Genomic DNA, 72,089 nt, shown 5'->3' with positions numbered 1-72,089 from the left:
CTCGGACTGTTCTCTTTCTAGTTGTTTGGGTTGTTGTTGTTGTATGGGCTGCTCAATGTTTTTCCCACTGGTCACATACCTTGCAACCTGGGGATCCGCATCCGATCTTCGTCTAGAAGTTTGCTTGATCCTAGCCATATCTAGAGAACAGAAAGCAATAGTTGTGGCCTTTTCAACAAACGAAGACCTGCTTGTTGCCCTCCTGCTGTTCGGAATTCCGATGGGGAGTGGATCAACAGAGTCAGGATGTACAATAAAAGTCCAATCATTTGGAAGGAATTTCCTTATTCCTTGTTCTAAATCCTCAATCATATGACAATATTTGTAACGCCCTGGCTACCCCAGAACAGTTACGGTGAACGGTGGACCAGAAATTTGACTCACTACCTGAGTCCTTTGGTCAAAAACGTGCTCTAAGTGTAATTAACGGGTTAAGGCATAAAACCAATAAAAAGGAAATGGAGATTTTTATTACAAACTGCGCTGCAGAGCTAAACACAACGTTTACAAGCTGTTCTCAGTACAAAAAGGTCACTACTGTTGTAAAGTTACAATCCTGCCGACCTAAGCGGCAAAAATAGGGTAAACCCCCTAGTTCCTCTGAGAACACCTTGACCGTGGTGGTCAAGCGGCTGCATACGTACACACCACCACATCAACTCTCCACTCAAGGCTAGGTGAACTTCTCTTTCCCTTTACCTGCACCACATAGCACCCATGAGCCAAGGCCCAACAAGAAAACATAACACTTTATATAAACATTATCAAATGATTATCATTATAATCACACTGAGCATAAAGCTTTCAAACAAATGAGTAAACACCACATGAGGTCCTGATAAACCACACTGAGTGACTGACAAGCAAGTCACTAATTCAAATGGAAGAGTGGCTGATGGGTAAGCCACTAGCCTACAACAGGTTCTGGTAACCGTACTGAGTGACTGCCATGCATGTCACTAATTCAGGTGGGAGAGTGGCTGCTGAGTAAGCCACTAGCCTCCAAGCGCTTATTTCATTCATCGACCCTCGGGGTCGGTCTGGCATTAATGCTCTCTGAGCCATTCAATGCTGATAATTGATTTGATCAAATCTTGTTGGCTTGCGTGACACACGCTAAGGCCGTCCTGACTAATAAGTCAGCTCAACATGATCAGTGCCCAGTACCACCGCCGAACCTGACTAATAAGTCACAACTTCACAGTTGATACTAGCACCCTTGCCAAACCTGACTAATAAGTCAGTACCATGCACAAATGAGCAATACATGCTAAACATTCTATATTCAGTCCATGTCCATATTCTCACAATCATCATGCTTCACGAATATCCACGCATGTCACATTTGGGGTGCAGTTTTCTTACCTCTGGTTCGAGCAAGAACGAATAAAAGAACAACCCTGAGAACGATCGAATTTTTGGTCCTTTAGCGGTTACCTGGTCATAATCAAATCATGGGATTCCATCAATAAAATGAATAATAAAAGGTTCCCAAACCAAAACCTAACCTCCGGGACCTCAAACACTACTCAACCGGGTAGTAGGTTCAATCCCGAGGCCTTAGGCTTGCATCCCCGAGCCAAAAAGCTCTCTTTGGCCAAAAATGCCTTAAGGGCCGCGGCCCTCCTTGGCCATGCCGCGGCCCACCCCTCAAACAGAGGCGCCTAAACCCAGCAGCTCCCAAGGGTCGTGGCACACCCTGGCCATGTCGCGGCGCAACGCCCATTTCAGCCAAAACCCCTGTTTTTCTTCCCTTGCGTTTTCCCTTGAAACCAACCCTTCAAACCCAATTTAAACACCACCCAAACCTCTCTCAAACACCCATTTAAACCTCCAAAAATCACCCATAACTATCCCTCACCATAACCCAAGTAAAACATCCCAAGAACTCCCCTTGATTCCAACTTTCCATACCAAAATCTAAAGCTGAAAACTATGAACGAAAACAGAGCATACATGGAAACTAATGGCTTAAATCTTACCTCAAGTTCAGGTTATGGTGCTCTTCCACTGTGGAACACTCTCCCAAAGTATCAAGGCTTAGCTCCCAAGCTCAAACCTTCAACAAGTTCACAAAACTTACAAGGAAGAAGAAGCAGGAAGAAGGTACAGGAACAAGAAGAGGAGAACTCTGTTTTGGGTTCTGTTTCACAGCCATCTATACATCATATATATCCAAAACACAAATGACCATTATACCCCTAGGTCTTTAAAAGCTTCTAAAACCAACTCAAGGGTAGTTTTGGTATTTTCCAACAATCCCGTTAATCATAACTAACGCTTCCCAACTCCCGTTAATCTCAATATTCTCAAACTCCAATATTTCACATCCCGTTACCCTTTAATGCCCGGTAACACTCTAATCATTAAAACACCCCGAGACTCACCCCGAGCCCCGAGCTTAAGCCTGTTATGACCAAACCGTTAATTAACATTCCTTGATCGTCTCATGCCAAATGGCTCGAACAAACCCACATCATAATGTGGTCTCAATTTATATCACCAACATGCATTCAAATAACCAATTTACCCTCAACGGGCCAAATTACCATCACACCCCTGTATAAAGAAATATGGACTCACATGCATGCATTTCACATCATATCATAATATAATCAACATATACATGCGTTTAATCAATTAATAACATAATTAAACAAGTACGGCCCTCCCGGCCTACTGTTCATGCCGTTAAACACATCGGGGAATTCGGGGCATTACAATATTCTTGATTGGGAACAAAATGAAAATCATAATGAGAGTGCTCACCAGATTCATCATATGGTTTCGGAATATCATGATTGAGGTCAATATCTGGTTGACTCCGTTCCACTTCATCGACCAGTGTTTGTAGCAAGTCCGGGTCAATAGAATAATCACTCCCCCAGTGATCGCGTGCATACATCTGATGAAAATTAAAGGGGAGGTGAGTCGTTTGACCAGCCTATGTGTGTGCCTAAATAAGTGTGAGTTGTTCGAGAAACACGATTCTACACTCGAGTAGAAACTAGAGTGGATCTAAAAGGTAGTTAAAAAGTTTTTCGTGAAAACTTTTCTTACCAAACTATTTCAGAAAAGCAAACATTATTTCTTTGAGTTTTCAAAAACTCCTCTCGAAGCCAACAACACGATCAATGGTAACCCGATACCTAAATCATTTTCCTAGAAAATCAATGATTTTTGCAAAAAACAGCCAAGTTTTTACATAAAAATCAAGAACATCAAGAACACATAGATACAAAATCTTCAAAAAATGCATGGAAACTATGTGACAAGTAATAAAGAGTCATGAAAATACAAAAAATGAAGTTAGAAGACTTCATTTTTTCAGGAATATTTGGTTGGAAGACTTGAAGAAAAAGGGGATTTTCATAAGAGAAAATAAAGAGCAAGGTCACAGGTTTTGAAAGTGTAAAGAGTGAAAGTTTGTGGAAAGACCTATTTATAGTCAACGACTTAGTTGCGAGCAGATGACGTCATCTTGGAAAATTCATCATGAGTTTCTGGGGTGATGTGATATCATTCACGTGGGTTGGTGAAAATTTGCCTCGTTTTTCGCTGAAAATGTGCAATGATGGTAGAGTAAGAAAGCCAGTCAGACGCCTAAGAAACCCAAAAGCTGCCAATTGCGTGTTTGAGGAGGCGTGATCATTGCCTATAAAAGCAAAGCTATGGGATGTAAAGTAATATTCAAAAGGTGAATAGATACTTACCTGGTCGAAGATTGGAAGCTTATCTGGTGTTGGTCGCCCTAGGATAAGCTTAGGGGAAAATGTTTAACCCAATTTTGAATTGATGATGTGGCATCTAAGAAAGAGACACATGGCATTACACTACTGTTATACCCAAAAATTGGAGAATGCATCCTAGGAGGCTAAGGAGAATGCATCTAGGAGAGTGCCTCCTAGGAGAGCTAAGGGGAGTGGTCCTAGGAGACTCCAAGGAGGATGTGGTCCTAGGAGACCCCAAGGAGGGTGTGGTCCTAGGAGACCCCAAGGGTGTGTAGGAGGCAAGCCTCCCAAGGTTTTCTAAGTGTTGGCTCGAACGTGTCCAAGGTAAATAGCTAAGGAGGAGGAGTCTCATGCAAGAGAATGGAGACTTAGACTTTCATAAGGAAAGTCTATACAATGTTCGATCGGACATGTTTGGGAGATGCTAAAGAAGGTTGCCTCAATGTTGTCCAAGGTGAGGTTCCCTCAATATTGTCCAAGGTGAGGTTCCCTCAATATTGTCCAAGGTGAGGTTCCCTCAATGTTGTTCAAGGTGAGGTGCCAAGGAAGTTGCCTCGGACCACCTTGGTCCGAGGAGAAGCTAAGGAGATTGGTTCAAGGAGGGACATGGCATGCTGGAGGAGAGTACATGTTCGAGGAGAACCATGCACGTTCAGCCCACCCAAAGCATGTCCTACCACCATGCATATCCTACCACCATGCATGTTTAACCAGCACTTGCATGGGTAGTGAGTAGGAGGTGGACCAACTAGCTAGAGGAGACTAAGTCAGATACAACTTCAACAACATGCGCGGGAATCTCTCATTCTTCCCACAAATAGGGAGTTTGTTACATTTTGAATGTTGAATGTTTATTTGTAATATAAATATAATAAATATAGTAAAATATCCCTATTATAAGGGGATATCAGTTGAGGATCCCATCTCTATAAATAGAGAGCTGATGGGATGAGAAGAGGGTCCCTTCTGCTTATTCTTTCTAGAGAGATAAAATTTGGTCTGTCTATTCTAGAGAGAGAAAGTGCTGAAATTAGAGAGAATTCTTGTATTTTCACAATTTATACTGAAGAAACTCAGTTGGCATAGTCCATCTGATCTTGAGTATAGATTTATAAATCACAACTCTAAGTGGATTAGGCTATTACCGACAATCGGGGCTGAACCACTATAAAAATTCTGTGTTATTTACTTTTCTTGTTTATACCGTCTGTTGTCGTTTACATTCTCTTGAAGGTTCGTCGTATTTGACGTTCTCACGTCGTTGGCTAAAAACGCAGTCAACAACTACATTAAAGTCAGAGAGCTAGTCATGAAGGAGTAGCTTCTTGAGAGGGATACATCAGAATATAAAAGCTTATTTAGCAAAGTTCATGTAACCTGCTTGATAATGGATTAGGCTAGTACCATCCCATGAAGCTGCTCGGAATGTAAGACTTGCTCGATGAGCAAGTCACTTTTACCCGAAGATCCGGATTTCACGAGATACCATCAAATATCCTAAGATATTTATGTAACTGATATTTAAATTGTATTATTATCGTGTTATTTGAATTTGTAACTGAATGTACTGATCTCACACCTACACATGTAGGGCCTAGGTTCATTTGTAAGGGCCCATGGCCATTGAGACTCTCTATAAATAGGGAGTTCATTCAATCATTAACCCTAGGTGAAAATTACAAGAGAAAAGGATAGAGATTTCTTTTGTTCGCACTTTACATACAAAACCATTCAAATTGTATTGTTTTCTCAACTTAAGAAACTCAGTTGAACCTTGAATCTTCTTGATCTTGAGTTTGAGACCTTTTTTATTAATAAAAGTGCAAGTGGACGTAGGTTATTACCAACCCTTGGGGCCGAACCACTATAAATTTCTTTGTGTCGTTTACGTGATTTCAGTTCGTTTAATTATCATTCCATCGTATAAATTGACTCAGTGTTGTTGACGAAAATTCTGGTTAACACCAATATATTATCAAAATAAACTACAACAAAGTGACCAATGTAGGGCTGTAACATTTGAGTCATCTTGCGCGTAAATGTGGCAGGGGAATTTGACAACCCAAATGGCATAACTAGCCATTCAAATAAGCCTTCATTTGTTTTAAAGGTTGTTTTCCATACATCATTGAGTCTAATTCTGATTTGATGATATCCGCTCCTCAAGTCTAGCTTGGAAAAAATGCACGCTCTAGCTAGTGGGTCGATTCACTACTACAAAATACCCTTTACGGGTCACATTTTTAGGATATGCACCTAAATGTAGGTCCTTGAAAAAGTCCCTGGAGCTTTTAGGGAACTCATTGAGAGTCCCTAAAAACCACATTTTAGGACATGCAATGAGTGTCCTAAAAAAATATGAGTCCTAAAAAGACTAGAGGAGGGAATTTCAAAAGGTGACTTTTAAGGGCACACTTTGGGTGTCCTAAAAGTGTATTAAGGGCACCCAAAGTGTGCCCTAAAAAATGTTAAGTAAAAAAGGATAAAAATATATATCATTTTTTCGAATTGGCGATATATTAGGGTATCATTTTTCTCATCAACACACAAAGAAGTAGAAAACGAATAAATGAGCTGATTCTTTTTCCCTCTCTCTCTCTCTCTCTCTCTCTCGCCTGCGTCATTGCGAGGCCCGATTTTTGCCCTACCACCATCCACCGTCGACACGCGCCGAACCAGGCGACGCTGAAGGTCACTGACCTTTGACCCCCGCAAGCCCAGCTCCACACGCACCCTCCTCCACTGCGTAGAGCCATTTGAAGTCGCAGTGGTTCTAAGTTTCCCAAACACTTTTGAGTGTTTTTCGACCACCTTGAGCGATCTCGACCCAAACGACCACCACCACTGCATTCCTTGTGCTTTGGGCATCAAACCCACTAAAAGAACGAACTCAACGACCATCGGAGTTGGAATTTGATGTTCGTCGGAATCCATGGAGGTTCGAGAAATTATAGTTCAAATTCAGCCATTCTAGGTCGTTCCAAGAAGAACCACCACCATGACGATGCTCCCCAAGACTTGGGCTTAGAAGCCCAGTCGTTGTCTTCCCGAACCACGACCGTGGAGTGGTGGCTCCACTGCCGACGCCTTCCATTGCGAGCCCTAAAAAATCTCACTTTTTAAGGCTCTCACATAGAGGACTCGCGAGGGACGTGCTCTAAAAAGCCTTTTTTTGTAATAGTGATTAAAACACTCATTCTTAGAATGGGAAACCTATACTTGATTGTTAATTTGTTGATAGCACGACTATTGACACACATGCATTAGCTACTGTCTTTCTTCAGAGTGAGTAGGGTTGGTACAACGCATGGAGAGAGACTCGACCTAATATTGCCTTTTAATTAATAAATTACTTATTTGATCATGCAAAGCAGCGTATTTCTTTAGGACTCATAAGGTAATGAGGAAGATTAGGAAGATAAACCCCTGTAATAAAGTCTATTTGGTGTTGAATGTTCCTCAATGGCGGCAGAGTATGAGGTAGTTCATCTGGCATTATATCATATAATTCTTCTAAAGGAGCACTCAACAATGGGTTGTTGACTGATTGTTGATTCTCCACAACACCTATACTAAAAAACACCTAGCTACATGTGTTCATTTGCATGTTAGTATAGAACAAGCAAGGTGTGTCAATGACCCCTTTGATTTTTGTATGATTCAGATGGTGAATGGATGTTTGTATAAGCAGAAAAGTGATCTTCTTATCACCCCATTGCACTTCATAAGTATTGCAAAATCCATCATAGGTGGCCTTATTATCATACTGCCAAGGTCTTCCGAAAATTATATGGCACACATTCATGTCAAGGACAACTCAAGTGATCACTTGGTAAATATAAGTCTTACCAATGCTAATGGTAAATGTGCTGGTTTCAATAACTTCCATGAGTGTGTCATCCATGACCCAGGTAATCTTGTAGGGAGTAAGGTGATTTTCAACTGGTAATTTTAAAGCTTTGACCAAATTTTGAGACACAATATTGTCACTGCTACATGTGTCAATTATTAATTCACATATTTTGCCATTTATAGTGCATCTAGTCTTGAAGATGGCATGTCTCATGGGGTGTAGTTCCCATTTTGGGGTGAGCAATAGGCGTTGTAGTATTAAGGCCACACTGTCACTAACATTAGGGCCAACTTCTTCGTTATCCTCACTCGCAAACACATCCAAATCAACATAGTTTTCAGGGTAAATTTGCTCTTCTTGTCCTCTAATATATCCGAGTGGTTTGATCCGTTCTTGACATTAATTTGACCTATGGCATGGTCCTTCACATTTGTAGCATTTCAAGGGCATCAATTTGGCATAAGGGTTGGTTGTTTGACTGTTGTATGGTGGTTGTTGATGAGCAAGGGGTCTGAATGGTTGATTGTCGTGTTTAAGTGTTGGAACAGGTGGGGAAAAATGGTTAGTTGTAATGTATGGGGATGAAGAATTAGATGGTTTAGAATTGGAATTGTAAGTATGAAAAAGGGTAGATGACCTCTGTTGGGAAGTAGATGGAGTCATAGAGCTATTTCTTTGGGATATAAACTGACTGGGAAGACCTTGGTGCTTCTCGACTTTAGAGGCTATAGTAACAACATCATTGAGAGTGTTCATGGGAAACATTTCAATTTCCTCTTTCAAACTTTTATTTAGACCTGTTAAATATCAGACAATTTTGTAATGAGGAGATTCCACAAGATTGGTTCTTGCTTGCTATCTGTAAAGTTGTTAGTATATTTTCATACTGTTCGATTTCCCTGAGTGTATTGGTGGAATTGTTCATACAATAATTGTTCTTGATTGAAATGAAGGTATCGATTTTTTACCATTGTTCGCATATGAGGCCATGTTTGAATAGCTCTCTTGCCACATCATAATCATTGAGTCTGAATTTGATCCCACCAAGTAGTTTCACCTTCATAAATCTTGTAAGAGACCAATCGAACTCGTTGTTCTTTTGGCACTTGTGCACATTCAAAATAATTTTCTACTTTTCTGATCCAATCAAGAAAATCTTCCATCTCTTACTGACCATCAAATTGACGGAGAATGACTTTGAGCTTCAAAATTGGTTGTGGGTTTTGATATCTTGGTTGATGTCGCCATTGTTGGATTATAGTTCTTTATGTCATTCGAAACATCAGAATCCTCAAGGTGATGGTGTGTTGGTGGTAGTGGCAGTAAAGCATGATGTCTCAAAAATGGAAGGGGATTTAACGAAGGTCTAGTGGAAAGAGTGGTGGGGGTCAAGTTAGGTAGATGAGAGGTAGAATCTTGGGTATCTTGGAAGTGTACAGAGGAATTATTGGTTGGGGTAAAGCTAGGTAGGTGGATGATGGGATCTTAGGTATCTTGGAAACAAGCAGAGAAATTGGGTGTGTTGACATATTTTAAAGCAATTTGATGTAAGTGCTTTCATCAATGGAGAATTGAACTGGGGTATGCTGATCCCCAATCCACTGAAGTTTTGGATGAAACTCATAATAGTATGCTCAAGGTTGGAAATGGATCCTTCCATGGCTGCTAAACGAGTTTCGACAGGAAGGAGCTGCTGTTCGATTGCGTGCACAATGATAGGAGGCTTACCATCACCAGCGGAGGAGTTTGTGCCATTGTCGGGAACCTTCTTGCTGGAGTTAGTCATTGGAACGGTGCCAAGAGAGTAGGCTCTGATACTACTTGATGAACTCACAGAGAAGACAAAGGAAAAAGAAACGCAACGAGAGGGAAATTTGAGGAAAAGAATCACAACTTGTATTCAATAATGCTTCTAACTACATGTAAAGATCTATTTATACAATTGACTTAAGACTTAACTATTGACTAAAAACAACTAAAGTAGCCACTAAATTTAAAATACAATTAAAGGCTAAAACTGAAACTTGTTAATTGAGTACATCAAAAACATACGAAGTACGCTCGTTTTTGTAACGATAAACGATATGTTTTCAGATTGATCTCATCGTATCAGCAAATTTTTAAGCATCCAACATGTATTCACGAGTGTAAACCATAAAAATAGTTCAATGCCACATGTACGTGTCCCACGTAAGGATGTAAATTTTTCCTATGGCGTTAGGGCTTTGCGGATTAGGGGTGGATCGGGAAAAAGGACAGGAACAAGTGTAATTTTTCATCTTTGACTGTTAAACAAGACAGGGATGGGATGACACTCTGTCCCGACAATGCTCGTTTAATTTTTAATTTTGTAATAATTTTTTATAAATATTTTTACATGCTTTCTTTACGTGTATTTGTAGCATATTAGTAACTTTTAACAAAAAAATATATTTGATTTTGAATAATATTTAGTATTTAAATTTTTTTATTTAATGTAATCCACATTTTTTATTATTTATTATTTATAATTTTATTTTTAAATAAATGGGTTCCCATGGAGATTCCCTGACATTTCCCTAGCATTGAGTATTCGAAGATGTGAATTAAATTGTTTAACAGAGATAGGGAAGCACTCCTTGCGAATTGCCTACGTCGTTTCCATCCCTTATCTCACGTGAGAAGGAAGGTTTAGGGAACGAGAAATGAGCAGACATTAAACAAGTATCTATAGTTAAGGATGCAATGCCAAATGGGCCTCCTCAAAATTAGGCTTAGTTGCATCGCCAATCTTCTCTAGCACTTGTCAAATGTCTAAGTTGCCTCCAACACCTTAACGAGAAGTTCTACAATATGTCCATTAGATTGCTATAGAACTCATGAGAAGATTTGGCACATTGGAAAGTTGCTTGAGATGCTTGCACCTCACATGCAAGAGTACAAACATGTTCCAGAAAAAACACACCACCACTGCAAATAAAATGACCACCATGATTTGGTGTAGGACATGACACTTAGCCAACCAGAGAAAACAATTAATACAATTTTTTCTCATATGTAATCGAAAAGTGGCATGTAAAGGATATTTGGGTAACTTAATATAAGGATTTCCTTACTATAAATAGGACACCTACACGAGGGATCCAAAACTAGTTATTGGAACAAAAGAAATAGTAAACTTTGAAATAGTTTATTTCTAGACTCAAATTATTAATGATAATCAAGCATTAACATTTGGATGCTGTTTGTGAGAATAATTTTCATTTAGTTTGAGAAAATGATAGCAGTAGCCATGGTGAGACGATCCACCTGCCTTTAAGATATATATAGTCTTATATGGCATCCAATTACATTCCACGATAAGAGAGCCTCTAGCTCCCTCAGCAGATTCTCCACTGGTTCTAGTTTCCTCAGCTAACGACGCAAGCCCACTAGTTAAAGATCCATCTTCCACCAACTACTGAGCCCCCACAATAGACTACTCCTTTGGTCCCTCCCTAACTCAAAAAAATATCTCGCTGAGATCATGGGCCTTAAACTCATTGGAAAGGGACATAGTACAAAATGGCACACTTAGTGAGCTCAAGCTTTTGAACCCAAAGTAGAAATGCTGAGTTAGAGGAACTGCACATGAGGAATTTGAAGTTCAAGACCACTCTAGAAAATATGCAAGTAATGAATTGTATACTACAGGGAAATATTGATGTTCCTGTGCTTGGGAGAATACCCACACAAAATCTTGTTCAATATAGAGAAGACAACTTCATGAAGGAGACAACCAAGTGAGTAAATGGAAGAAAAACAAAAACATTGAAAAGCATAAGCCCAAGAATAGTGAGATTAGAAGGTTCACAACCCACTATCTATTAAAATACTAGAGGGTGAATCACTAAGAGCATTTGAACTTAAGCACGCCCACCAAAATAATTGGAAAGATCAAGGGCAAATTAGGACACAAGGGCTTAACAGACGCAGCGACACCATCCCATGCAACAAGGATTGCCCATGAGAATAAATGTAAGGGTACTGCTCGAAATCTTGTAGATTTACATAACACCTTGAATAATAGGAGAGTTGAAGTTCCCTTATCAAATACAACTCATGGAAAGGAGTTGGTGGCAAAGAGAGCTGCCTTGAAGGAAAAAATTGTTGTTGGAGAGAAGGGCATCAAAGAGTTTGATGAAGATTTTCCCTTCTCCAATAATATTTAAGTTGAACATTGTTGACGCGGTTTTTTGCCAACAGTGTATTACATAATTAATTGGAATAAACTAGTGCTTAAGGATAAACCGTAGTAAGAATAATGACTCTTAAGGATGCTTAGAATGAAATAATAAGAACACTCGTTCCTTTTTACGTGGTTCGGAGGCTAAAATCCCCCTAGTCCACGAGTCAATATTATTACTGTATCTCTCTCTATATTTCGACAGAGTATTTATATTACACAGAAAAAACCCAACCCCTTTTCAATCCAAGGTCTTGGTATTTATAGAAGAACCATCCCTGGATAGGTGCAGGGGTTATCATGTGGATATCCGTCCTATATGTAACCTGTCCTCCACAAATGATGAATATTACAATATATGTTAAGGTATGGTCTAATCATTAGGTAAAATTGATCATGGATCATCTGACATAGACGGACATGTGATGTTTGATCACACACGTTTATGTTGCGTGTCTGAGAATTTAGGGGTAACGGACATGTAATGCCTGACCACACACGTTTACAAATATCGTATCCAGGTTTATAAAGACTCCTGGATATGACATATTGTCAGGGTACCACAACCTGAACATAACTCCAGCTCGTGCCCAGGATGCTGTATTTTATATCCATCTCCAGATCGTACCTTAATGCTTCGTATTCCTCAGCTCGTGTTATTACCTGGGGGGTCACACTGCCTTCACAGAGGAGATAATAACTTGTGGGTCCCTTAGTACTGTTCTTAGCTAGCCAGCTGTACTCGAGCTGCATAAAAGACCCGGGCTGAATATTAGTGTTCATCACCTTCCATTCGAAACTTTTCCTAATTTTCTCTCTTCTGAACTTCAAAAACCCTTCTTCCTTTTCTCATAAAAATCCCATAAATCTGCCACCAAAACCTTCGGAAACCCAGTCACCAAGGATCTTTTCAGGAACTCTCCTTCTATGTTGCTCATTCCTTTAGTCGAAGAACACACAATAAGTTTTCTGTTTTACTGGAACTTTTCCTTTACTGGTTTTTGTGTGTTTCTCTTCTTTCTTTATCATGCTAATCTGCACTTCACCGCCATTAGCATAAGGCTATTTCCAAACGTTTTTGGTACATAGGTTTCAATTTAGGTTTATTGAGTAGGTCCTAAAATATATCTAGGATGATGATGTTCATAAACTGGGTAAATCTTCGGGTGATTCCTGGGTAATTTTTAGAAAATATCCATTAGGCATGTAGGAGATGAAAGGTTTTTAGGGTTCAACATTAGGTTGCTTAGGGGCTACGCTTCTTGGGCGGTTTTACTCTAAACCGTTCCCCAAGGAGGGTGGTGGCCTGATTTTCTGACACACGGATCCCTAAATATCAGGGGTCTGTTGGGAAACCTAGGCGCATAGCATAGGTAGCGCATGGCATTACACCGCGGGCTATTATTGCATCAGCTTGTGTGTTAGAACCCTCAGCCTTTGTTATTTATTGTCTGTACAAAAAATTCTACGTTGCCCGCTAAAAATTCCGTCATTCTTATTCGATAGGCGAGCTGATGGCATCCAAGAAAAGCGCGCCCAAAAAGAACGTAGTTGGCTCGTCATCCCAACAAACTCACAAGGGAAAGGAGGTCATCCCCGATTCCCCCATTCCTAAATTTGGCCCCGTGGTGGAGAAGGAGGTCGCGGTCGCACCTGACGCATTTTTTGAGGCCGAGAGGATAGTCTCCAAAATAACAACCCAAGGAAGGGTCAACAAGATCATGTTGTCCCACAACATCGAGGTTGGGATGGGTGTTCTCATCGCCCAACCTCCCTTCGAGGGGGAGAGGAGCTGTGCACCACTCCAGGACGAATTCGCGGCCTGGAGTGATGAACACTTAAAGGTCGGGGCCTTCCTCCCCCTCGACCAGTACTTCGCTGACTTCCTCAACTATGTGAAGTTGGCGCCATTCTAGCTCCCCCCAAACTCATACCGACTGCTGGTGGGGCTGAAGTACCTCTTCTTAAAGCAGATGTGGGACGTCCCTACCCTTGCGGACATCTTGTACTTTTTCTGCCTCAAGGCTAGCCCAGACCAATGGAGATGAGGCGACAGGTTCTACTATCTGACCCGCTTCCCGAACTCACCCGCATTCATTAAGTTGCCCAGCCACCCCAACGACTTCAAAGATCAGTTCTTTATGTCGAACGAGTTTCACAACTGCAAGCACCGGTACTTCAACCGCCATCGTAAGTTTCCTTTCCTTTCTTAGCTCGTAGAACTATTCTTTTCATACTTAGCCTTTTCGCGTGTTTGCTAACTGGAATATCTTCGTGCAACCATTTTTGCGTGGACGGCCAAATCAGTGACCCTTGGGGGTCAATACGATACCTTGGCGGGGCTTCCGCCCAGCGAGAAGGACTACTGCCAGCTCGTGTTTGACGACACGATGTTGGCATGTAAATTAATTTATGAAGGCCAGACCTTGGCCTTGAGGAGGACGTGGGATAATTTCCCTATAGCCCACGAGCTAGTGCCTATCCCAGAGGGAGGCACTGCCACCGATGACGGCAAGGAGAAAGAAGAGGACGAGGTGCTGCTCGTTTGGAAGAGGCGAGCTCCTGAGGCCGCCCAGAACCTTGTCGTGGATCGACCTCTATCGAGGACAGTAGCCGGTCCCTCCAGACAAGGTAACCCATACCCTTTTAGGGATCTAGATAGGGCTGCCGCCGACCTTAGGCTAGTTAGGTTTAACCCCAACCAGCTCGTACATCGCCACCCTAGAGATCCTGCCTATAACACAACCTTGCTTTAGTGTGTGGACCAATTAGTGGTACGGTACGACATGGGTCATCCTAGAGGGACTGTAGTCATAGATAACACCCTATCCTTTAGGTCAGCCCTTTTTGAAGAGTATGGGACCAACCTTAGGTCATGGGACTCCCTGCGCCAGGGTATCCTCGCCCCTGGACTTAGGAAATATGTAGAGGAGTCCAACCCTGAGCTAGAACCTGAGCCTAAACCTCCCCTAATCAAAGAAATCGTAGATCTAGACTCTCCCTCTCCTGTAATGGTTCTGAGGCTGGAGGTCGTGGCAATAGAATCCTCCTCTAGCTTGGAGGGTAAGACTCTATAATATCCTTCACATGCACACATTATGTAGATTGATGAATTTGTACACATACTGATGTAATTTCCATTCTTTTTCAGGTTAGGAGATGGCACAGCGAGGGGAACCTGACATCCGCTTGATGTTCCAGGAAGGGAGATCCAGCTCGGGTCCCCTTGTGAAGAAACTCTGACCCACATCAAAGAAGACGCCTCCCCCAGCTGCTACTGTTTCCAAATCCCCAGCCAAAGGGAAAGGCCCGGGCTCGGGAGCTCCATCCGCCGCAGCCCAGGAGAAGAGGGGTCCGGCCGCACCTCCTCCTCGATTTCCCTCAGCCCTTGCTCGGGACCAGATAGCACCAGCTGGTCTCCTAGCTCCGATAGTCCCCGCCGCCACTGTTCGCATCCATATTAACACCCAGGACCTGGAGCAAATTCCAGACACTTTTCAGGGGACTGTCTACGAGACGGTGAACCACGCGATGGAGCACTTTTATAAGGCCAAGCCCACAGACCTGAGGGCAATCGAGGAGAGGAGCCCAGAGAATGTTATGGAATCGGCTCTGGGAATGAACCTCACAGTAAGCACTTTCCTTGAATTGTCACTTTTTGATTTTTCCCTAGCAGGTGCCTAACTATTTCCTTGCTTTTTGTAGGCGGTCTTGGCTCAACATCGTAGCATAGCTCGAGCCAGGGCCAGGAAGGATGAACTTAAGGCCGAGATCCAGAATGCTTAGGCCGCCCTGACTGCGACTCAAGCTGCCCTCGCCGCTGCTCAACAAGGCGAAAAAAGTGCCAAGGCTGCCTTGACGGCGACCCAAGCAGACGAGAAGGTGACAAAGGCTGCCTTAGCCATGGCTCAAGAGGGTGAGCAGGTGGCAAAGGCTACCTTAGCTGTGGCTCAAGAGGGCGAGCAGACGACAAAGGCTGCCTTGGCTGCCCTTCAGGCCGAGCTCGCGGGGGCCAAGGCCAAACAGCTGGAGGCCGAGGCTGCTATTCAAGAGGAAAAGAAGGCCTCGACATCCTCCATGGAGAGCATGCTGTACCACTTCCGGGCCTTCAATTAGGACAGAAACTTCTCCTTCATGGCCTTCGAAATGTGGGGGCACTACCTTGAGAAGTTCAAGGCTCGACTTCAACAAGAGCTGCCATCTGAGACCGGGGAGGCCTCTGCCGCTGGCGAGCAAGAGACCGAGGAGGTGACGTCCTCAGAGCAGCCTCGAGGGTCTTAGATTTTATTTGCCTTCATTTATTTTACATGTTATTTTTTTCTAAACGTTTAGTACAAGGTTATTTTCCTCGAGAAAATTTATCTATAATTTCAGTAGCTAATTTTTATTTATTCCTTGATTTCATTCTCATGCTTCATGACTTGTACGTTTAAAACCCTAGGAAATGACTCTTAGGTCTATAAATACTTTAATTTTGGCCGTAACCAAAAATGATGATTTATATCCTACCCGTTAAGTATCAGGCCTTGGAACCGGTTGTATCAGGGGTTTTTAATTAAAAACACTAGTTAATCAATTTTACCAACTTCTAAGTTTTGGAACCTGGTCGTATCCAGGGTTTTTATTTAAAACTTAGTCCGTCTTAGTTTTATTGACACCTCGCATTTTTTTAGAAAAACACTGGTTAATCAATTTTACCAACTTCTAAGTTTCGGAACCTGGTCGTATCCAGGATTTTTATTTAAAACTTAGTCCGTGTTAGTTTTATTGACACCTCGCGTTTTTTAGAAAAACACTGGTTAATCAATTTTACCAACTTATAAGTTTCAGAACCTGGTCGTATCCAGGGTTTTTATTTAAAACTTAGTCCGTGTTAGTTTTATTGACACCTCGCGTTTTTTAGAAAAACACTGGTTAATCAATTTTACCAACTTCTAAGTTTCGGAACCTGGTCGTATCCAAGGATTTTATTTAAAACTTAGTTCGTGTTAGTTTTATTGACACCTCGCGTTTTTTTAAGAAAAACACTGGTTAATCAATTTTACCAACTTCTAAGTTTCGGATCCTGGTTGTATCTATGATATTTAATTAAAACTTAGTTCGTGTTAGTTTTATTGACACCTCACATTTTTTAGAAAAACAATGGTTAATCAATTTTACCAACTTCTAAGTTTCGGAACCTGGTTGTATCCAGGATATTTAATTAAAACTTAGTTCGTGTTAGTTTTATTGACACCTCGTGTTTTTTTTAAGAAAAACACTGGTTAATCAATTTTACCAACTTCTATGTTTCGGAGCCTGGTTCTCGGGTTATATGACCCCCCAAGTAATCAGGAAGTGGACTTTCTGGGTTACTTTGGACCAACGCTACCATCCGAACTAACACGCAGATGAAACCATACAAAGATACAAATATACCATAATTTTTATTTCTTAAATTAAATGGCTTTTATAATCGAGCCTTACATAGACAGGTGGTTTGATCATTGATAGTTCTTTTTTAAATGCATAGCATTCCAGGTCTGTGGAACTGTTTCTCCATTAAGTCGAGCCAATTTGAAAGTTCCATCTTGTATGACTTCCACTATTTGATAGGGCCCTTCCTAGCTCGGACCCAAGGCACCATCTTTGGGGTCCTTGCCTGCTAAAAAACCCCTTCGGAGTACCAGGTCGCCTAAACCAAAGACACGCTTCTTGACCTTTGAATTAAAATAATGAGTGATATTTTGTTGACAATGTGCGAGTCGTAGCTGCGAATCTTCTCGTTTTTCATCAATTAGGTCGAGGGACACGCTGAGTAATTCGTCATTCCGCTCCTGGCTAAAGGTCTGGAGCCTATTCGTGGTTATCTTTGTTTCGACATGAAGGACGGCCTCACTCCCAAAAGTCAGGGAGAACGGGGTGTGCCCCGTAGAATTTTGGTGAGAGGTCCGGTATGCCCATAGTACCTGCGGGAGCTGCTCAGGCCAGATTCCCTTGGCCTCGTTGAACCTCTTCTTAAGGCTTTGAGAGTTTTATTCATGGCCTCGACCTGCCCGTTGGCCTGCGGGTAGGCCACCGAGGAGAAGCTTTTAACTATGCCGCGTCTTTCACAAAATTCGGTAAAGAGATTGCTATCGAACTGTGTTCCATTGTCTAATACAATCTTTCTTGGCAGTCTGAACCAACAAACAATATTCTTGACCACGAAGTCGAGGACTCTCTTTGAGGTGATTGTTGCCAGGGGCTCCGCTTCCACCCACTTCGTACAATAATCGATGGCCACTACTGCATAGTGAACTCCTCCCTTTCCCATGGGAAGTGCTCCAATTAAATCGATTCCCCACACCGCGAACGACCATGGGGATGATATCATTTTCAGCTCGACTGGCGGAGCTCGGGTGACTGTGGAAAATCGCTGGAACTTATCACACTTTTGGACATAGGATATGGAGTCCTTTGATAATGTGGGCCAAAAGTACCCGTGCCTTAATATTTTCAAGCCAATGTTTTCCCCCCCAGCGTGATCCCCACAAAAACCTTCATGCACTTCCTGCAAAATAGTTTTGGCTTCCTCTGGTAGAACACACCGTAGAAGAGGTAAGGAATGGCCACGTTGGTACAACGTCCCGTCTATGATTGTATACCTTGGAGCTTGATAGAGTATTCTCCTCACGTCTTTCCCCTCGTCACGCAATTTCCCTGTCGTAAGATACTCTATTATGGGAGTCATCCAGGTCAGTTTTATATCAATCATCTCGACCTCCATCGTGCTTTCTGCCACGCTCAGACTTTCCAAGAATTCCACTAGTACTATGCTCCGAGTCTCGGCGTCTTTGGAGGTAGCGAGTCTAGCCAGAGCGTCAACATTGTCATTCTGCTCGCGAGGGATCTACTCGACTAAACTATATTCAAACTCGGATAGCTCCTTCTTTACCTTGGCCAGGTAAGCCGCCATCTTGGCCCCCCGTGCTTGATATTCCCCAGACACTTGGTTTACCACGAGCTGGGAATCGCTGTAGCATTGGACGACCCTGGCTTTCAACTCCTTCGCCACTCTAAGCCCGGCCAATAGGGCTTTGTACTCGGCTTCGTTGTTGGGTGCCACAAACTCGAACCGCAACACAGAGTGGAAACGATGCCCTTCAGGGGATATTAAGATGATCCCAGCCCCGGACCCATTCTCGTTAGATGACCCATCCACGAAGATTCTCCATAATTCCTGCACTGGTTCTCTCAAGGGCTCCTCCTGGAATCCAATGCATTCAGCCAGGGCTTGGATTTTGATCGTAGTTCGGGGTACGTACAGAATCTCGAACTGGCTGAGCTCGACCGCCCATTTCAACAGACGTCCCGATGTCTCAGGTTTCTGTAGCACCTGCCTTAAAGGCTGATCGGTCATGACGTGGATTGAATGGGATTGGAAATATGGCCTAAGCTTCCTGGAGGCCGTAATAAGGCAGAACACCATCTTTTCCATTAGAGGATACCGAGATTCTGCTCCGAGAAGTCTTTTGCTTATATAATATATTGGCTTTTGAACTCGGTCCTCCTCCCGAACCAACACGGCGCTGGCCGCACTTTCTGTCACGGCTAAATAAAGAAAAATGGGCTCTCCTGCCGTTGGTTTAGATAACACTAGTGGTTCGGTCAGATGTGTCTTCAGGTCGAGGAAAGCCTACTCGCACTCCTCAGTCCATTCAAACTTTTTGTTCCCTCAGAGCAGGTTGTAGAATGGCAAACACTTGTCGGTGGATTTAGAAATAAACCGATCGAGGGCTGCCACTCTTCCTGTCAGACTCTGGACATCTTTATCCGACTTGGGTGAAGGCATTTCTAGCAGCGATCTGATTTTGTCGGGGTTCGCCTCTATCCCCCTGGTGTTGACTATGAATCCCAGAAATTTTCCCGACGCCACTTCGAAAGTACATTTCTGGGGATTTAACCTCATACTATACTTCCTTAGAATCCCAAAACATTCCTTCAGATCGGAGACATGGTTATCGACAGTCTTTGACTTGACCAGCATATCATCAACATACACTTCCATGTTTTTCCCGATCTGATCAACGAACATTCTGTAGACCAATCTCTGGTAGGTTTCCCCAGCGTTCTTCAGCCCGAAGGGCATGACTTTATAATAGTACACATTGGTTGGAGTCATGAAGCTAGTATGTTCCTGATCCAAGGGTTCATAGTGTTCTGGTTATATCCAGAGTACGCATCCATGAAGGACATGAGCTCGTGCCCCACGGTGGCATCCACCAATTGGTCAATCCTTGGCAAGGGGAAACAATCCTTGGGACATGCTTAGTTCAGATAAGAGAAATTGATGCAGGTCTGCCATTTTCCATTTGGCTTTGGGACCAGGACAGGATTGGTGACCCAGATCGGGTATTTAGCCTCGCGAATAAAACCGCTCTTCAAAAGCCAAGCTACTTCTTCTTCTAGAGCTTCAGCTCGGGTCATACCTAGACGCCTCTGTTTCTGGGATTTCGCAGGCATGCTTTTGTCCAAATATAGTGTATGCATGATGACACTCGGGTTGATTCTTATCATGTCTTCATGGGACCAAGCAAAATACATCTAGATTTTCTTGTAAAAATGTTACCAATTCTGCCTTTCTTTCGGCGTCAAGATTTTTCCCAAGCTTAACGACCCTCGAAGCATCTTTGGGATTGATGTTTACTTCTTTGAGTTCTTCAATAGCCTAGAGCTCGGACCTATCTTCACCTATTCGAGGATCAATATCCTCACTCGGGGTGGTTCCCCTGCAACTGACTTGCTGAGGTTCTTCCATCCCAGGATTAGCTCTGACTTCCTGGGATTCCTCGCCTCGATCCTGCACGGCCATCGTTTGCTGCCCGGGTTGTGATTTTCCCTTCATGGAAATGCTATAGCATTCCCTAGCAGCGAGCTGATCGCCTCGGACAGTACATATTCCAGTGGATGAAGGGAATTTTATCACGAGGTGGCGGACGAAAGTTATAGCTTCGAATGCCATCAGCGTGGGCCTACCCAAGATTGCATTGTATGCAGTCGGACAATCTACGACCATAAACTCGAGCAGCATGGAAACAGTTCGTGGTCCCTCACCCAGGGTTATCACCAACTCGATCGTTCCGATAGCTGCCGAACCTTCACCAAAAAACCCATACAACATCATGGAGGTTGCCTTTAGTTCAGTCATAGACAATCCCATTTTCTCCAGTGTGGACTTGAATAGCAGGTTCACAGAACTCCTGTTATCGACCAGGGTCCGCCTAACTCTCCAATTGGAGGGTCGTTATGTGGGAACTGGACATGACTAGCGTTTTCTTCAGTAAATCTGATCGGTTGTTTCTCCAATTGTTGCTGTTTAGACAAACACTGCTTTGGGACGAACTCAACTCCATTGTGAGACCTCAGCTCATTGACATACCTCTTCTGGGCATTTTTGCTTGTGCCTGCCAGATGAGGGCCTCTAGATATGGTGGTTATCTCTCCTCCTATTATCAGAGGAGGGGTGTCCTGATTCACCTGGGCTCCGGTCTGATTTGTGGGGGCTTCCGGAGATGATTGAATGTTTTGCCTAGCGAGCTGATTAGGAGTGATTCGATTCTGGGCATACTGAGCCAGGGGCCCGACCCTGATGAGTGTCTCGATCTCATCCTTCAAATGCCTGCAGTCATTAGTGTTATGACCAATGTCATTGTTGAGTCGACAAAATTTTGAAGGGTCTCTCCTCGCCCTTTGATTTTTTAGAGGCTCCGGCTTCTTCCACGGAAGGCGGGCATAATTTGCCAAGAAGAGGCGCTCTCTAGTATCTGTGAGGTCAGCGTAAGTCGCGTAGATTGGTTTGAACTTCTCCACGGGCTTATTTTTCTTTGAACCATTCTGGCCGCCTTCGCCATTTCCCTTCCTCTTGCTTCCTCCCCCTTGGTTATTATGGATAACGGTTTGAGCTGTAGCTGCAACGTCCGTTACCGCTCCAACGGGCTGGGCAGAGACTTGGCTGGTTCCTGGGACTGAAGCTCGCGCCTCTTCCAGGTTGATCCACCTCTGAGCCCTATTCAAGAACTCGTCCACTGTGTTGACGCCCTTTCTCTGGATCTCTTTCCACAGGTCGCCCCCGACAAGGATTCTTGTTCTCGTCGACATAAGCCTAGAGCTTTCATTCGTGTCTCTAGCTTACGCAGCGATGTTGGCGAACCTACTCAAGTAAGCTTTCAGAAGCTCTCCGGGCTGCTGCTTTATGTTTTCCAGGGAGTTTGCCTTTATCTGAGCTGCTTGAGAAGCCCGCAACGCCCTTTTAAAGTTAGCGGAGAAGCTCTTCCATGAGCTGATAAAATGCTTTTTGTATTGCTTAAACCATTGCCTAGCCGGTCCGACCAGATTCAAAGGGAATACTAAGTACCTTAACTCGGGTCTGATGCTATGGGCCATCATTAGGGTATTGAACATCCCCAAGGGGTCGGACGGATCTCCATCTCCGTTGAATTTTGATAAATAGGGCATCCTGAAACCCAGTGGGTATGGTGTTGCAGTGATGTTGGGAGCGAAAAGCTCGAGCTCATCCCCTGAGTCATACTCGTCTTTTTTCCTTCTCTGATAGGAGTTTTTTCATCAGTTCCTCCATCCGGGCCAAGCTCTCGAGGGTTGGGTCCTTGGTTCCTTGGAGCTGTTCAACAACTCCCATTCGACCGTATGCGTTTGACGGGTTATTGTCCCTCCATGTTCGAGCTTGGTTTGGTGGGGCATTCCTGTTATCGCGCACTTCGGAAGGACTTCCCTCGTGGTGAGTGCTGTGAACTCCATCGCGAGCTGAATTGGTTCTTTGTGAATTTAGGCGATCTCGCAGATCGGCATGTGGATCAACTTGAGGGTTCTGAGCAGAACTCAGTTGATTCCTCAAATCTGTGTTGGTCCTCTCACTTCGATGAACCTCTGTCCAATAGCTTCCATTATAAAAAATCAGAGCTTGTGGTCGAGGATGAGGATCTGGGATATTCCCGCGTGCTCGCAGGACATGAGCAGGGGCAGCAGGAGGAGAATTTCTCCTGCTATTTCTATAGGTAGGAATATCTCGAGCTGAATGAGATGGGGACGGGTGCCTTATCGGCGATGGAGGATGCCTGATTGTTGAGGCGATCCTCGTCCCATTAGGCCGAACCAAGTTAGCTTGCGGTCGCTCATCCTAAGTTAGCTTGCGGTTCTTGGCGATTTGATCGCGGTACAGGGAAGTCAGTTGGGACATGTTGTCTTTGCAAGTTCGTCCTTGACTGTCTGTGTGGGTTTCCATGGGCATTTGACGGTGGCGCCAAACTCGGAGTCGAGGTTTTGACTGACCTGTTGACTCGTTGATGATCTCTGGGAAAGCCACCAAACGGGGTTTCTTGGTGATTGTGCGAAATGGGCGTAGAACTTGGAGTTAAGGTTCTAACCGACCGACTGGGCCTGGGTCGACTATCCCGGCGGGACTTACGAGTCCCGCCTTGCCTCTTTTCGATGTTAACGTCAGTTGTAAGAGGGGGTAGCCGAGCCAAGACTTCCTCGATTTTCTTGTTTGCTTTTGCTAGATGGCTCCTCAACTGCATGTTCTCCAACTCCACTGCAGTCAAGTAATCCGGGTTCAGATTCGGCGGTAGAGGTGCTGAACTTCTGGTGTCGCCGTGGCCCATCGGTTTCTTTCCCGACCGCTGCTGAATCTCCGGGTTTTGTTCTTTGGAAACAACGGTATGGTGAAACTCCTGCCCACCATGTTGATCCGTTTCGTTACCGTGCCTTGAACGAGTGACCACCATGATGAAATTTTTCCTGAATCTTTTTCAATGGCGCTAATTTGCAGCTCTCAATGAAAGCACCAAACTGTTGACGTGGTTTTTCGCCAACAGTGTATTACGTAATTAGCTGGAATAAACTAGTGTTTAAGGATAAACCGTAGTAAGAATAATGACTCTTAAATATGCTTAGAATGAAATAATAAGAACACTCGTTCTTTTTTACGTGGTTCGGAGGCAAAAATCCCCCTAGTCCATGAGTCGATATTATTACTGTATCTCTCTCTATATTTCGATAGAGTATTTATATTACACAGAAAAAATCCAACCCCTTTTCTATCAAAGGTCTTGGTATTTATAGAAGAACCATCCCAGGATAGGTGCAGGGGTTATCACGTGGATATCCATCCTATATGTGACATGTCCTCCACAAATGCTGAATATTACAATATATGTTAAGGTATGGTCTAATCATTAGGTAAAATTTATCATGGATCGTCTGGCATAGATGGACATGTGATGTTTGATCACGCACGTTTATGTTGCGTGTCCGAGAATTCATGGGTAACAAACATGTAATGCCTGACCACGCACATTTACAAATAATGTATCCAGGTTTATAAAGACTCCTGGATATGGCAGATTGTTAGGGTACCACGACCTAAACATAACGCCAGCTCGTGCCCAGGATGCTGTGTTTTATATCCATCTCCAGCTCGTACCTTAATGCTTTGTATTCCTCAGCTCGTGTTATTACCTGGGGGGTCACCCTGCCTTCGCAGAGGAGATATCAACTTGTGGGTCCCTTAGTACTGTTCTTAGCTAGCCAGCTGTACTCGAGCTGCATAAAAGACCCGGGCTGAATGTTGCGATAATTTTGTTATGCAAGTGCACACAGTCGCAATTCGTAATAAAATGGTAAAACCAAGTATCGTCCTCATGGACTGATTTATCAATTACCAGTCAATTAATTTCTTGTTCTATTTGATGAATTGAAATTCTTGATTTTTGTAAATACAGCAAAAGAAACTATAAAGTGCAGAAACAATAATAAGAAATTAAATGGAATAACAACTAATAGTAAAACTTTTAATTTAATCACTGAAGAAACAATTAGGATATTCAATCTCATCAACTATCCTCCCTATTATTCCCTAATGCAAAGTGTGAATTCTTCTTATTTTTACCTAATTCAATTAACAAGTTGATACAACAGCCTATAATCATACTATGAATTATAAACTCAACCTAGGTGACAATTTCCTATATTTCTATGGTAAATTGAACCACAAAGGTAGCATTAATCTCGACAACTTAATAACAGTTACACAATTAATTCAGATACTTTCGTTCTAAATTAGAATTATGTCCAATATAACCACAGCATATTTAAATCTCACTTCTCAGATTTTGACTTAAAAACATATGTAAATGACTAAAGATGGCCAATCAATAATCAATCTATAAGAACAGGTTATATGGAATTGAAGAAGATTGAAGAAGATTGAAGAAGATTGAAGAAGAAGAATATTAAAATTGCATTAGTTCATAACAGGGATTCAAGTGATTCAATTAAACATCCTAAACAGAAATTAGTTCATAGCCATAGTGCTAATCACAACAAAAATTAAAGATAACATCAAGAAAAGAAGAAAAACATGTAAAAATACTCTAAGCTTGAGCCTTCAAAACCAGAACTTCTCTCCCTCGTCTGTACGTCCTCTTTTCTCTTCTCTTTTCGCCATATTAAAACCTAGGGCTCAAATTTTAAAGAGGCGGGCCGCGGCTCTACATACACTATGCCGCGGCCCGTGTCCAATTCCCTGGGCAAAAAGCTCTTTCCATGCCGCGGCCCTATGTAGCCATGCCGCGGCCCGCGTCGACGAATTCTGGGCAAAATTCCCATCTATGCCGCGGCTCTCTCTAGCCATGCCGCGGCCCGAGGATTTCCTTAAAAACTTTGGTTCTGTTTCCCACCTAGCCGCGTCTCCACTTTGCTCATGCCGTGGCTCTTAAGGGATTTCTCAATTCTTCAAGTTTTCATCCCAAAAATTCACCAACACTTCCAAATTATGTTGGGCACCATTCTTTCTCGAAATATGATGAAAAACTTGGTTATTTCTGCCCTTTCTTTGACATTTTCTTCTATGTGCCCAATTCTTCCTGATATTCACAAAGACAGACAAACAAAGCATAAACCCGCACTAAATGAAAGAAAAGCACAATAAAAGACTACTAAAAACATCACCTAAACATGACAAAAACTAGACTCAACACTGAATATCAGGGCGTACAAACGTCTTCCATCCAACTTCAATGAGCCTCACATGGCATCTTATAATATAACTGCAAATCCAAAATCCCACGTAGGCGCTTTCAACAAATTGATGAAAATGAGAAAGGTATCCAGCAAAGCTCGTTGCCAATCCTTTGTAGTGACACTAGTTGGAGCAATGAATAAATGGTTCAAAAAGCTTTCTTCGAGCTCTATTACATCTTGGAGACAAATTTTAGATGAATTCATGTACCACCTTCACGTGGAAAGAGGATGCATTATTTCTCAAGCTAACCTTTTGAATGTTAAGCAAGATGAGCATGAGTCCCTAAATAGTACATCTAGTGCTTCAACGTTGAAGCAATGGAAATCACGAATTAACCAAGGATGCCCTAAAGACAGTTACCACTACAAGAGTTGGACTTGTGAGGAAGTTATAGGGAAACATGCTCAAAAAGGAAGTTGAAGACTTGGAAAACTTCTAGGAGTGAGCTTAGAGATGTCTTGGAGTAGAGGACAGACATGAAAATCTTTAGCAAGTGGATCATCTAATGAGCCACAACGTCAACCAAGTCAGAACTAGATACACAATTAGATAAAGAAAAGGAGAGGAAATGAGAGAGAAAAAGACAGATGCCCCAAAACAAAATAGAATAGAAAGCAAGTATCATATGACTTAGTACATCGGTTACACCAAGCTCACTGATTGGCGAGAACACATTTTCACAACCAACAAAAGTCAAGTTCCATTAAAAACGCATACCATTGTACATAATGGTCACTCCAAATGCAATTATCATAAATGTTGTCGCTATCACAACAATGTAGGACACACTAATGCATAGTAAAAAACTAGATAGAGGAGTTAATTCATTGAGGACACCTCAGGCAATATATAAAAAGGCATGTTCGACTAGAAGATTACCTATAAAACTTCTCGTGCAATCAACCATGCATTTTATGTATAAGGAATACGTCAAATATTGTATGGTGGGCTCAAAATGGGGGTGATTTGAGAAATGATTGAGACAAATTGAGACATGTACAATGAGTTTAGAGCAACGACCTCCAAAAATTTGTAAAGATGAAAATGACTATCACATTTGTAGAGGAGAACACGAGAAGGATGCACTTCTCACATAATGATCCATTGTTCTTAATGATGTAAATTGTAAACATATGAGTCCATTTAGTACTTGTGTACAAACCCACCCTAGAAAAGATGGATTTAAGATTGAGACATCTGAAACCATGAGCAACTTCTGAGACTCCATTCAACCAATAGGGATCATAGACTTGGTCCTTACTATGAGCGAGCAACCAAGACAAACAACAATCATGTTCATCTTCATCATAGTGGATTGTGCGTCTACTTTCAACATTGTGTTTTCGAGAGCCTCATTAGGAGATTTGAAAGCAATAACATCCATTCACCACCTAAATATAAAATATAAATTAATTAAAAAAATGTGAGGTTCTTCTAGGAATTATCTATAAATTAATTTTTTTTGTCTTTTATTATAGTAAGTGTCATAGTATTATTATGGTATAAGTTAAAAATGGTTATTTTTATCACTCTAAAAATAAAATTAGTAATATCTTTTTAAAAGAATAGTTAATTACATTAATATGTTATATTTATTAGAATATAAAACAATAATAACTAATTTACAAGACGTTGAATGAGAAAAAAATAGGAAAAAGAATTATTATTATTATTATTATTATTATCTATAGATTAAGTAGAAAATGAAAAATATGCATTTTAGATGTTTTTAAATTGTTTCTGTTGACCCTCAAATTAGCCAACGACGCGGAGTCAAATATACGACAGGAAATAGCACGACGCTTGAAAAGATAATCTAATGGAAAGGAAAAGACACCAAGAATTATAGTGGTTCGGCCCCAATGATTAGTAATGACCTACGTTCACTTTGTGATCTTGTTATTATAGAATCCTAAATTTGTGATCAAAGAACTAGGGTTCTTGAGTTTCACAGACCTTAGGCATAATACAATCAGATGGTAACAACTTACCTTAGCTCCTTTTCTCTCAATCTTAAACAAAAAAGCTAAAATGAATCCAAAAATCCCTTCCTTGAGCTATTTCATGTGTATTTATAGGCTCAAGCAGGATTACATATGATAACGTGCCTTATCTTATCCTCAATAACTGCGTATTAAGGATAATTATCAAGAAATATTCAAATGCAGTTAATATTAGATTACAACTTAAAAGGGAAATAAATCGGGCTTCACGACCAGCTTGGTCATGACAAACATTAACTTCGACAAGGAGGCGCGCTTCTGGTCGATAGCCGAACAGCACCTCGGCCCTTTAATTCTGTCACATGTCAATCTACGTGCAAGTAATCTTTGCCACGTCATTAGTGACCTTTTTTGGGTAAACAGTTTCCAATTTGGGTTTTCATAAATGACAAACCAATCAAAAATTTTAAGTGGCTCCTACACATTTTAATAAAATTGGTTTTGAATCTTAAACCAATCATGACCTAAATCTTTAGCTGGGCGAATGGAAACCCCAACTCACTTCTATAAATTTAATTACAAAAGACCCTTAAAAAGTGTTTCCTTTGCAGAAATGGCACGTAAAAAAACCAAGGCGAGAATCTCTCAAACCAGCAGGACAATCGCGATTGAATTTGTAGCTCATGTTCCTTCTAGTCTCACGACCAAGAAGTTAGCCTACTTGGTCACCAAATATGGACTAAAACCTCATGTTAGGGTATTTTTTCCTCAATCATTGTTGGGCGAACTATACTCCTATAGGTCAGATGACCATCGGTGAATTCAATGTCAGGTTAAGGGGTCATATTCCCTTTCACAAGTTTTTCATCCAGGTACTGGATTATTTCGAGAACGCCCCCCATCAACTTGCTCTCAATATTTGTGGGGATATATGCCTTTAAAATGTATTTTTGTAAAACAATCATTGTGTTTAAATAAACATATATTTTTCACTCACAATTATATTTTATAAATACATTCCTTGTATCGTGAAGTTTCAAGATTATTAAATGTAACATTGAATTAAGTATGTAAGAGGATTTAATTTAAAACAATATATAATCTAAAATTGTATGGTATTGATAAATAAAGTGGGAGCTTTATTTAATAAAGATTATGAGCACAATCTATCTTACATTTCTAATAAATGACTGCAACCTGATCGAGCTATTTAGTGTAGTGACACAAGAGATAAAGTTGCACAATATCATGTGAATGTGGTATATACGTGGCTACTTATTCATGAGAGCTCCTCTTCGTGACTACTAATCATTTTGAATTTTCCCTCAACCTTGATCCAATTATGAGAATTTGGGGCTCTTCCTTAGGACCTAAGCAAGTCTTAAGCCCTAGAAAAATTTAGAGGTGTGATTTGTACAATTAGCACTTATTGAACATTTTGCAATGCCTCTGTTGGAAGGTAGCAATGGTGTTCTCCTGGAGGACCCTCATGCTTTGGAGTTCCTCTAGCACATTAACCAGCGAATTCCCCATTATGTCTAGCTTGCCTTGTTGTGTAGTGTTGTCTTCATTGTTGTTTCCTCTATTGTTTCGACCCTATAGGGGCCATTGGCCTGTGCTTTTGGAAGATCCAACACATCGATCATGTTTCATCAGATGACTCTCTTTGGTGTCATATTTTGTAGAATTTGGATCTAGCAAGTAGCTAGTTTTGTTATAGATAATTTGTAGTGATGATACTGTAACGCCCTACCACCTTAGAGCCGTTACTAAGTGAGTTTAAAATGTGCAACTAACTCGCTAATCGAGGTTTTAGGACAAAAGTGTAATTAAATCATAATCAGAGTCATAAACTTGAGAATAAATCTTTTATTGAAAAGTTATAAAACATTTAACATTTGGGATCCCAAAAACATTGCTTAGAAATATTTACAACTCAAAATATAATTAAATCTGACTAAACGACAAAATTCAGGTTTTGTACAAAACATCTCCCAAAAACACCTCTGGCCGTGGCAGCCAAACAGACCGGACATGTACGCGCTGCTCGTCCCGCTCGCCATACTCAAGGTTGATCGACCCTCCTTTTGCCTTTACCTGCACCATAGAGCACCCGTGAGCCGAAGCCCAGCAAGAAAACTCTCACAAACAGATGATAAACGCATATCGAACACTTAAGATAAAATCAAGCCAACACCAGGTCATACAAGTGCGGCCATGCCGTCCCAGGCGCTTTACTAGGCCCTGGGTTAGCGGTCTAAACTGTAAGGATATCCCAGGTATCCCTTGGGGTCTTACCCTGGCAACTTGCACTCCGCGTGCTAAACGCTGCTCCCGGCCCTTGCCATTCTCGGCCATCGCCGTTCCCGACCTTCGCCATTCCCGGATATCACCGTTCCATCATTAATACATACACATTATATACTAAACAGATATTAAAACACACATAAATCCAGTCAAAGGGCCATGCCCCGCAACACAATCATATAGGGCCAAGCCCTGCAACACAATCACATATGCCCGAGCCCTGCAACACACGCTTTATGGGAACAGTAGTTTTCTTACCTGTGTCCCGAGCTTTCTAGGCACTAATGTCCCGAGCACACTTCCCTAGTCCGAGCCTGGCCAAAACCCTAGTCACAATGTGTTAACAATTTCAGCCATCAAGTTCTAATCCACTAAATAGCTTCGAGCCATAATTCTAATCTCCGGAGCCTTGAATTCTATCAATCTGGGTGATAAAATCCATATCAAGCCTTAACTAGTGAATTATCGAGCCTAAAACCTCTAAAAAAAACAAAAAGTACCTTAAGCGCCGCGGCCCTAGGGACTCATGCCGCGACCCCCAGCTCAACCCGAGGCCTTGCCTCAAAATAACCCACACGCGCCGCAGCCCTTCCTAAAGGGTGTCGCGGTGCGCCTTCATTTCCAGGCGCCCCAAGTTCTAAGGGGTCGCGGCTCAGCAAGAACAACGCCGCGGTCCGGCCCCTCAACCCCAGAAAAACTCACAATTTTCACCTCAAAAACCAGTCCAATTATCCCCAGAATCAAGCCAACATTCCAAACTAATTATCACAAAGACTATACTATTGATTCAACAGCAAAACCCAACAGAAACTCAAACCAAAACCCTTATAAAAATCAAAGTTGAATCTTCATCCCTCCAACATGCAAAACTCTAATATTCAACCTAAAACCAGCTGCAAATTAACATAACTAAACATATTAAGAAACTTACCTTTGCTTAATTAAGTTCTGAGCTAATCCTCTAGATTCCAAGCTTTAATCTCCCCGAAATCCCAGCTCCACTTCTTAGTCTTTAGCTTGATTTACCAAGAGTTTTCCCCAAGCTTCAAATGGAAAGAAAGTCTTCCAAAGAGAGGTGAAGGAAGAGATAGAGTCAGTTTAGAGAAGTCTGGGAGTTTCCTATTTTTTTGTTTTATTTAACTTAAGTCTATGTGGTTACCTCAAGGCTCAGGGTACCAAAATGTCCCCGAGGGCAAAATGGTAAATTTCCCCAATATTCCCTCTTAGACATTCTAACCTCAAATATATCTCCAAATATTTATTTCCAAAACTCGGAAACCCCAAAAGATATCTTATACCCGGTATACCCCTCGACTTGCCCCGAGTCGGATTCTTAACCCCGTTGTGACTTTCTGACTAACGGCTTCCTAGAACTGTCTCGGATCGTGCCACACAGATATATCGCAAACATATCACATTTATGCCCTCAACGGGCTAAAATCACAATCATGCCCCTAATATCCAAACGGGGCCCACATGCATATTTAATTCGACTAAACATGCATCTCTATCACATATTCACATAGATTCACATAATATGACAATAATTCATTTATTTCCCTCCAGGCACACTAATCAAGGCCCCTAAACCTTATTAGTAAATTTGGGTCGTTACAGATACCCTCCTCCTATAGTAAAAATTATCCCATTAAGAAATGTTAATGGTCATCTTTCTAGCAAAGTGACAAATATAGATTGAGGCTATGTTCATGAGTGTGTTTTATTTCTGATAGGCCAAGAAGAATTTGTGAAACTTGAGTTCAATGAGTTTTCTTCTAATCCTAGGATGAGTTGACAATTTGCCAGTGTGCGTAACAGTACAAAAATTGTCTCGTTGTGAATGAACACTACAAGAAATGAGGTCTCTACCGACAGGTTTTCTTGCTGGCAAAAACTAGGTATTTCACTGACCAAAGTCGTTTTATTTTTGCCGATGCGCTTTTGCGTCGTTGAAAGGGAATGGCAAAGAATGGTCATTGCACCATCTTTTGCCGGTGAGTTCAAATTATGCTGGAAAAAGTGCTTTTGGCAGTGAAAATAAGTCTTCGGCACAAAAACATCTCGCTGACAAAAGACTGTCCCACGAAATCGCGAGACTATCTTTTGCGGCGAACTATGGTTTTTACCGGGGGTTATTTAGCCACCGACAAAAGTCTGGCTGAGGAAAAGGTTAATTTTGCAGACGCAAAAAATGCGTCGGGAAAATTATTTTCAATTATTTTTTTTAAAAAAATTACTCTTGTCGACGCAAAAAACGCACCAGGAAAAGCATTTTCAATTATTTTTTAAAAAAATAAAATTACTTTTGTCGACGCAAAAAACGTGCTGAGAAATTTTTTTTAATATATTTATAAAATAAATTTGAAATTTATTATTGGTAATTAATTAATTTTATTAATATTATATAAAAAAACCACATAATTGTCTTTTAAATATAATTGACAAACTAATAATACATAATTAACTAAATGCCATAAAAGTACTTAAAAAAATAAAATAAATTGTCTTAAAATTAAAGGTGAAAATAAAAGTGCTATTACTCAGCGAAATCATCATCATCGTCATTGTCTTCCTAGTGGACTGAATGGGATGGCTAGCTAGCTGAAACACCATCAAAATTAAATGTTGGTGGGGGTGGGGGTGGGGGCTGAAATTGGGTTGCGAAATTCATTCCTGGTACCATTGCTTGCTTCTGCTGCATGTAATTAGTTATTTTATGCATGAAAATTTAAGTTATTAATTATTAATAATTTAATTAATGATTTTATAAATAATTAATAATTACTAATTAATTTATAAATTTATTAATTAATAGTTTATTAATTTTAATAAATCAAAGATTATATTTTCTGTGCCGAAATCCCTATCATTGATAGTTGTGGTCAACACCCATCAATCATAAGGATATCAGGACATAGATAACAAAATAATTTCTAATTAACTACTAATTTATTTGTTTAATAATTTTTAATTAATTATAAAAATACTAATTACCTCTAATTATATAATATTCATTACAATTTTAGTTTCTAATTATGTTGACATAGCATATAACAATTTTTTTAATTAGTTTACTTAATTAAATTTCACGAAAAATTCTGTAGAATAACGACTTAATATGACCATTTCCAAAATTTTAAAATCTTGCACTCAAAAAATCCTAGAACATTTATAATAACACATAAAATATTTATAACCAACCGATTTCAATTATTTTAATTTTTTTCTATTTTAAATTTAAAAATATCAAACATATATACAAATGCTAACACATAATTAAAATTTTCTAACACATACACAAAATAATATATACATAAATTACATGAAAACATACTTTTAATCTGATTTCATAGTGGAGCGACAGCGGTGGTAGCGGAGCAGTGGACTCACAATGACGGTGGAGGATCTTGGACACAAAAATAGAATATGTTAGAAATTTACACAAAAATCAAAAAATAAAATGAAAAATTACCTTTCTGTAAAAATTGAAATTGTGGATCAGTGGTGGTGGGAGACATGATGGGGGCGTGGCACCGGCTCCGGCGGTGGGTGTGGGGTGGCTCGGGTGGGGGATGTCGTGGGTGTGGAGGGGCTCGGGAGGGGGGACGATGGGGGTGTCGTGGGTGTGGAGGGGCTCGGGGAAGAGGGGGCTCGGATGGGTTGTGGCATGGTTGGTGGGGGACGGTGGTCGGAGGGGCAGCGGTGGCAGGTTGCTGAAGAAGAAGAAGAAGAAGTGAGGGAGGAGGCGTGGTGCAGGAGCTGATATTGCTATGACTTTTTCTTGTGCGTTTGGCCTCGCCGGAAAAAGTAACATGAGAAACCCCAAAGTATAATGATGCGTTTTGATTAATTAACCTTATGCCGACACTTTTTTCCTTTTGTCGGCATGTTGGAGCTCGCTGGCAAATGTCTTGCCCATTTTACACATGGGCCTTTGCCGACGAGCTTCACTTACCTTGCTGACAAAAGTCCCATGTGTAAATTGAGGTAAGTGGGACTTTTGCTGACACTTTATATCGTCGGTAAAAGTGGTTCCGCCGACAAAAGTATAATCTACCGTAAAAGTTTTTTTTACCGATATTTGTAATCTCAAAGTTCCGAGAGACAATAGTATAGTTGATTAAGATCAAAAAGACTAATCAAATCTTAAGGCTAGAGTTGATTGAACGATTATTGTGAGATCAAGATCAAATAATAGAAACCAGAACACTTTAACGCTTAACATTCAAGAAGAACAGTGATACTTACTTCGACTATTGATATTTAAACACTCACGAATCAATCAAACCATTTATTATATTTTATCTAAGTAATAATTAGCTAACGTTGCAAGAAATTACCAATTCGTAGTTTGATTAACAACGTTACACACATATCATAACACTAAGTATTAACAGTTAATAAGAACTGTTATTAATGTTAGAGAATATGTATCTTAAAACACTATATGTACAATCAAACCATTGATTAGTTGTAAAATAATATTTAATTATCAAATATCACCACAAAGATATCATGGTTAAATCAACACCGATCAAACCGGTTTAACTTCAAATTGTTAAGAAAACACTATTAGTAAGTTTATATGTTAATATTGAAACAATTTGGAAGAAATCAAACAGTTGATTACATTTTCCAAACTCAAAACATATAGAACGATGAAAGTTTAACTAAAAAAAAGTGTACAAGATAAAAAAAAACAATACTCACTACTAGAAAATTGTACTTAGATGACGCACATGAGACGACATTTTTAGTAGAATAGTCGTCTCATGTTAAAAGTAGAGATGAGACGACAGACTATCTAAAACTGTCGTGCCATTCAAACCAAAGATTACATGAGATGACTGTTCTATAGAGACTGTTGTCACGTATCTACCTTTAACACAAGAAGATGGTTCTAATAGAAACGTTGTCTCAATGCAACCCAATTTTTTTGGCATTAATTAAATTTGTATATTTTAATATGAATTAATAAATATACTTAATCTATTATGCAAATATATTTATAAAAAATAAATAATAATTAATAATTCAAATTTAAATTTAAAAGAGTTATTTAATATTAATTGTTAACTTATTTAATAATATTATATTAATAATACTAAAAGATAAAAATTAATTAAAAAAAAGTCATACTTCTATTAGTTATATATATATACTTCCATTAAGAGTACTTTTAAATTATAACCATAATGTTTTTAAACTAATAAAATATAATATATAAAAAGAAATTGAATAAAAATACTAACTGTGAAAGAAACCCTCTCTTGTGCACAAGATAATAGCACAACCCTCTGCCATAACAACGACCAGCGACAATCCAACAATCGACGACAACTAGGGAGAACGGCGACAGCCCAGGTGACGGCGACGACGACGGATCCTTCCCCGCGTACGGGAAAACCCTAATCTGCTTATGGTCCAACCCATCTCCGGCCTAAAGCTCCGGCGTCTTCGCACCTAATTCTCAATCCGACCGTTCGATCGCCGCCCTCCACCCATCTCCGGCGTAAAGCTCTTCACGCTGCCCTGTACCTGCTTCTCTATCTTCGTCATAGTGATAGCCACAAGACTTTGGGTATTTTCTTTTTTTCTTTCTTTCTCTGAACTGAGTTTTTTGGTTTAAATACTAAAGATTTGATTGAATATGTGTTTCTGTGAATGGGATGTTCCATTATCGTGATTCAATTTTGCGAATAAGATTCAATTTTTGTTCTGCACTCATTTTTGTTCTTTCTCTTTATAGTTACATATATATGTACTCAATGGTTTATCTGTATTTTAAGCCAACTAGATGTTTTGTCTTTCTAGCAACAGATGTACTGTTGCCTTGTGATATCTGTGTCCTTTAATTCTTTAGCATTGTCATTTGTTCTATTTCAGTCTTCTCTTGCCCCTTTAATATTAAAAACAAAAGAAAACTAAAATTCTTGTTGCTGGTAAAGTTTGTTTGTAACATTGACGAGGCACACCAGAACCGGATAACCTCCATTGACGAGGACCCCTTCAACCTCAAGAAGACGGAGACCGCCATACCAATTCCACGGTTCTTCCTTTTCTCTTGTTTACTATTTCTGGTCAAAATGGCCATGGTCAATATCAATCTCTTTCATTTTTCGTAGATTGGATCATTTTTCCTTATCAATTTGTTTCGGTCTGTGGCTTTTGGATCTGGGTATTAGTTATTTTTTCCATTGTAATGATCATGTTCATACTCAGATTTACATTTTGATGTGTTTATTTTTCTTAGAAATGTTGAATTTTATTGGATTGGCAGTGTTATGGTGATTTAAAGTCTCGAATTTTAGGTATTATTATTATAATCAAGGTTAGATATAGATCGTTTTATGACTGTACATTTCAACAAAAAACCAAAAATTCACAAATTAAAAGCTCGTTGTTGCTCGTCAGTTTCCATAGATGCCACCAGAAGATGGCAGCAAAACCTTTACTGTGGATGAGGCCCTTGTGTCTATGGGATTCGGAAACTTCCATGTTCTTGTGCTCTGTTACGCAGGCATGGCTTGGATTTCTGAGGCAATGGAGATGATGCTGCTTTCTTTTGTTGGGCCAGCTCTTCGATCAGCATGGGTCATCTCATCTCATCAACAAAGCCTTATAACTAGTGTTGTTTTTGCTGGCATGCTCGTCGGAGCTTATTCATGGGGCATTGTTTCGGATAAACATGGAAGAAGGTGGGTCTTCTTTTGTTTCACCAATCTTAATTTTTTACTTTCATTCAAAGGAAAGATGTTATGAGATGATCTACTGCTCTTCCATTTTCTCATGAGAAAGTTGACAGCTGATGCAACTTTTAATGTGATTCTTAAAACTATATGCAGTATGCGCGTAACAATAATTATGTCCTTAATTATGAACTTCCAAACGTTTCTGATGCTGTAGAAGTGATCGACATCTCTATAACTAGGATTGTCATTTTGTTTTGATTAGGAATGTTTTTTGTTTGTGTCATTTGAAGTCATATTAGTGCAAACTCTTTTAACAAGCTGTGATATTGAATCCATTACCGAAGCTTTAACCATTGTGTTCTTGCGGCTGTGTTATGACTTGTTACAACTTTTTCAATATGTTATTCCACATAGTTCTGACAAGTATGTACTTGTTGTATTATTCAAAAGGTTTGTTAACATGCTTATTTTCTGTTAGAAGCAGTTACTTGGTTCTTTGCCTTTAGCTATTTGTACCATGTAATTGCCACTTTTTCTAGTATAGTTTTTTTCTGATGCATATGTTTTCAATAAATTTAGTTTTTCTTCTCATGATCATTGTGGAGCTAGAGCTTATTGTGAATTTTAATACCTCTCCCATTGTCTTAATTGTTCATTCCCTTCTTTCAACCTCAGGAAAGGATTCCTTATGACAGCTATGGTTACTGCTGGGGCTGGATTTATGAGTGCACTTGCTCCCAATTATATAATGTTGCTTATTTGTCGTTGTTTGGTTGGTGTTGGGTTGGGAGGTGGTCCTGTACTCTCATCTTGGTTTCTGGAGTTCATTCCTACTCGTAACAGAGGTACTTGGATGGTTATTTTTTCAGCTTTTTGGACTCTTGGAACAATTTTTGAGGCTTCACTTGCATGGGTATGCTTCTAATTACCTTATTTTTCTTGGTGATGGTTATGCATATGTTTACCTAATTCTAATATCTCAAAATCTAACTGTCATTTTAATTTTAAAGTAACGTTCTAGACATAAAGGATCTTCAGCCCTTATGCTGAATAGATTAGAAGATTTTTTAAAAGGACAGTAGTATGATTTAAGACTTGGGTTTGGCCGAACATTATTCAACACCTTTTAAGGGTTGTGAAAATGCTTTGGTTCTTATTCTTCCTTAGACTTTGACATTTGACTTCAGATTGGAATAACCCTCTCAATCATTAAAAAAATTTATGCATTCAGCAGCATTGTTTTCAGCCAGTTCATTCTTTGTCTGTGACAAATTAAACATTTTAGAGAATGGCTGTGCTCTCATTTTGATATGTCTCTATGCTTTTGGCATGCCATTTTGCTTCATGATCTGATGCTTTTAGAAAAGTAGTTTTTTTTATATGATAAAAAATATATAATCATAAAGACTTGGATCGGTCAACACAATAGAATCTTTTGGGTGCCTCCAAGGATTATGATTTTTTTTTGGACCAAATTATGTAATCAGCACATTTTTAGTTCCCTGCTCACAAAATTTAATTAGATTGGTTGTCTTTGTTTAAGCTCTTTTTGCCTCTTCCACTCTTTTCATGTTGTGAGTTGAGAACACTCTGCCCTTATCCTCTTGCGCATTATATTAACTTAATGTTTTATTTTAAACTAAATTTGCCATTTATTATACTCTAACTACTTGTTTATATTTTACTAAATGATTACGAATCATTGTACCAAAAGATATGAGCACAAAATTTTGAAATTGAATTGCTATGAAAATGGAGAATATTGGGAGTTTTTGTTTATGTCAGTCCATTAAATCTACCAGATAAGCAACATAAATTACTTAAGGTGCAAGTTAATTAGTCAACTTCAGCAAGTCTTTTACTGCCCAGATATGTGATAATAAATACACTGAATTTGCATCTTGATCTTAAAATGTTGTGTGCTTTACAGTTTGTCATGCCAACACTGAGCTGGAGATGGCTTCTTGCCCTGTCTTCAATACCTTCATCCCTTCTCCTTCTATTCTATTGGGTTGCACCTGAGTCACCACGATTTTTATGCTCGAAAGGAAGAACAGCCGAAGCACTCAATGTTTTAGAAAAAATAGCAAGAATGAACAAAACCAAGCTCCCTCCTGGTATTCTTGTTTCAGATCACCAAATTGAGCTACAAGAAAAGAATACCCCATCAGAAGAAGAAGATTCACATTTACTGCCGCCCGCAGGTGATGAAACCACAACTTCTAAGAAAGCAGATTCTAAGACAGGGGCATTTTCATCACTATTAATTCTTCTTTCCCCAAAATTAGTTAGGTCTACCTTGCTTTTATGGTTTGTATATTTTGGAAATGCTTTTTCATATTATGGCCTCGTGTTGCTGACATCTGAGTTAAATAATGGACATAGTAAATGTTATCCAAACAATTTGCAATCACCAAAGTCACAGGATGTCAGCTACAGAGATATTTTCATCACTAGTTTTGCAGGTACTGCCACTTAACTACCATTGTTTTCTTTCTTCCTATTAGTCATGATCGTTAAATTATGCAAAAGAAAATGTTTATCAACTGCTACAAATTCCTGAGTAACATTTGCATTTAATTCCATGTAGAACTGCCTGGACTTCTAATAGCTGCCTTCACAGTAGATTTTTTCTGCTATTACAAGGATAGTATTCAAATTTAGACATATGTGGACTCCTAAAACAGTGCTTTTATCAGTGGAGTGACTATTGCAATTTGGCACTTATTAATGTTTTTCCTTAATTTCAGTTGTTGACTAGATGACCATCACTACAAAAAATGAGAGGCCTAAGAGATTTTAGGTATGATCTATCATATAGTTTTGGGACACTACAATAATATAGTGCATATCACCACATCTAATACTATACAAATATCACACTTGCATACAAATTTAATACACTAAGCCCATTTGTATTATCATATTGTTTTGGGACACAACAATAATATAGTGCATATCACCACATCTAATACTTACAAACATCACACTTGCATACAAATTTAATACACTATGCCCATTTGTATTAGTGTCTAATAGTGCATAGCACTGCAACAAATACAAATGTCGATATGCTTTGTCTTTTCATGATGAACCAGATTCTTACAGAGGCGAATAGAAGACTGGTTGTCCAAGAAGATTGTTGCCTTTTTCTTTAACATTTTTAGTTATTGCAGTAGTCCTCGGAGGACCATCCCCAGGAGCTCCTTGCTCCTCTCTTCTCCACAAACTAAACACCTTTCGAATCTCTCCAATCAGTTTCATTCCCTTGTCAATGAATCCTCCATCAAGGTACCTAAAAAGCTCATTGATTTTACTATTTTCTCTGTAGGGTTTTGCTAGGGTTTTAGGTTTGCAGTGGATTTGTCAATCAGAATGTAATTTTTATTTTCTTTTTTCCTATTCAATTTTAATTATTTAAAATATTGTTGTATGCTATTTCAAGATTAAAAAAGTTTAACTTCTCATGAATCAGAGCCTTTATTTGATTAATGTCAATAACAAATTTTGAGGGCAATACTTGATTTGCTTTCTGGGCTTCTTTCAGATTGTTACATTATATGTATATGTGCAGGCTTCATGATTACTACAATGTCTGAAGTACAGATTTTTAGTTTCTAATTTTTTGTTTTAATGTGTTCGCTTAATTAAATATAGTTTTATGGTTATATTTACAACTTTAGCTTATATAGCTGAGGTTCTTATTAACTTTCATCTTACTTATGTATCTAACCGTTGTATTAGCTTATGTATCTAACCAGTGTGTTTGCTGAAGTTTAAAGGGTTGTGCTTTCAAAATTTAAGTTGTGTTCCGAAATTTTTAAAGCTATCTAATTTATTGAATTTGGGTTTTTTCTTCTTCTTTAGTTGGCTCCTGGCCAGGTGTCTCTATTCCATCTGAGTTCTTCTCCCTTTCAAAGATTTGGTTTTGCTTCTTCTGCGTCCCCCGAGACTTCTGAAAAAGAACATGGGAGTAATTCAGAGAATAATGGAGATGCTAAAGTCTCCAGTCAAGCCACCTCTGAGCAGAGTGATGTTGCTGATCAGACAAAAGAATCAGGTTCTATCAGATTCTCAGTCTACTATGTCTAATAATGTGAAAACAAGGAGAAGAACTAAACGAGCAGCATTTTCTGATTCAAATTCCGACGAGGATTTGAGTGTAGATGATCTGGTGAAACTTGTGGCTGAGAAGGAAGAGCTTTTGAAGCAGAAGCATAAAGAGATTGAGAAAATGCAAGATAAAGTCCTCAGAAGCTATGCAAAAATGGAGAATGTCATGAACAGGACACGACGTGAAGCAGAGAACTCGAAAAAATTTGCCATTCAGGTTTGGTACCAAAGCTTATTTGCATATATATATCTTATTTTCACATTAAAGTTTCCTTGTTCAAAATAGTAGGTTTGGTATGCCTGTTGAAGTCTTAGCTTGACAAATGGCTTGAAGTCTTGTTGCAGAATTTCGCAAAGAGTCTACATGATGTTGCAGACAATTTGAGACGAGCTTCTTCAGTTGTCAAAGAAAGTTTTTCAAAGATTGACACATCTAAGGATTCATCTGGGGCTGCTCCACTTTTAAAAACACTTCTAGAGGGTGTTGAAATGACAGAAAAACAACTTGTAGAGGTAAATGATATCATCTTCACCACAAGACACCTCTCAATATCAAATCATTCTTAGATGAAGTTTCTTGTTTTTTACTTTTTATAAGTTCAGGGGACATACTGTTAGATGTTCGAATATTTTGCTTTTCATTTAATTTAAGTCAAACATTGTCAGTAGAGTGCAGCTTTTATATCATAAGGATGGTGAATGACTATTTCTTGAATGAGACACCCATGTTATGGCTAACTAGTAATGTAACTGTATTTATTATTATTGAACTACAATTCTATTGAATTTAATTTCTGATTTAGTTTTTTATTTTGTGTTTTGTAGTGTGGTGGGAAAAATACATATACACTTGGCGAAATTAATGAAATTCGAAATGAATAGGCAACCAAGCTTCTTGAGCGGACGAGTCATAGCTAGAGTAACTTTTGAAATCATAATTAAAAAATATACTAATTGTAGTTTTTAGTTAGCACTTACATAGTTATTCCAAGTCTATATTTTGATCTTGCAATTTTTAGATTTTGAACATACTGAGTTATATTGATTTTGTCTGCCTATTGATTCTATTTGAACTATGTTGTAATTACACAGGAAATTATGAATGAATATAGTATTGAAAATAGAGAAATGAAAAAATTATCATATTTTACATGGGACGTCGGTCTCCACAAAACTGTCGTCTTATGTATTGCAGGGGACGATGTTTACACATAAATTGTCATCTCATGTACTGCAGGAGGATGACGCTTGAGTAGGAACTGTCATCTCATTTACTGCAGTGGATGACGTTTACACATAAACTGTCGTCTCATGTACTACAAGAGAGAACGTTTGTATAGGAACTATTGTCTCATGTATGACGGGAGATGACACTTTTATTTAAACTGTTGTTTCATGCTTTACATGGCATGACATTGCATGGGACGACGGTATTAGAACCGACGTATGAAAGTCCATACAACGGTTTAAAACCATCGTCCCATGTCAATTTTGTAGTAGTACTTTTTCCGGTGAGGTTAAGACATTTCCCGGCGAAAGTTGTAGACCTTTCTCGACGATTTTCACACACTCGCCGCCAAAATTCTATGCAAAATTCCCACTTAAATCCGATCACTCTTTGCTAGCGCGTTTCGTGAACAGTGTCGTCAACAAAGTTACATTCACCGGCGAAGAAAACCGCTGACAAAAGAGGGGACTTTCACTATAATCGCCGGCAAAAGTTGACTTTTCACGGCGAAACGATGAGATTCGTCGAGAAAAGTCCCATTTCTTGTAGTGGAATCTAACTTACTTTTCCCTAACATATTGAGATATTTTTCGCAATTACTAAATACAAATAAAAAGGGAAAGTCGTTTATAATATTAGTTTCCTAAAATGACACATTTATTCTTCAAATGAATACAAATGATTGACAATACATTTTTAATATATATCTCGAAAGGCCGTGAAAAATTACTTTCCACCACAAAAATATTGAAATTACTTTTAAGGATTAGTGTCCCAAAACTACTTTCCACCACAAAAATATTGAAATCAAGATCGAGAAAGCCAGTGGAAACTCAAAGATAAAACATGCAATGGAACCATCAAATGCAATGTTTTTTTTATCACATTTAAAGAGAAAATAAGCATTCTCATATATTACATTCCTTTACAGTACTATGTGATCGATTTCCTATAGTTTTCAATTTTGTAAAAAACAATAGTTCCCAAAATTCTATATGTCTGCCAAACGACTTTAATCAACAATTTCTTAATCTCTCTCTCTCTCTCTCCCTCGCTAGTTGCAGGGGTAAGGAAAACAAACGAGTAATATTGTTATAAGATGGATTGGGAGTAAATATTGTTATACGATGGACTGATTTGTTGAACTAGTGTTGCTAGTATATACGAAATGTCTTTCTTCTCTCCGTGTACTTTGGCTTGTTAATTTTGTTTGGTATTTCTAGTCCCAAATAAGCATGCGATGATGGAATGGCCATTTTTTTTTGGAAGAAATGAAGTAATTCTGATTTAAAGGTTCACTTAGTTTAAGCAAAAAAATCAACATTATTGAAGAGATCCATATACAGTTATTATAACTTTTGAAATGAAGTTTTGAACTAAACAACTCTCTTAACGTTTTTTTCCCCATAATTCGAAAAGAAAGTGTTATTTGTTAATAAAATGTGCATAAAGTAATTAAGTTTGGGACGAAATGAGACACATATAGCGCACATAGTGAGAAGTATTAACATTGACTAAGAATGAGAACAAATGAAAACCAATGCCTACATTTTAAGTAAATGTTTAAACTAAAACTATTTGCTTCGGCGCTAGCTCGAGATCCACCCACGTCTCTTCTTACTGGAAAAGTCCAAAATTTCTAAATTTCATGCAAACCTATTTCCAATAACCCTTTAATTAAGTTGATCTCTCTCTCTCTCTCTCTCTATATATATATATATATAATATGAATTTATAGCTAGATAGATGGTCTATATCTTTATATTATATATATGGTTTTTATGTTTATATAGCTAGATACGTACGTTGGCATCTAAGTCGACAAAATAGGAATAAATGAGAAGAATCCCATCAATTAATGTCACCTTAGTCTTACTATTGCTTAAAGGAACTTCTCTATCTCACAAAGATACAGACAAAGCAAAGCAACAAGTGCTTAATGTATTGGATTGATGCTCCTATGACTTATCTATTATTCAATATGTATATATATTGCTTTTTCATTCACTCGTAGGAAAAAACCGCCTATAACTAAACCAATCAACCACACATATATATATGTGTGTGTGTGTGTTTGTAGCTTTAATTGAGTTACTCAAATAGAATATAGCTAGGAAGCTAAAACTTAGCTTAGATTTCTCGTGAATTTTTTTGTTGAACTCGTTAGACTTAAAAGCGTTGTCGTACTAGAACCCAACCAATATGGTTAATATATGGCTTATAATCTCAGCACAAAAACTCAACTGTATTTGCTTTGTTTGAATAATTGTGGGGAGCCTGTTCCTCAAATAAGTAACAAAACCAGCTTTGGATAAGCCGTTTCATGTCAACATTGCTTTTTCTAATGGCCTACAAATGGTATATATATATCTTAAAGAGACTAATGGGATCTTGTCAAGTTAAATTCTCAAAACACCGAGTAATGGCATGCAATTATCAGAGTTTTTTATTCAACTCAACCTTGTTAACATTTAAAAATATATTCAACTTTTCAGATTTTCAAATATATATGCATGAACCAAACTCTTGGTCCATATACACATGACCTCAATAACTGTCTTTTAATTAACTTACATAGGATACCCTTTTTCTTTATATTTATATAAGAAAGAAATGAGAATTAATATTTCTCTTGAAAAATGGAGTGAAATGCTGCTATGAATCATGGCTATATATATATCCATGTATTTAAATGTGTTGACGTCAATCTTAAACAGATAAATTATTTATATATATCTAATACTTTATTTGAATCAAAGACATTATGACTTAATAATAATTTTTTTTTATCTTTCTCTTTCTCCATTCAAATGTATAATAAATATACTGTACATATATGTGTGTGTAAACCCTTTATATAAATGAGGATTTTCAAACGATATTGAAAAGAATCTACATAATATTAATATACATTGTTATATATTAATATGGACTACATTATAATCTCTAACTAACAGGATATATATATATATATATAAATTGTTATACATTATACATTGTTATATATATATATATAATAATCAAACATGTTGATTAAAGCCCTTGACCCCCACATATTAAAATCCAAAGAGCCATAGACAAAAGGTCATGGCCACAAGCATAAAAGGAAAATAACTACCGTCTCTTTTTTGACCATTCCACCACTCTTATTTTTCTACTATTTTAACTTTTTCACCTTTTCTTTCTTCATCAAAGGAGCTACCATATAGCTATAACAATACAATAAATAATCTCATCACCCCATTAAAAAAAGAAGAAGCCTGACCCACACATCCAACGGCGATGATCATTTCAAAAGTTTGGTTCAACTTAGTATTATATAATAGAAAAGAATATCATGTATAGTATAGTCACTTATATAACTTTACAAGGGCCTTTATTTAATTCTTCAAATTCAAAGTTGAATATGAAGCAAAAACCTATATTACTATACTATATATAGGGTAGTTAGGACGTTAAAGATAAAGGATAGTAAGAAGGAAAATAAGGTCCGGCCTAGTATCACGTGAACCGGCGACTATCACGGTGTGTGGTGTAGACTTTTGAAAGAGAGATGTAAAACCCTGCAAAAGAGAAAGGAGTAAAAGGTTTTAAATAAGAAACAAGATTCCGGGTCTTTTGTGTTTTAATTATTTCGAAGAAATAATAAAAGAATAAGTGGATGTAGTTTATTGCTGTTACTTAGTCTTGTTTTTTTTTTTAAAAAAAAACAACTCCCCTTTTCCACTTATTTTAGAATAGCTACTACTACTCTATATTTAGTCATGATTATCAAAGTTAATTTATTTATAAGTTTCAATCAACATCTTCTCTACCATTGAGAATCATTCTATTGTCCCTTTCTGAATCTTGGAAAGCATGTATAGGAAAAGAACTTTGAAAGTTTCTTAGTGGCATGGACAGCGGTGACTTTAACATTTTCTTTCTTTGACAAAAGAGACTATAAAATTTTCAAATATGAATGATGATTACATATAAAATAAAAAGTTTAATCATATGCTTTTTAGGATTAGAAAATTGATTTTTTTGTTAATTAAAGTTAAAATGCCACTCAATTGCATGCAGATCGTTTTTATTACCCTATGTATGCATGCTTTCTTTTGGAATATCTAAATGGAACCAATCCTTGACCGTATAAACATGAATCCATATGATAGATACGATAGATCGAGTTCAAAATTTTTGTTATATATATATATATAATTGGTCAAGATTTAGTTGATAAATTAATATTTTAGGTTATTGTGGATGCAATGGAAAATGTCATATTTACTTTGGATTTTTTAGGGCACATCTAATCTTGACCAATTAATGTTAATTCTTAACCCAAGAAAGAGTAAAGAATATTGAGTCTAAAACAGTAGTTAGTAGAAAGTGATTTTATAGGTACAAATTGAACCTTGATTTCTGGGATGATGGTTAAATTAATTAATCAAGAAATAATTAATCATAATATTTGGCTTTTGATAGATCTCCTTCGAAATCCATTAATTATCTAATAAGGTCCCCTCCCTCGCTGACAAGAAAACTAAACGTTGAATAAAATAACATTAATAATAATAATGACAATAAAAAAAGACTAATAACTGCAAGTTATTATAATTTAGATAGAGATCAGCTAATTACTTAAGTGAGTACCCAAAATATATTCTAAAGTAAGAAACGCTTGGGCATATATAAATATGTATATATATATCATATTATATCTTTTATGGTACGTGGTTAATTTGATGAAGTCATTTCATACGTACACGTATTTGTTGAAGGATTATTAGTCAATAATTCTAGCTATCTATAAAACTTTGTTAATATATAAAAGAAGAAAACAAAGAAAACACAATTAATAAAATTGTAAAAGCATGTCATCCAATTCAAAAACATTTATATTTTCATTATTGCTAGCCAACACAGCAATAAACCTTATTATTATTTTACTTACATGAAATTCACTGTAGTGCTTCCCTAATTGGAAGCTACTTATGTTCTAAATGATGGCTCGCCTTTCTTTTTCTGGCTTGGTAATATTGTTGGGAATTTAAATATATTTCTTTCCCTATAAAAATACAATATATTTATATAAATCTGAGGCTGTTGGTTGGATTGGCATGGCATGGCATGGCATATTGGCACTCCAATATTTTTTGCTTCATATCTCACGCAGGCCACCCCATTTATGATGGGCACTTTATATAACCAGCTATAAAGGTGAATAACTAAATATCTAATTATTTATTAATACATATATTTTTCACAATAGAAAGAAATATGTTTGGGTTTTGTAAAAGTGTTGATGTATCTTTCTTACTCCTTTTTACAGTCTCCCATGTGAATACTTGATAAATTAGTTTTATATATTTTATAGAATAAATAATATATTTTTGTTGGAAAAATTGGGTAAATGAGAAATTGATACTTAAAATGGTAATAATTCAGCAAATCACTTTGATTAAAAATGAGATTATTAGAATATTATGTGATTTATTCTGATTGATTTTAGCAAATCACTTAGGTAAAAAATGAAATATCAGAATATTGCGTGATTAATTCAGATAGAATATTGTGTGATTAATTCAGATTGTTTTTCAGAAAATTACTTTGGGTAAAATAGCTCATATTACTAGAATAAGTGTGATTATTTCTGATTGATTTATAGAAATTAAGATCTCATATTTGTGGGATATTTGAGCATTAATGGACTTGATTTCACACACATTTTCAACCCTCCATGAAGCCTATAAAAGGAGTCTTCTTACCTCATTCTAAGACACACAGATATAGAGTATCACACACAATAGTCTTGGTCTCTTTCTCTCTTCTGTCTTTGTAGTAGTTTATGGTGATAGAAGGAAGGTTTGTTTCGAGTTCGCCTTAGCAGCGTAGTGGTACTTTCGTCTTGCTTGATAGCTTTTGTATCCTGGCAAGTGGTTGCTTACGAATCCTTTAGCACTGTTCAGGTAGAGGGGACAAATATGCTTTAAGGAAAGCGCGTTTCGCGTGCCTCGACTTTGGTTTATTCTTTGTATTGTATTTTTGCATTTCTGTTCTTCAATTAAATATATTAAATATATATTTTGTTTTTCTCCACTATATTATTTCTAACAATTTTTTCTCTCGAACTATAACCACTATATGATTGTGCCCCCCAAATGATTTGCGATGTTAAACATTCCCCCCAAAGTATACACATTACTGAAATATGAGACCTCAGTTAGATTTTGTCCTATGTGGGTAATAGATTAATGATGTGGCATTTTGTCTATTGATGTGGCAGTGCCATGTGTAGAATAATTATCAATTTTGCCCCGAACTTTGACCACTACCAAATTGTGCTCTTTTTATATTAAAAACAAATCTATTTTTTTCTTAAAAATATTAATTAAATTCTTAAAAAATTAATGAAATTCTGTTTTTTATGATTACCAACTTAATTATTCAAATTAAATAATTAATTGCTGAACTGTTACAGAAATGTTTAAACGGACATAGAGATTGTTTGAACAGAAACCAGATATGTTTAAACAGTTTATCACCAGAAGATAAAAACGAACAAAAGGTAAAGAACACACGAAATTATACGTGGTATCATCAATCTTTGTAGATTGCTACTAGTCCACGGGGCCACGCCCAGAGAATGAAATTTATTAGAAGAATATCTAAATGATTACAAAACCGAATTGACTTATACAAATAAAGACTCCCTCTTGAATTTGTCGCAATTGTTGTAATCTAAACTCCTAATCAAATTTCTGAAGTGCTAAGATCTTGAACTCCCTTCAAATCATAACACTTGCACTTTTCCTCCCGAAAAGTGATTCACGAACAAGACTTCTCCCGAAGCTTGATGAACAATGTCCAAGTGTGTTCAACCTGCACAATTAACACAAAGAAAACAATACAGAAGTACACTATAATAAACCACTAAGAACTTGCTGGACTCAAGTTCTTCACATAATAAAAAGTCTCTCTAAAACTTGAAAATATTTGGAAAATAATACACCAAGAGAGATGATGAAAAGCCAGTGACCTAAGGATGATTATATACTTTTTAGAATCCCTTTAGGTCGTGGAAAACAAATCAGAAACCAATCAGACAATAAATGGAAAATCTTCCCAAACAAGAAAGTCAGAATCTGTTCAAACAGACTGGCAATCCGTTCAAACAGATTCATTGAACCTGGATAGTTTTTAAACCCAGTTTCCTTAAATAAATAAGGAAACAAAATATACTTTATCTCTGCAAGCTGTACACGATTTCTAGACAAATAAATTAGATCAAGAAATAAAAATAAATACCAATAATTTCCATATAAACAAATTTCAAGAAAATATATTCTTTTATAGGAAATTATATATTAACATATATAAAATAATCTGATTAGAAAATATTTCACAACAAAACAGGAAACTACCCATTTCGAAAATACCACACAATATATTTCGAAAATGCATTCCATAATTAATTTTGTCAATTGTATCAAATATGCCAATAAATGATTTTACAATCTCCCCCTTTGGCAATTTGATAGACAAAATTAATTAAAAAACCTGCAACACAAATGTTAATTACAAGTAAAGAGAAAAAACTCCCCCTGCAAGCATGCATTAACTTATAACAAACATATAAAGAAACTAGACTTAACTCCCCCTCAAAAACAACAAAGCAGGTTTTGGAGGTACTCTCCCCCTTTGTGTCTTTCAAAGAAGCCAAAGAAACAAGAGAGGCTCGAACAACAGCTAGTTCTATAGCAACAGTTCTTGAATCTGTGGGAACAGATGAGAATTCAGGAGGAATGTCATCTGAGGCAAACTTCAGAGATTGAGTAGCAGGGGTCTTCTTAGAGGAAGCTCCACGAGTTTTCACCATTGTTCCTTCTCTGAAAAGTAGCAAACACTTACAAAAACAATGAGAGAAAAAAAATAAGAAGAAGAAGACTTAGAGGGATCGTGGGAAGGTGACAAGCTTTTTAAGGACAAGAACTTTCCATTTAAGACACCCACGAAAAAAATGTGGTTTCCCCTTTTTTTATTTAAAAAATAAAAGGAAACAAACCTTAATACACATGAAAAAAACAACCTTACCCGTTTTTTTATTTAAAAAAAATGCTAAACAAAGTACAAAACAATAAAGAAACAAATCATGGTATTTCAAATAGAGAAAGAGGACAAAATAAATTCCTTGGAGACAAAGAATATATTAAATCATACAAAATAAATGCATATAATTTCACATAATTACCACAAAGATTCGGTCCACCATGAATTTCCTTGTCAATCAATTTTTTTTTTATATATATAAAAATGCACAAAAATAAAACTCAACCAAAAATATCTGCTTTGATCAATGTGAGTCATCCTGATAAGAATAAAATCAAGCAACTGAAAATAAGTGTCAGTGTATACCATGGATAAGAACACTTGTGAAAATAAAAAAAAATTAGAAAGAATATTCGAGAGAAATAAAGCACAATTCAGTCACAAGCACATATTCTTAAGTGAATCAATCAACATGTATGAGTCTTACACACATTTTTTTTTATTATAAACTGTGTACAATTTTTCTTGCATAGTTTCAAGCATAAGTGTGTGACAGTGTATGCAAGGGAACATTGCTCAATGACAAATAAGTCTTTTTCGAAATTATAAATAATTGTAACTCATGAAGATGCTGTCACACTACACCAGTGGTAGCCCTTTTCTATGATAGCGTATCCTCTTTATAACTCCGAATTACAAAGTTCCAACTTACTCAAAAGACGGCTTTCACACACTGATGTAGGTAGCTCTATTCTTGCACAGGAGCTTGAAACAATGCTACACAAAAGGAAGCTCAAACATTTAACCATTGATTGATTGACCCGAATATGCCTAGGAGGAATTGGTTATTTTTCTCTCAAGAATATACAACTAAAAGCTCATAAACACAAGTCAGATTATCCAGCTTGACACACAACAAAATTTTCAAATTAATTGACAATTTTCTTAAACTTAAATAACACACATTTGATCAAGAGGACAACAAAATAACAAGGAAATTTAAAGAGAACAAACCCCCAAAGATTTTTGGAGGAAATCAAAGCAAACCAAATCAAGAGCTTTAGTGAAAATATCAACAATCTATTTATGTGTTTTAATATATTCCAAGACAAGAACTTTATTTTCAACTAATTCTCTTATGAAATGATGACGAATATCAATATGTTTAGTACGAGAATGTTGCACATGATTTTTTGAAATATTAATTGCAGTTGTATTATAACAAAAAATAGTTAAAATGTCAAGATCAAACCCATAATCCATCATCATTTGCTTCATCCACAATAGTTGAGCACAACAACTTCCTGTTGCAATGTATTCGACCTCAGCTGTTGAAAGAGAAATAGAATTCTGTTTCTTGCTGTGCAAAGAGACTAGATTATTTCCCAAGTGGAAACATCTTCCATTAGTGCTTTTTCTGTCATCAGTGTTACCTGCTCAATCAGCATCACTAAAACACACTAGATTAGGGTTAGTTTCTTTTGAATACCAAATACCATAATCAACAGTCCCATGAACATATCGAATGATTCTTTTGACAGCTGCAACATGAGACTCCATGGGATTTCCTTGGTACCTGACACACACACCAACACTATAACTCAAATCAGGTCTACTAACAGTGAGATAAATGAGACTACCAATCATACTCCTATACAGTGTATGATCAACTTTGACACCATTTTCATCTTTGGATAACTTCACAGTCGTTCCCATTGGTGTTTTGGCAATCTTTGAACTTTCAAGTCCAAACTTTCTGACCAAGTTCTTAGCATATTTGCTTTGAGAAACAAATGTGCCTTCATCTAACTACTTGACTTGTAAACCTAAGAAATAAGTCAATTCTCCCACCATGCTCATTTCAAATTCCTCTTTCATTTGTTTCACAAATACCTGCACCTCATTGTCAGAAGTAGAACCAAACACAATATCATCAACATAAATCTGAGCAATAATTATGTTACATTTAATATTTTTGATAAATAAAGTTTTATCTACTCCACCCCTTTTGTATCCATGAGAAACAAGAAATTGAGTGAGTCTCTCATACCAAGCCTGAGGGGCTTGCTTCAAACCATAAAGAGCTTTCTCCAATTTGTAAACATGATCAGGCGCACGGGGATCTTCAAGCCCTTTGGGTTGTTCAAGATATACCTCTTCATTCAAGATCCCATTGAGAAATGCGGATTTGACATCCATTTGGAAAAACTTGAAACCAATCAAACAAGCAATAGACAATAATAATCTAATTGATTCAAGTCTTGCAACAGGTGCAAATGTTTCATCAAAGTCTATTCCTTCCACTTGTGTGTACCCTTGTGCCAGTAATCTTGCTTTATTTCGCACAATTGTACCAAATTCATCAGATTTATTCTTGAAAATCAATTTTGTACCAATAATATTGGTATGCAACGGTCTTGGCACAAGAATCCACACTTTGTTTCTAAAAAATTGTTCCAATTCCTCCTGCATAATCCAATTTTCATCAGTTAAAGCTTCTTTCACATTTTTAGGCTCAAGTAAAGATAAGAAACAAACAAATTGAACAACATTACTAAACCTTCTTCTTGTGACCATACTGTCTTTTGGATTTCCAAGTATTAAATCTGCTGGATGATTTAATTTAACTTTGGTTGATGGCTCCTTTTGGACTTCATCCGAAATAATATTTGGAAATTTCTTTTCTGTCTGTCCAGAATTTGTTTCATCGGATTCGTGCTCTGTTGGAACAGATGGACCATACGTTGCAACAGTAGTATCACTGACAGAAGCTTCTTCGTGTTTTTCAGTAGGTTCATCAACAAACCTTTCAATTTCTTCCTCAGTAGAAAACTCAAAAAAATCCCTAGCATCATCAATAACAACGTTAGCCGACTCCATTACAGTTTGTGTTCTCATGTTATACACACGATAAACCCTACTGTTAGTTGAGTATCCAATAAAAACACCTTCATCACTCTTAGCATCAAACTTACCGAGATTTTCTCTATCTCTCAAAATGTAACAAACACATCCAAAAACATGAAAATAAGCCACACTTGGTTTCTTATCTTTCCAAATTTCATAAGATGTTTTAGATGTACCTGGACGAAGAAAAACACGGTTTATGATATAGCAAGCAGTGTTAATTTCTTCTGCCCATAACCGTTTGGTCAATTTTTTGCTATTTAGCATCACTCTAGCCATTTCTTGAAGAGTGCGGTTTTTCCTTTCTACAACTCCATTCCGTTGAGGAGTTTTGGGAGCTAAAACCTCATGAGAAATACCTGCAGACTTACAAAAATCATCATAGACAGAATTCTCAAACTCTTTACCATGATCACTTCTTATACGAACAATTTTTCCAATGTTGCAATCTTTTTCAACTTTTAATTTCAAGCAAAGAGTTTTAAATGCATCAAAAGTATCAGATTTTTCTTTCAAGAAATCCACCAAAGTATATCTAGAAAAATCATCCACACAAACAAAAATATATCTTTTCCCATTTAAACTCTCAATTTGAATTGGACCCATAAGATCCATGTGAAGAAATTCTAAAACTTTCGAAGTGTTTATGTCAAAAACACTTTTATGTGTAATTTTTAATTGCTTGCCAAGTTGAAAACTCTTGCACTTACCATCAGATTCTTTACCTAGCTTAGGTAAACCATGAACAATCCCTGCATGTGACAATTTTTTCAAGGCTTTGACCAAGTTTAGCATGCCACACATCAGTGTTATTTCTCATAACAGATTGACACATAATAGAAGGCAAAAGAGTATAGCAATTGTCATTACATCTAAAACCTTCAAGAACATTCTCACCATTCTTGTTTAAAACAAAACAATTCTCTTTATCAAAGTTAACAGTATAACCTTGATCACAAATTTGACTTATGCTAAGTAAGTTAGCTTTAAGTCCTTCCACAAGTAACACTCTTTTGATTTTAGGTAACCCTTCAAAGTTAAGAGTACCCATTCCAAGAACATTACCTTCAATTCCATTCCCAAAAGTAACAGATCCACAATGCATAAGTTTTATGTTTGTAAGAATAGACCTGTCACCTGTCATATGTCTTGAATAACCACTGTCAAAATATCAAAAATACGAAGAAGTAGATCTATCATATTTACTAGTAAAACCAGCAAAACAATTATTCTTTTTTATCCATATTTTACTTGATTGAATATTTTTCTTTTTTACTCTTTTGAAATTATCAAAATAATTGAATTTCTCAAAATATTCATTTTTGGCAAAATTCATAAGAGTAAAACACTTAGGTCGAATATGACCCTTCCTACTACAAAAATGACAGATTGGAATGAATTTTTCGAACTTACCATTGGATTTACCTACTGACTGTGTCCTTTCTGTTGGAATAATCTGAGTCCTGGATACAACAGATTTCAGTGAGGATAACACAGGAACATCAGACGATAGCATCCCAGCCGAGATAAAGACTGTTTTCTTTGATTTTTGAGAACTTGAAGCACCGAGTCCCACATGACTTCTTTGACCTGCATTCTGTATATTCTCAAAAATAGTTGAACCGGGGTTAAGCATTCTAACATTTTTTTCAAGAGTATCCAAATCTATAGACAACTTATTAATTTCAACATTTTTTGAAATTATTTCTTTTTCAAAATTTTCATTTAAGTCAGTAAGTTGTTTAATTTCAAAGGATAATTCTTTATTTTTGCTTACCAATGACCGATTTTCAGAACACACTTTCACCCATGAACCATACATCTTTTTGTAAGATTCACTCAAAGACTCATCATTCAATTCAGATTCATCACTATCAGAATTTTCTTCATCTTTTGAAACATTATTCAAACAAACAATTTTTTCATTTTCAGATTTAGAAACAGGTAAAATAGAAGTGAAAGCGATATTACCTTCCTCATCTTCACTACTTTCTGAGTCATTATCACTCCAAGTAGTAATCATACCTTTTATTGTTCTTTTTCAAGGAGTTTGCACATTCAGACTGGATGTGGCCAAATCCCTCACATTCCCTGCACTGAATACCCTTTTTATTAGTTTGAAAATGATTAAGAGAAGAATGATTACCCTTTGACGGCTTGCCATTGAACTTCTTATTTCCTATCTTTTTCATATATTTTTGAAAATTCTTTGCAAGCATTGCCATTTCATTATCACCATCTTCATCATCTGATGCTTCTTTTTCAGTACTTTTGAAAGCTATGGTCTTCTCTTTCTCTTTGGAAGTACTTGGCTTGTTTTTTTGACGAATCTTTTGATTTAACTCAAAGGTACGAAGTGACCCCATCAATTCTTCTACTTTCATAGTACTGAAGTGCAACGCCCTACTTCCTTAAAGTCGTTACTAAGTGAGTTTTCAGACAAAACAGTGTGCAATGAACTCGCTTACCGAGGTTTTGAAATGAAAGTGTGACTAATTTAAAAGTCAAGGCTGTAATCTTTGAAAACGCGTTGCTTCAGTAAAAATTTCTAATATTAAACAATTGGGATCCCAAAAATAAGGTTTGAAAACTAATTACATCTTGAAATAAGTTTACAGTTGATAAATCATAAAAATCATAGATTATTACAGCCATTTTCAAATAAACCCCCAACCAAAGCAGTCGGGCAGGCCAAACATGTACGCGTCGCTTCACGCTCTCCGTACTCATGGTTGGTTGACTCAGTCACTGCCCTTACCTGCAACACGGAGCACCTGTGAGCCGAAGCCCAGCAAGAAAACTCATGCAGAACATAATATATGCAATTTATACAGTTTATCATAACAGATAATCCACATAAAAACAAGTCAACCATTAGACTAAGCAAACACGGCCATGCCGCCCCAGAAACCTTACCAAAGCCCTGGGGTATCGGTTCTCACCGTAAGGATAACTCATGTATCCACCGGGCCCTGCCCTGACTATAGCATCCCATGTGCTAGGTGTTAGTTCCGGCCCCACTGCCGTACCCGGCCTACGCCGTTCTCGGCCCTTTCCGTTCAATTTACTATAATCACACATATAGTATAACACAACAACATTCCAATAAATATTAATTCATTTAAGTCTACACCCTAACATGTAATGCAATATAGGGCCGTGCCCTGCAATCACCTCATCAAGCAACATGCAACATAGGGCCGTGCCCCGCAATCATACTATGGGCCCATGCCCTATCCTACGGGTGTTATAGTTTTCTTACCTGTATTCCGAGCCTCCTGATACACTCACGCCGCGAGCACGGTCCTCTAGCACGAGCTTCTCCAATATCCTAGTCACAACACACATGAATCATCCTTTAATACTAATCAATTCACAACCACTTCCCGGGACCAATCCCACACTCTTGGGACTCCCAAATTCCTAAAACAATCCATCGGAAACATCCCCCGAACCCCCGGAGCAAAAGGCCTAAAATTGCCAAAAATGAAATCCTGAAATTGGCCTTGTGCCGCGGCACCCAGCAAGTCAGGGGCTCCACGCCACGGCACGCAAAAACGGTGCCGCGGCACGCCTTTGCAGACCCAGAATTCTGGGTTTTCCCTTCGCGTTTTCCCGAGCTTCAACCTCTCCAAATCACCCCAAACCAATACCTAAACCCCAAAACTCAAATCCAAACTTCATTTGAACAATCTAACACCCTATAAACACTAGAATCAAGATCAAAACATCAACACACCCAAGATTCACACCTTTGATCTCAAATTCAGCAACTAACCCAAAACCCATGAAAATCTTAACTCAAGCATTAAATTCCTCAAATCAAAACAAAACCCAAACTTAAATATGTGTAAAACCTTACCTCAAATGGAGATTCCACACAAGGCTTCCTTGATCTCCTCCTAGACTCCCACTTCTCCTTCTCTTCTTCTTCTTTCTTCTTCTTGCCCTAGCCTTTCTTTCTCCTTCTCTTTCTTCTCTTCAATTTCTATCAAGCCTCAAGTGAACCCAAATGCCCAAACCGTACCCCCTATAACCCAGCTGAGAATTTTCATAATCCCCTTGCCAAAAGACCAAATTACCCCTTCCTACTAATCCTTCTTAGCTAAACCTTCAAGGGCACTTAAGTCTTTACACTTTCATTTCAATTCTACCACTTTCTATCTTAAAACTTGTTACTCTCAGCAGTAACTAATGGTTACCAGGTTACTCAATCACCAATAACCATTACCCGCTAAATCTCTACTTAACCATAAAATTCCCAAAGTCCCCCTAGGCTCCTCCCGAGCCAGGTATAGAATTCCCGTTGTGACTCTTAAATTAAATTTGCTCTCTAGGACCGTCTCGGCACGTGCATCACAATAATAACACCACACTCACGTGGTACAAATCACGGAATACAATTATCACATATATGCCCTCAGTGGGCTAAAATTACAATTATGCCCTTCAAACACAATCAGGGCCTACATGCATACTAATACACATAGACATGCATCTCAGATAAATAAATAGTCAAATAACATGCTTTAAATCATAACCATGCATTTAACTCATACAATCACACATAATTCCCATCGTGCCCTCCTGGCACGCTAATCAAGGCCCTTAAGCCTTATTAGAGAATTTGGGTCGTTACAACTTTTTTTGCCTCTTCCATGGCAGTGAGCTTAACATTGAGCTTGTCAGGAAGAACTCGAACGATTTTTCTAACAAGAACTGTGTTGACGCGGTTCTTCGCCAACAGGTAATTTAAGAAGAGAAGAGAAAGGGATTAGTGCTAATAATGAACCGAAGCAGATATGTGATCTTGGAAAAATGAAATAGTGACTCAAGACACGGTTTTTAAGTGGTTCAAAGGTTAAAATCCTTCTACTCCACTAGTCAATATTATTGCTCTATTCTGGGTATATGATTACAGGATATTTCTTACAAGAGATCATCCAACCCCCATCAACTCCCAGGGTCCCCATATTTATAGGAGAAGGCACCTGGGAGTTGGTAAGAAGGTCATCCCGTGACCTTCTTACCTATCATGTCAACTCTGTGACATTCATGATTAATTCCTAAACCTGACACATAAGTGTGGTCAAATCAATAGGTAAGGAGATAGTGGGCCGCACGGCCCAACCCAGTCGTGGGTGTCTGAATACGCACGTTCCTGCTGCGTGTCCGAGAAGTCAGGGGCATATCAGACACGTGATGTCTGATATATGCATGTTTACCTTGCGTGTGTTGACTTTACAAAGGGTCATAGCCTCCATATTCTACTCGTACCATGAGCTGGATACTTAACTCGACCTTCGACCTTCAGAGTCCAGGCTCAAGTCTCAGGCAATCTTGGCGAACCCTTGGGTTGCCCCGAGCTAAGGAGGTACGACCTTATGACGGAAGCTCCGGTCTTGGGGAGGTCCACGAGATAATCATGATTAGGCCGCAGCTCAGCTTGCTAATCAGCCCGTGGGAAAATCAGGGCGTACATCTGCCCCCCAAGCCCCTGCTCGTGGTATACCACGTCGTATAAGGCCACAGTAGGGGCTTTTAGGCTTCCCCATGAACTCTTCACATTCCACCTCTTACGCAGGCGCCTGATACGTGGAACATCATGGTTAGTGACTGTACGTCTTACGAGAACCGCATTTAATGGCCTAGCCTATGCCCAGCCGTCGTTTCGTATTTTGAGTGGAGGGCCTCGGATCCCTTGTAGAGTCCAAGAACTTTACTTAGCTAGTTATTTAGTAGTATTATAGTATGTTTAGTATTATCTTTGTAACTGTGGATTTTTGGTTCAGACTGGGAATTATTTGGACACTCATAGTAGTACTTATAGATTTTCTAAGTTTAACCTATAGTTTAAGAATATTAAGTATAACCTATGGTTTGATTAATGTGACTGATATTAAGGATTATATTTATTATATTATAAGGTTTAGACATCAACCAATAGGATTTTAAGCACATGTTATGAATGGTGATTAAGGATTAAGTATTTTTGAGGATTAAATTTAATAAGGAGTAAAGTTTGAATGTTATAGGGTCAGTCAGCAGCTTTGAATACGTTGAGGGCTTAGTCAAGGCTGTTTACTCCATTCAAACTTAGCTAAAAATGTGTAATTTCGTGTTTAATTATTCAGCGTGTGCCGATATATCGTAGCTATAGGGGGCGATATATCGCAGCACGTAGATACGGAAAACACGAGACGATGCACGGTCGCCTCGGGCATACTAGCCCAGGCGATATATCGCCTACAGGGGGCGATATATCGCCTCCTTCAGCATAAATTCAAACTCTTTTGAATTCATTTCCTTTCAGCCATTCAAACTCCTTCAACAGTCCAGCATCTTTTGAACGAGTCTTCAGCCTCTGCTGAACGATTATTCAAATGATTTTCACCTAAAAAGCCATTATTTTTATTCAAGTAAAATCAAGATACTTTCATTCCAAAACTCTATAAATAGGACCTAGTACCCAGCCATTTCTTCACCTTTTACTCTAAGTTCAGAAGCTGCTAGTGCTAAGAGAGTGTGAGAGTGTAAACACCTGGTTTGGGAAAATCATAAGCTTAAACATCATAAGCTTATCAAACACTTTGGGAAGTGAGGTTCGTTAGTATTTCGGTTGTGGTTAGATTGATCTTGCAAGTCTTTGAGGTAAACCCGAAACTCTAGTTCATTTGATTTATGTTATGTTTCCCTTCTCTTAGTCTTCTACTCAGTTTCCTAACCTCATTCTTATTTTGGTTAGGGAATCCAAGTTCTTAAGCACATAAGTTGTGGTAAGCATAATTCTCAATGGTTTAGTCTTCCTATTCATTTTCATTTCTTCTTCTTCTTAAGACTCACTCTTTCTCATATGGTTTTAGGAGTGTTCCAAAAGTCCCAACTCAGTCCATTATATCCCGGTAACTTTGGTAAGGAAAATAGGCTAGAATCTATATGTTTATGTTTATGTTATCTTATGTGTTATGTTATGATATGTTATGAATATGTTATGAATGCGTATGTTTGTAGGCTTGGGCTTATGCCCTTTTTGACTAACAAGACCCCAAAAAGATTGTGGGCATATGCCTATTTAGCTGGTAGGACCCCACTAATCTCATGGGCATAAGCTTGTTTAGTCTATGGGACCCCAAGTAATAATGGCCATTATAATAAGTGTATTATGTGTTATGATATGTCTTTATGTTTCTTATGAAATTATGTTTATGACTATGTGTTAGATTTTTCCTTGCTGGGCATTAGGCTTATTCCTTTCTGTTTATGTGCAGGAAATAAGCTTTAGAGGCGGAAAGATTCGTGACGCTTAGAGGATGTGTATCGATGGTGAATGGAGTCAAGGGGCCGAGCGTTATTCGATTCGAGGATGTAGTCTCATTTTAATTTTTTATGGTTTTATATGTATTTTCTGCATTTTCTTATGTAATTCTTTTTCTTTAAATCATGTTTTGTTTTTTTAAAGACAATGGGATCCCAAATCCTTCTTAGTATTCTATTTATTTGTAAGTAACTCTTATTTTTACAAGTTACTCAATAAAATTATGGTATTTTCGTAAAAATGTAAGTTTTATGTATAGTTTCGTTAATGGTCCAAATTGTATAGATTAATGGGTCATTACATCCCTCATCAGGGCCATCCAACGACCCTCTATACGTGACCCTTCACGTATATAAAAGGGGTGGCCACCTTACACATGGGCCACCCTTTCATTTGAAATTTCTCAGAACTTCTTTCCTTCTTCTCTCTTCATCTTAGAAGAAAAAGAAACCCTCTTCTCCGCGACCGCCATTCTCAGTGTTCAAGAAGCTTAGGCGTGAGGATTCCTTCGAATCTTTGGAGACAGCAACTCCTACGAAGCCCCAATCTAGGCGACACCTTCACTCACCTCCCAAACAAACACTGTAAGTCTCCTAACCATGCGTGTTTTGAAAATATTTTTCACTGTAGCTTAGGTAAATATTTACTGTAGCCGCATGCAAGGGTTTACTGGTTTTTGCGGGTATGAAGGGTGAAAGCCTTTTAGGTTAGGGTATTTTTCTGTAGGAAATCATTTAGGAGTATGGTTTATAGGATGCATTTTATGGGAAAAATTTCTGGGTAGGAGTTTTGGAATTTTGGGTGTAAAACCAGGTAGCTTAGGGGACACGCTTCACATGTGGTTTTGCAATTTTTGCCTACTGAAACTTTCCCCCCAAGGCAAATTCTATCCTGACCCTCCTGACACATGAATTCTGAGTAATCGGGGATCTGTTGGGAGCACAGGCGCGTGTTCATTGAACCGCGTGGTCCTACTCTCCACGGGATGGGCTTACCTCAGCTCGTGCAAATAACATTTGATTTTTCCTCATGCTTGGGTCGCCTTTTCTGAAATATTTTCTTTTGTTCGCTAGGTGACCAGATGGCACCGAAGAGGAACGCTTCCAAGTAGACCGCCAGCAGCTCGGCCTCCCAGAAAGACAAAGGAAAGGCGGTGATGCCGGACTCCCCGATCCCCAACTTTGGTCCGGCAGTGGAGCAGGAGCTCGAGGTGGCTCCTGATGCGTTCTTCGAGGCGGAGAAGATCGTCTCAAAGATCACCGACCAGACGAAGATCAATAAGATATTCCTCTCCCACAACATCTCGCTGGGTAGGATGTCAGTGATTGCCCGACCTCCCGCGGAAGGCGAGCGAAGATGCGTGCCGCTCGACGAGGCATTCGCGGCCTGGAGCGGCGAGCATTTCAAGGCGGGGGCATTCCTCCCGCTGGACCAGTACTTCGCTGACTTCCTAAATTATGTGAAGTTGGCCCCATTCCAGCTCCCCCCCAACTCTTATCGGTTGTTGACGGGGTTGAGATATTTATTTTTGAAGCACGAGTGGGAGGTCCCCACTCCAGCGGACATTTTGTACTTCTTCTGCCTCAAGGCCAGCCCGGATCAGTGGGGCGAGGCGACGGGTTTTACTACTTAACCCGATTTCCCAATACGGCTGCGGTCATTGAGCTGCCTAGCCACCCCCACAACTTGAAGGATTAATTCTTCATGTCGACGGGGTTCAGAAACTGCGAGCTCCACTACTTCAATCGTCCTCGTAAGTGTTTTTTATCCTTAGCTCGCAAGTTAAGTGTCGTTTTAGCTCCTCCCGTATCCCTTTCTGACTTAGACTAATTCTGCAGCCATCTTCGCAAGGACAGAGAAACCCGTGACCCTCGGGGCCCAATACGAGAAGCTGGCGGGCTTGCCCCCCAGCGAGAAAGATTACCGCGTGCTCGTAACAGACGAGACAATGGTAGCCTGCAAGCTGATTTTCCCAAATCAGACTTTGAACCTCAGGAGGCCCCGGGGGCTTCCCCCAGCTTGCGACACCAGACCCATCATCGTGGAGGAGGTCGCGGGAGATGAAGATGAGGAGGACGAGGACGATGAAGTTCCCCTTGTGAGGAACAGGAAGCGAGCTTTGGAGGTCGCCCAGAGGACGGGCGAGGAGAGGATCCAATCCGGAGCAGCCGCGGGTCCTTCTGGCCAAGGTAACCCTTACATGTTTAGGAGTCTAGATAGGGCCACAGCAGACCCTCGGCTGGATAGGTTCAATCCTAGGCAGCTCGTCCACCGTCACCGAAGTGATCCGGACCTGAACACAACCCTGCTCCACTGTGTCGACCGGCTCGTGCTGGACTACCAAGATAGCCGGCCTAGGGGTACCGTAGTAGTAGATAACACCCTAGCCTTTAGGTCGATCCTATTCGAGGAGTATGGGACCAACCTTCGGTCATGGCCATCACTCCGGAGGGGCGCCGTAGCTCCGGGGCTTAGGCAATATGTAGAGGAATCTAGCCCTGAGTCAGCCTCGGACCCAGAACTTGCGCCAGCTTGGGAAGTAATCAACTTAGATTCTTCTTCTAGTCCGGGGGGTAGGATTCCCTTTAGTATACACATACTTAAAATTTTCTTTTTCCCCCCCTTGTTTTTGTTTGTGTGATTGCTAACTTGTACTAATCATGTCTTTGCTTTGACAGAAGAGATGTCTCAGCCCGAGGAGAGCCTGCGAGGTGCGTTCTTCGGGGGGAACCCCCAGCAGGGGCTGCTGCGCCAAAAATGAAGAGGCTCTGGACGTCCAAGCACGCCGCCGGGACCCCCACCAAGTCTCCTGCAAAGGAGAAGGAACAAGCCCCAGCTGCTCAGGACGTGGGAGCGGTCCCTCCTGCTGCAAGGGGAAGCAACATGCCTCCACCTCCTCCGCGAGCTCTGGACACCGCCCGGGATGCAGGAACGGAGCTTGGGACCTCGGCAATTGTACCCTCTGAGGTATGCATCCCAGTCAATCCCCAGGATCTGGAGAAGATACCAGAGGCCTTTCGGGGAACGGTGTATGAGTCGGCGAACTACGCCGTCAGCCACATCTACAAGTTCAACGAGAAGGAGCTTCGGGCCATCGAGACAATGAGCCCGGTGGGCGTGCTGGAGTCTTCACTGGGCATGACCCTAACGGTAAGCTGACTTCACCCTTTCATGGCTTTTTATTACTGCACTTTGCCCTGTTTTTTCTCTCTTTTTTCTAAGGAAATTGTCTTTTCACCTTCGCAGAGCGCCATTACCCTTCATCGGAGCATTGCCAGGACCAAAACTCAGCTCGAAGACATGAGGAGCAAGCACCAGACTACCTTGCAGGCGGCTAACGATGCCTTGGCGGGCTCACAGGCCGAGTTGGAAAAAACCCGCTCGAAGGTCCAAGAGCTCGAGACTTCCCTCGCCACCTCGCGGACAGACCTAGATGCCGCGAAGGTTGAGACTCAGGCCGCCCAGGCCGCCCTAAAGGCCGAGCAGACAACTTCGGAAAAGTCCCTGGAAAACCTTTTCTATCATTTTTGGGCCTACAATCCAGACGCTGACTTCTCCTTCCTGTCAGCGAGCCTCTGGGGGCGCTTGCTGGTGAAGTTCCAAGCTCGCCTTGATAAGGAAGCGCCCTCCGAGGCCGGGGAAGGCTCTGGCGCAGCTGAGCAAGGCGAGACGACGACCTCCAAGGGGCCACTTGGCGGAGCCTAGGTCGTTTCTTCTCTTGTACCCTTCACTATTTTTAAGATTTTTTGTGTAACCTTTGCATGAGGTGCTTCCACCTCGAGACAATTTGATTCATCGTTTTTAATTGTTCCTCTTTCTTTCCCTTGCGTATTTTGGTTACAATTTTTTGAAAAAACTTAGTCCACGTTAACTTTTATCCATATCTCGAGCTCTTTAGGAAGAACAACGATCAATAGATTTAAATCAACTTCTAAGTTTTATGACCCGGTTATGGCCAGGAACTTATTTTGAAAACTTAGTTCCCGTTAACTTTTATCCATATCTCGAGCTCTTTAGGAAGAACAACGATCAATAGATTTAAATTAACTTCTAAGTTTTATGACCCGGTTATGACCAGGAACTTAATTTGAAAACTTAGTTCGTGTTAAATTTTATCCATATCTCGAGCTCTTTAGGAAGAACAACGATCAATAGATTTAAATTAACTTCTAAGTTTTATGACCCGGTTATGACCAGGAACTTAATTTGAAAACTTAGTTCGTGTTAACTTTTATCCATATATCGAGCTCTTTAGGAAGAACAACGATCAATAGATTTAAATCAACTTCTAAGTTTTAGGACCCGGTTATATCCAAGATAGGACTTAGTTAGCGTTTAATCCTTATCAATATCTCGCGTTTTTTAAGAAAAACAACGGTCAATCGATATGAATCAACTTCTAAGTCATTAAGGAGACCTGGTTATATCCAGGTACCATATGCCCCCCAAGTAACTAGGAAAGGGTCTTTCGTGGTTACTTTAGATTACACTTGCAAACATGTACAAAAACTGATCTTCATTAATACATAAAGAATGGCCTTCCAGGCCTTACAAGTGAATCACTGATAATATTTCTTTAAGTGGATGGCGTTCCAAGTTCGCGGGACCGCCCCTCCATCAAGCCGAGCTAACTTATAAGTTCCCTCCTTAATGATTTCGATGACTTGGTACGGTCCTTCCCAGTTTGGTCCCAAGACTCCGTCTTTGGGATCTTTCCCGGCCAGGAAAACTCTCCTTAGGACCAAGTCGCCAATGCTAAAGGTGTGCTTTTTGACTTTGGTGTTGAAGTAGCGAGTGATTTTCTGTTGATAATGGGCGAGTTGGAGTTGCGAATCCTCTCGCCTTTCATCAACTAGGTCAAGGGAATTGCACAGGAGCTCGTGGTTGCGGTCCTGGTCGTAAGATTGGACCCTATGAGAAAGCACCTTAACCTCCACGGGGAGGACTGCCTCACTCCCAAAGGTTAGGGAAAAAGGAGCATGACCCGTAGGAGTCCGATGCGAGGTCTGGTATGCCCATAGGACCTGGGGGAGCTGTTCTGGCCAGACCCCTTTTGCATCATCTAATATCTTCTTGAGGCTCGCCTTTAGAGTCTTGTTGACAGCTTCGACCTGGCCATTCGCCCGAGGATAGGCCACAGAGGAGAAACTTTTCACAATTCCGTACATTTCACAAAACTCGGTGAACAGGTCGCTGTCGAACTAAGTACCATTGTCGGAGACAATCTTCTTGGGCAGGCCGAATCAATAGACAATGCTTTTAACCATGAAGTCAAGCAATTTTTTGGACGTTATTGTTGCCAAAGGTTCTGCCTCATCCCACTTCGTAAAGTAGTCGATGGCTACCACGGCGTAACGGACCCCGCCCTTTCCAGTGGGGAGGGCGCCAACCAAGTATATCCCCCAAACGGCAAACGGCCATGGGGACGAGATCATCTTTAGCTCAACTGGAGGAGCTCGGGCAACTGCAGCGAATCGCTGGCACTTGTCGCACTTCTTCACGTATGAGATTGAGTCTTTGGATAGAGTTGGCCAGTAATACCCCTGCCTCAGGACCTTTAAGGCCAAGCTCTGCCCCCCAGTGTGGTCTCCCCAAAAACCTTCGTACACCTCCTGCAGGATGGCCTTTGCTTCATCTGGAAGAACACATCATAGGAGAGGCAGGGAATGCCCACACCGGTATAACACCCCATCTACTATCGTATACCTCGGAGCTTGATAGAGTACTCGTCGTGCATCATTACGCCCTTCAGGCAGCTTTCCCTCGACGAGATACTATAGGATGGGGGTCATCCAGGTCGGCCTGGCGTCGATCATCTCGACCTCCGTCCTTACTTCTTCTATACTTGGTTTCTCCAAGAATTCTACTGGTACTAGCCCCAAGGTCTCCGTCTCCCCAGAGGTGGCGAGCTTGGCAAGAGCATCTGCGTTAGCGTTCTGCTCCCGAGGTATTTTTTCGATCGAGCCTCGCTCAAACGCGGACAGCTCAGCTTTTACCTTTGCCAGATAGGCGGCCATCTTGGGTCCCCGTGCTTGATATTCGCCCAGAACCTGGTTTACCACGAGCTGGGAGTCACTGAAGCACTGGACGGATCCCGCCTTCTATTGCATTGAGTATTTTAAAGTTGCTTTAGGTTGCATTTGGTTGCATGGGTTTACATTGGGGTTACATGGACTTGTATTTGAGGTTACAGTAAGTTACATTTGAGGATGCATTAAGCTTGAATTTGAGGTCATAGTGCATTGCATTTTAGGTTGCATTTGAAGCTGCATTTGGATGTCATGAGTTTCATAAGGATGAAATTAGTATATGAGTTTTTTAAAGGTTCATTGGCATGCATGAGGTTGCATCGAGTTTGTATTTGAGGTTGTAGTAGGTTGCATAAATGGAATAAGGATGAAATTAACATACGAGTTTATAAGTTGTCATGGGTTGCATTGAGTTTTTAAAAGTTTTTTTTAGGTTGCATTGGTTTATATTTAAGGTTGTAGTGAGTTGCATTTGAGGTTGCATTGGCTTGCATTTTAGGTTGTATTGGGCTTGCTTTTAAGGTGGCAGTGAGTTGCACGATAGATTGCATTGAGTTTCATTAGACGTGAATTTTTTTTAAAAAAACAATCATGAATAAATTTAATATTCATTAACTTTCACTGTCAATATCTAAAATGAAATGTTTGTAGTCATAAGAACTTTTTTTTATCATTGCTTGTAGAAGAAGAATTTGAACCAAGAAATAGAATTACACTATTCAACTTAATTGTCAAATTAACATTTAGAAATTTAAAGAAAAAAAAAAATTGATAACTTGGGTTATATTTAAAGACTAATATATTATCCAGTCCCATGTCACTACTCAAAAAGACACATGATATGTAAAATGTACTAAAAAAGCCATAATAAAATAAAATTATTGGGCTTGTCAAAAGTTCTAGTTTCTCCAATAACATAAATATTAGAATCTTGAAATAGTTAACATTATTATTATTTGTTTTACGTCAATGGTAGCTATAAACTATCAAGTAATTAGCCATAAACTTTTTTTTAAGAAAAAGAAAAAACTAGCTTACACATATAATAAATAAAAAAGAAGAGAGAATTCTAATTTGTGGTGGAGATGGGTCTTGAATATAAGACTTTTTGTTTGTAATAATTGGATTTAGGTTAAGTATAAATGCATAGTTATGCCTTGACTAGAATCAATATATATACTAATAGATAAAAAAAATCAAGAAAATAATTATGTTTACCCAAAAATGGTTGCTGATGACGTGGCAAGAATTTCTCACACGTGGTTGACATGTGGCAGCGTCATTATGAAAAGGTGTTGTTCGTCTATCGACTAGCTTCCTGCTGCTTCATCAAACCTCACGATTAGATACGACCAGATTGGTCGCACACTTCGGTTTATTTCCTTAAAAGATATGTAATCTTGTAATAATTACAATTATTATTTCTTCTTCATTGCCTTGATACGCTGAGATTAGGGATAATTAAGGCCTATTGGCCCATATAACCCCCTTGAGCCTATAAATATGAGTGAGAGGGCTCAAGGAAGAGACTTTTGACTTTTGAACTTTTTTTCTGAATACTGAGAGAAAGAGCGTATAGGGCTATTATCCTCCAAACAGTTGTAATTCTCCCAAGGCTTGTGAAACTCAAGAACCATAGTTCTTTGATCACGACATTGGGATTCAACATCAATAATAATACTAAGTGGACGTAGGTCATTACCATTCATTGGGGACGAACCACTATAAATTGTCTGTGTCATCTCTTTACCATTTGATTCCATTCTTGACTATCATCTCATTTCTTGTCGTATTTTTGACTCTGTGTCGTTGGCTAAATCGAGGGTCAACAAGTTATAAATACTGGTCAATGTAGTATAGACCATATATTTGTAAAAATAAACTTAATATTTATATACAAATGAAACAAATTTTTAAATGCGGTAAAAATGAACTAAAAAATTTATATATATGTATTTATAATTTTTTTTTATTTTGAAAAAAAATGTAATAGTTTGGGCAGTACGTGTTTTAACATAGAGGCTTCTTGTTTCTATGGAAACTTCCTTTTTCTTTTTGGTGGCAACTTATGGTAAGTTTTAGGTTTAATGCCCTTGTTGTTATTGCAATGATTTAGCATAGCTCTTCTGTTGAAACTAACTTGGCGTCTTAAATTGTAGAAAAGATAACGTTTCATCTCTAACGTATCAAATTCTTTAAAGTACATAATTTTAAACTTCACAATTTTATAAAAGCACGCACAATTAATGATTAAACTTTCTTTGAGTATAAACTAAGTTTGTTGTGAAGTTGGTATTTTTTTGAGGCGATCGATCTTTTCACTGTATTATATTTGTTATTTAATATATATATATATATATATATGGCTAAGTGTGACGTTCTAGTTCTTCAGGCGTGCCAACGATAGTTGTAAAGGGGAAGAGTCTATTTTCCATTGTTATATTGTGCCAACTAATTCTGTTACTCTCATTGTTGTATTCTTGGTTTGTTAAGACCGTTACTTAAAACTTTGTTAAATCTTTTGCCGCCTAATATCTATGCCTATATATAAAGGCTCCTTGTAAAGATATTAAGGCATGGTTGTATTTTGTAAACACAGATATTATTTCAGAGAGAATAATAAAGGCTTTGAGTGTTGCTTCCCGTAGATGTAGGAAGGAGAAATCCTTCTGAACCACATAAATCTTTCTGAGCTGGTTGTGGTTGTTTGTTCTAGTTTCTATTATTGTGTTTGTGTGTCTAAGATCTTTTTTGAGTTTTCATAACAAACTGGCATCAGAGCCAGGTTTCCGAGAGCTTGCTAGTGATCAACACTTGGAGGGTTTCAATCTTGGGGAACAATGGGTAATGCAAAATTTGATCTGGAGAAATTTACAGGGAATAATGATTTTGGATTGTGGAGAGTAAAGATGAGGGCTCTTCTTGTACAGGACTCCATTGATGAGACCAAGCTAAAGGGAATGACTGAGAAGGAGAAGGATGATATTCTTGACAAGACCCACAGTGCTATCATTTTGAGTCTTGGTGACAAGGTCTTGCGTGAGGTCTCAAAGGAGAAGAGTGCATCAAGTTTATGGACCAAACTTGAGAGTCTTTATTTGACAAAGTCTCTGGCAAACAGATTATTCTTGAAGCAAAAACTGTATTCATTCAAGATGACACCGGGTAAGTCAATTGAAGATCATTTGGATGATTTTAACAAGATAATTCTTGACTTGGAGAACATAGAAATTAAGATTGAAGATGAGGATCAAGCCATCATAGTCTGAAATCTTTGCCTAGTGATAGCTATGAACACTTCATAGACACTATGATGTTTGGAAGGGATTCCTTGACATTGGAAGAGGTCCAAAGTGCCTTGATGTCTAAGGAGATGAAGAGAAAATCTAAATAGAAAGAAGAAAACTTAGGAGAAGGGCTACTGATCCGAGGAAGAACAGACAAAAGGGAAAACAAGAATCAAGGGAATCAGAAGAGGGGGAAGTCAAATTCAAGATACAAGAAGAAGTGTTTCGTATGTCATAAAACCACACATTTGAAGAAGGATTGCCTTGAGTTAAAATCTGACAGTAAGAAATCGGGTAGTGCTGATGTAGTTTCAGATGGTGGCAACAGTGCTGGTTATGACAGTGCTGGAGTTTTAGTAGTATCAAATGGATATTCAGGCATTGATTGAGTGATTGATTCAGGTTGTTCTTTTCATATATGTCCGGATAAACTTCAATTCAGTAAGTACAAGAAGATTGAAGGAGGCACAGTAAAGCTTGGGGATAATCGGGCTTGTACAATGATTGGAATGGGATCAATAAAGCTAGAATTGATTGGAGGTACTACTGTGGAATTACAGCAAGTGAGACATGTTCCTGAGATAAAGAGGAATCTCATATCTAGGGGTGTTCACGGTTTGGTTTGGTGCGGTTTAGAAGAATTTTGAAACCAAACCGCTGATGCGGTTTTTTCAAAATGAAAAACCAAACCAAACCATTAAAATTAAAAAACCAAACCAAACCAAACCATAAATAAACGGTTTGGTGCGGTTTGGTTTGGTTTTAACCATATAACTAAATTATTAAAATTTAAAACTTTTTTTATTATAAAATAATTAACTAAATAATTATATTTAAATAATAATAGTTTTAGCTTTACTTTTAAGACCATAAAAGTCTACAAGAAGCTTATTGTCTTTGTTGTTGTAAGTTTAAGTATTTTGAATCATTTTATAGAAGTGAGAAAAAAAAAATGTTTACTTTCTAAACAATGTGGGACTTTACATTTCTCTTTTTTTAGTTTTAGAAACTTGTGCGTGTATTAAATACCACTAAAAACATATCCTAAACAATTAAATTGTTTGACTTGGATGGTTTGGTAGACTTTATATTAACTTAAGTGTAGGGGTTCAAACCTTTGAACCATCATTTCTAAAAATTATTTTTTTAGAAAAAATCACGGTCCGGTCCGGTTTAATTGGTTTTAAAAAATTAGAAACCGTGACCAAACGATTAAATTTGAGCGGTCCGGTTAAACCAAACCATCGAAAAACGGTTTCATTGGTTACGGTTTTTGGCGGTTTGGTGCGGTGCGGTTTGGTTCCAAATCGCGGTTTGCGGTTTATATGAACACCCCTACTCATATCAGTTGCAATGTTGGATAAAGAGGGCCGTCTAGTCAAAGTTGAAAATGGTATTATGAAAATTATAAAAGGGTCAATGGTATGGATGAAAGGATCAATGATAAATGGGGTATATGTTTTACAAGGAAGTACATCTAAAGATATGTTTTCAGTAGCTTCAAAAGCCATGACTAATTCAGCAATGCTATGGCATAGGAGATTGGGTCATGTTAGCCAAAGGGGTCTCGAGATTTTAGAAAAGCAAGGGCTTCTTGGTGAGAACACAATTTAGGACATGGATTTCTGCGAACAATGTGTTTTGGGAAAATCTACAAGGGTCAGATTTGGTGTTGGAACTCACAACTAAAGACACACTTGACTACATACATTCAGATCTTTGGGGACCTTCAAGGACTATTTCTCGAGCTGGAGCCAGGTACTTTCTAACTTTTATTGATGATTTTTCAAGACATGTATGGGTCTATATACTTAAGAACAATAATGATGCATTTGAAACTTTTAAAGAATGGAAGATTATGATTGAAACTCAAACTGGAAAGAAAATAAAAAGGCTTAGAACCGATAATGGGCTAGAGTTTTGTGCTGATATATTCAACAAGTTTTGTAAGCAGGCTGGTATAGCAAGACATTTGACAGTTAGGAATACTCCTCAACAAAATGGTCTCGCTAAAAGGAAGAATAAAACTATCCTTGAAAGAGTAAGGTGTATATTGATCTACTCGGGTTTACCAACGAACTTTTGGGTTGAAGCAGTTGTTACTGCATGCTACTTGATTAACAGATGCCCTTTGTAACGACCCCAAATTCGCTAATAAGGCTTAAGGGCCTTGATTAGCGTGCCAGGAGGGCACGATGGGATTTATGTGTGATTTTATGAGTTAAATGCATGGTTATGATTTAAAGCATGTTATATGACTAATTGAACATTGAGATGCATGACTATGTGGTTAGTATGCATGTTAGGTGAAATAATTACGCATGTGGACCCCGTTTGCATGATAGGGGTAAACTGGTAATTTTAGCCTGCTGAGGGCATATATGTGA

The 72,089-nt window shown here is 38.8% G+C and overlaps 2 protein-coding genes across 7 annotated transcripts; both read left to right on the top strand.

The window, feature by feature from the left end:
- Positions 1-35,703: 35,703 nt before the first annotated feature.
- Positions 35,704-39,892, top strand: LOC133782326 (organic cation/carnitine transporter 7-like). Of its 4 annotated transcripts, none has more exons than XM_062221590.1 (5): positions 35,704-36,146; positions 36,512-36,795; positions 37,465-37,702; positions 38,720-39,254; positions 39,540-39,892. In XM_062221590.1, exons 2-5 carry the CDS (start codon positions 36,521-36,523, stop codon positions 39,548-39,550), a joined length of 1,059 nt encoding a protein of 352 aa, XP_062077574.1. In that variant the 5' UTR covers positions 35,704-36,146; positions 36,512-36,520; the 3' UTR covers positions 39,551-39,892. The 4 variants fall into 4 exon arrangements, with proteins under 4 accessions (XP_062077574.1, XP_062077571.1, XP_062077573.1 ...); XM_062221587.1 differs by lacking the exon at positions 39,540-39,892 and adding an exon at positions 39,380-39,459; XM_062221589.1 differs by lacking the exons at positions 35,704-36,146; positions 39,540-39,892 and adding exons at positions 36,269-36,408; positions 39,380-39,459.
- Positions 39,504-42,299, top strand: LOC133782327 (grpE protein homolog 2, mitochondrial-like). 3 transcript variants are annotated; one of them, XR_009870461.1, is made up of 6 exons: positions 39,504-39,592; positions 39,966-40,080; positions 40,657-40,849; positions 40,956-41,119; positions 41,279-41,415; positions 41,728-42,299. XR_009870461.1 is itself a non-coding variant. In XM_062221592.1 (5 exons), the coding sequence occupies exons 1-5, from the start codon at positions 39,570-39,572 to the stop codon at positions 41,285-41,287; spliced, it is 582 nt and encodes a 193-aa protein (XP_062077576.1). In that variant the 5' UTR covers positions 39,508-39,569; the 3' UTR covers positions 41,288-41,698. The 3 variants fall into 3 exon arrangements, 1 of the variants encoding a protein (XP_062077576.1); XR_009870460.1 differs by having other exon boundaries at positions 39,508-39,592; positions 39,888-40,080; XM_062221592.1 differs by lacking the exon at positions 41,728-42,299 and having other exon boundaries at positions 39,508-39,592; positions 39,888-40,080; positions 41,279-41,698.
- The last annotated feature ends 29,790 nt before the right edge of the window (positions 42,300-72,089 follow it).

This window comes from Humulus lupulus, chromosome 6 (assembly GCF_963169125.1).
Source record: "Humulus lupulus chromosome 6, drHumLupu1.1, whole genome shotgun sequence".
In the NCBI taxonomy this organism is placed as follows: Eukaryota; Viridiplantae; Streptophyta; class Magnoliopsida; order Rosales; family Cannabaceae; genus Humulus; species Humulus lupulus.
This window is presented reverse-complemented; position numbering and strand designations above follow the sequence as displayed.

Excerpts from the sequence above, each read along its gene's own strand:
- LOC133782327 (XM_062221592.1), top strand. The coding sequence starts at position 39,570 with ATGAGAGGCCTAAGAGATTTTAG. Across the intron at positions 39,593-39,887 it reads AGAGGCCTAAGAGATTTTAG|ATTCTTACAGAGGCGAATAG; the intron begins GTATGATCTATC and ends ATGATGAACCAG. Across the intron at positions 40,850-40,955 it reads TGATCAGACAAAAGAATCAG|ATGATCTGGTGAAACTTGTG; the intron begins GTTCTATCAGAT and ends ATTTGAGTGTAG.
- LOC133782326 (XM_062221587.1), top strand. The coding sequence starts at position 36,521 with ATGCCACCAGAAGATGGCAGCAAAACCTTTACTGTGGATGAGGCCCTT. Across the intron at positions 36,796-37,464 it reads TCGGATAAACATGGAAGAAG|GAAAGGATTCCTTATGACAG; the intron begins GTGGGTCTTCTT and ends TTTCAACCTCAG. Across the intron at positions 37,703-38,719 it reads TTGAGGCTTCACTTGCATGG|TTTGTCATGCCAACACTGAG; the intron begins GTATGCTTCTAA and ends TGTGCTTTACAG.